This window comes from Gossypium arboreum, chromosome 3, assembly GCF_025698485.1.
Source record: "Gossypium arboreum isolate Shixiya-1 chromosome 3, ASM2569848v2, whole genome shotgun sequence".
In the NCBI taxonomy this organism is placed as follows: domain Eukaryota; kingdom Viridiplantae; phylum Streptophyta; class Magnoliopsida; order Malvales; family Malvaceae; genus Gossypium; species Gossypium arboreum.
The window spans coordinates 31,553,575-31,625,663 of NC_069072.1; the positions used below are offsets into that span (position 1 = coordinate 31,553,575).

The following is a 72,089-nucleotide window of genomic DNA, read 5'->3' on the forward strand; positions in this document are numbered from 1 at the left end:
TTTTAATTGTTTAATTTCTGTATCTAATGTTGTGCTGGAAACCTTAGCTAAGAAGGGAAAAGAGAAAGTCGACGAGGAGTAGTTCAAAAATTCTGGTTTGTATTTCTATAATCCGAATATAGTAATTAATATTTGTTGTATTTTGATTAAATGTTATGATAAGTAAATAAGGTAAGTAATTATCATTATGGCATTGAATTGAAAGTATGTGATTTTGTGATATTTGAATAGTGGATGAATGTGATTTTGAAAAGTGAATTGAAACCTTATTAAATATATCAGGTTAACTCGGATATAGTTGGCATGCCATAGGATTGGAAGAGTTCAGGGATACTTCAACTTCAAGTCGATAAGACACTGGGTGTCACATTATTACTTCGGATAAATTCGATGAGGTACTAGGTACCAATTTACTTCGGCAAGGCCGATGAGACACTGGGTGTCAACTTGTTACTTCGAATTATCCAATAAGGCACTGGGTGCCAAACTGGTGTGTTTTGGTTGGATCCGTGTATTCGTCAGAGTCCGAGTCATGTTAATAGGGGTAATTGAATAAAACAGAGTTATGATTGACATTGAATGATGAATTGAAATATAGATCGTGACATATGAATTGTGTTCATATTGTGAGAAGCTATCTGGGATAGCCAACTGAAAAGAGTTGAATGAGTTATAAATGTTTTATCTATGAAATGATTAATTATATGATTATACATATTGTATGTTATAATATATATGATTCAATTTTTTACCTTTAGCATTTGGATTATAGAAATACCACTGAGTATATACTCAGCATACGGTTGTTTTCTGTGCACAGGTTAGGTACTTGATTTGGTCATCGACTCAACATCCATCAACAATCCCGATCTCAAAACATGGTGAAGTATATTACTTTTTGATAATGGCATGTACCTAGGATGTCTTATGTATGTCATTTTGAAAAGTAAATGTAAATGATATTACAAGATGAAATTGGTACTTATATACTTAATTATGTGTGTTATACTGAGATTAAATATGGTATGTTTTGGTGCATAAATTAGAATGATATATGCAAATTGGTGTTGAAAATGGTATGAAAATTTGGATTGGCTTGAATAGTGTTTTGAATAGATTGTTTAGATAATATATGTGAAGTACTTATGAATATACTTTAAATACGTCATAAGATTGAATGTTTTGACATGTTTAAGATGTATTCGAATGTGTTTTGGATTGGTCGAATGATTGGTTTTTGAGTTGCTTGTTGTTTAAGATTGTAGGGTTGGTAAACTTGATGTTTAAGGTTCATTTTGAGTCTACACGGCCAGGCACACTGGTGTGTGACTTGATCATGTGAGACACACGGCTAACACATTGGCGTGTGGTTTGGTCGTGTATCCCTTGCAACTTAAAATTTCAAAACAAAATGCTCAGGTAATTTCACACGGGCAAAGACACGGGCGTGTGTCTCAGCCTAGCACACAGGCGTGTGGCTGGCCGTGTGACCTAAGTCAGGGAGTTACATGGGGTTGAACACGGTTTCAGGCACGAGCGTGTTCCTTGATCACACAGGCGTGTGACCCTTGCACGTAGGAAAAATTTTGAAATTTCACGAAAAATTTTCAAAGTACCCGATTGAGTCCCGATTTGTTTCTAACACATATTTTAGGCCTCGATGGCTCAAAAGAGGGACAATATGATTAAGTTATGATGTGTATGTTAGGTGATTATAAAATGTTTGTATTTGATCTGAAAAGTCCGGTAATACTCCGTAACCCTGTTCCGACAACGGATAAGGGTTAGGGGATGTTACAGATTTGTGTTCACGTAACTTATTTTTAGGATATATTAAATAATAAAAAGATAATTTTAAAAAAAGCACTTGAAATTTTCTTAAACATGCTTGTTACCCAAATATAAAATACCTCATGATTTAATATATCACAATTTAGGTTTTATTTTTTTTACATATTATTATTTTTAGATTGGGTTTCTATTTATTAGGATTGGGCTGTTCAGTTTTAGGCTGATAAACCAGTTTATTAATTTGTTTTAATTTCCAATTTAATGATAATTTGAGTGTACCATTCTATGCCAATTTTCGATTTAACTACTTAAACTAACTATTCATACAAAAAATTGGAATCAAATTTTGTTAATTTCATCTCTTTTTCAAATTCATAATAATAAACAGTAATATTCAGAATTTTCAATCATATGAAAAACTATTCCAAATCTGGCGAGTTTAGCCTACTGGTCTCAACAAATAATTTGTACTTAAATAAGTCGAGATTAGTTCGATGCCAGTTTTAGAAGAAACCATATCTAAGTATATATAAAGTATAATATCAATTTTAGTCCCCCATGTTTAAAACTTTTTTTTCATTTTGGTCCTTATTCTTTTTCTGAGCTAAATTTAACTCTCAAGCTTTTCAAAAAAAAAAGAAAAAATGAAAGTGATACTTTTTTTAACAAAATGATAACTAAAATATTATTTTTAATAATATTAGTGTGACAATCCACGTAGCAATTCTTGTGTATTTTATGCTAATATGAAACTATTTATTTTATGTGACAACAACAAATAATTGAAAAATTATAAAAATATTCAAAAGTTGATAATTTTTTTCAAATAACATGAAGTACATGTATATTTCCATTCAAGTTTCCATGTTTAAAATTTAAAGTTTTAGCCCGTATTTTCATTAAAAAACAATAATTCAACTGTTTCTAAAAGGTTAATGGTCAATGTAATAGGCCAATTTTGGCCCGGACCCAAAACCCAAAAGTAAACAGAAATAAAAACCAAAATAAATATTAATAGTCCATAAAAAAAAACAGTCTAATTTTCTTTTACAAGCCCAAAACTAACTCTAGCCCAAACAGCCCATAACCTAAACTAGCAACAGAAACTCTAGCCTTCAGCCTAGCCTCTTCGCGCCGCCGCACGCCAGCCACCACCTCTACACACGTCTGACACTCCACTACAGCCACCTGCAAAAAGAAACCAACACTCAAAGTACAAGAGACAACAAAGAAAAAGACAAGGTACAACAACAAACAAAAACATATCTTGTAATATTGGCTATAAAAGCCCCAACATCATCTTTGTAATTTTTTCCGGACGAGATTAGAATCAAAAAGCAATAGATTGAACATAAAAAAAAAAGAGATCGAATATAGAAATTTTCTAAAGGTGATTTCCTTTTTGTTTCTATTTATTTTAGTCTTAAGTTTTTATTTTTTATTTTACATGCGGAAATAAAAAAGGAAAGAAAACTCACTTGAGTCGGTCGGCATCTTTGCCGTCGAAGAACTTGCCAGAAAAGAAGAGAAAGCGAAACGTTTCTTCTTCTCCGTTGAAGTTTGGTTGGATTTTCGGAGACTTGGATCTCAGATTAGCGCTTTACGAGTGACGGGCTTCAAAAGGGAGTTATTTGGTATTTTCCGGCCACTGAGGACGGCGGAGTCCACCGTTGGCGACTGGTGGCCGTCGTGGGACTCACCGAACCCCTTGGCCAGATTCTTTGCTTCGCCTAGAGAGAAAAAGGGAGGATGGGCCTTTTTTTTTTAAACACATGGAACAAATGATTTTTTTTTTTTTTGCTTAGATTTTTGCTTTTATAGCATGGCTAAACGACGCTATTTTGGTCGGCATTCTTAAGCCCCAAAACGACGCCGTTTTGGCTAACCCAATTTTTGACCCGACCCAGTTTTTAACATTTTATTCATAAATTATTCTTCCATGTTCTATATTATCATTCCATCATATTTTATTAAAATCACTTCAAAAGTCATGTTTAAATTTTTTATTTATAATGGGCCATTTTATTGTATTTCAACATAAATAAACACACATCGTTAAAGTATGAAACTCATTATTATTTAAAAAAAAAACAAAAGAAAATTCTTCAAAATAAGGCCACATTTCACGTTTTTAGAAATTTGAGAAATCGTACCCTAACTTATGGGGTTTCGATTTTCTCGTTAAACCTAAATAGCCAAATATCATTTTAGATTTCAAAATACATGAAGTTTCAATAAAAATTAAAGGCAAACTTGTTCTCAAGGGTTCAAATGTCGCATTCTAACTTACGGGATGTGGCATTTTTTTATCTAGGGACGAGTGGGCCTTTGATGCTAGTTTCAATTTAATTCAAGCATTTTTAAAAATTAACATTAATAAGAAAAGGGATCGTATTTTAAAATCTTTTCAAAATTTCAACTTTCGACATTAAGACATTAAGTAATCAACTAGGTACCAATTTTGGGCGTATCGAGGGTGCTCATCCTTTCTCGTGCGTGACAGACTCCCGAATCCGTTTTTTGGATTTTGTAGACCAAAAATTATCGTTTTAGTAAATTTAAAATTTTATTAAAATGATTAAATTATGAGGTGATCCGATCACACCTAAATAAAAAGGATTGGTGGCGACTCCCGTTTTCTTTTTTGAATAAAAGTCGACTCTTTTCAAAAAAAATGGTTTCGAGAGTCAAATTTGACTATATTTTCTAAAGGTTGAAGGTCAAATTTAACTAAAAAAAAAAAGAATAAAAATAAAACGGATAAAAAGATATAAATGTTAAGGACTAAATCACACAAAGAATTTTCTTAAAAGCCTCCATTTTTAAAATTTGAATTTAAATTGGTGCTGGAAGAAAATTATATTTAAGTCTTAATTTGATACTAATTTAAAATTAAAAATAATAAATAAGGAGATAAATAATGTATTAAAACATGGGGGATTGTAGGGGGACGCCTTTTCTTGTTCGCCTTAACCTTGGTTTCTTTGTTAACGGCAATCCGACGTATATTTCTTCATCTCTGTATATATTTGACACCTGTCAATAAATAAATAAAGAATAATAGTTAATCCCACAATTCGCTGAAAAAAACAAACTCATAAAAAATAAAAAATAAAAGAAAAGCTGGGGGAAATAAAGAACCTTGCATGCGATACTGCAATAAAGAGAAGTATTATCTTGTAAAGTTTTGCCACAAATGGAACATTTATAGTCCCTTGAACTACTTTGTTGTTGATGAGATTGAGTCCTTTGCTTCAAGAATAGCACCTTTGCTTTATTTGTATGATATGCCTGCATCCAAGGATTGTGAATTCCCTTTTTTTTTTTTTTTATTTCTTTCAGTATGATAATATTGGTATGAATGTTGTGTTATAATGTATTTGGAGGGTAGGTGTCTCATTAAGTATACTACTCTATTTTTTGTTGAAAAATTATTATCATACATAAATGAGTCTAGTATATGTCATTTATTAACATTATAATTTTTTTACGTCTTCTTAGATTAATAATAATACCTATATTAATCAAGTGATACTCAATGAATAATATATATTACGTTACTACTATATATATATATATATATATATATATTATTTTAGAAATAGAATAAAAGCTTCTATAACTACACTCTAGGTCATCAAACTATTAATAAGTTTATTTTTAGTAATTCAACTTCAAAAACTTACAAAATGATTATTGAATTATTTGAAAGTTTTATTTAAATCACTAAACTATTTGAAATTTTCTTTAAGTCACTAGTTAATTTTTTTTAAAATATATGATTAGCGAGTTCCAAGTGATGAGTCGATGATATGTATGAGGGATCAATATCCATCTACAAGTAAAGCATACTTTAGATCCAATTCGATCCGATTGTTAGTGTCGGAGATAGGAGAAGAAAGTTGTTTATATTTTAATTTGCAAATTTGTGATGTTCAAAGTAGTTTCATGAAAAAATGAAGAGAAAGAAAATAAGAGCTTTCAATTGGTGTAGGCAATACGAATAAAGAAAGACATACAACAACAATTTTAATAATTCAGTGACTTAAATGAATTTTTTGAATAATTCAGTGACTATTTTATAACTTTTAAAATTAAGTGATGAAAACATAAAATTACTAAATTACTTGTAAACACAAAGTATAAAGAAAAAAAACAAATTGAAAGGAGAATCAATGTTTTTATGATAAGAGTATTCCATGAAATTAAAATATCATAAAAGAGAATTAATTAACATAAAAGAAAATGATTGATAAAATTAGTAGGAAAAAAGAAAGAAAAACTATAGAGATGATCTGACCTGGATGCCAGAACAATTGAAGAGCTTACACAAATCTTGTCGGTTGATCACGTCACTGTAGATGTATCTTCGAATCTTGATTTCGATATTAGATAATAACAATAATTAGTCCAGAACTCAACTTGTTATTCCATTATTGATGCAATTATAAATAAAGGATTAAAAATGGTGGGAGATTTTTGGAGAAGAAAGGCAACCTTGATGTGCTTGTGAAAAGCATGAGAAGGTAGGCAATGAGAGCAAAAAGATTGAAGACAGTCGATGCAGAACTTGTCGACTTCCTTCTTCTTCTCGTTTGGGTGGTGAACACAGTTGTTAAAGAAGACGGAGTTATACATAACAATCACCCATGGCGGCACCACTCCAGATTTACTCCTCTGCAATAATGGAAACTACATAATTTATGAAAATGAAACCTCTAACTAACAACACTTTCTTTTTTGTTGATGGTACTTACTTGTTGGGTTTTGGGTGCATGCAATCTATGAAAGGCTAAGCTGTTTCTCATGCTGTTCTTTTGTTTTTGGACAAGATTCTGACGTTTTTGGTTACCGTCTTTGTCATCCACATACCTATCACCTTCTAAAACAATATAATATAACACAATATAATAGGTTAAAATATGATATAAGTCTCCTATTCTTAACAAATTTAGAATTTAGTCCTTATACTTTTATTTTTCATATTTTAAAATTTAAGTCCAATTGTTAACACTTTTAAAATTATTTTGTTAAATTCAAATTCATTATAATGTCATTTTTACTTACATTACTACCAAATAAGTATGTTTAATTTCAAAATATCATATTGACAAATTTAACAAAAAAAATTGTTTTAGCAATTAGACTTAGATTTTAAAATTTGAAAAGTAAAAAATTAAATTCCAAACTTGTGAAGAGGATGGTGACTTATGACATATTTTAACCTATATAATATAACTTTTTTTTCCTTTTGGTGGGTAATATCTATACTATTATATATTACGGGAATATTTTTGTCTTTTTCTTATTTTGAGAAAACAAATGAAAAATTTACAACAGTAGAGATTTGAAGCCACCAGCTCAATCAAGTAAAATTATTAAAATATCCTTACATATTTCAAATAAATTATATTATTACATGGGTCCTTATATGTTTTTTTCTTATTTTCTAAAATCAATATTTTTTTTTATAAATGTTAAGACTTGAAATCATACCACTAGCATGTATAAAATTTTTTCTTTAGTGTTGTTACACAAATTGTTTCGCCCAGGTTGTTTGTGTATCCATACTATACTATACTATTATTTAAGCCCTTAATTGATTTGGTGACATGAGTTAACTAGGCACCAACTTGGTCAGAAAAATTACAAAAATATCTTTTCATATTTAAAATAAGTTATATTATTCAAGTGTACTTTAGTCTTTTTAATTTTTTAAAAACCAATAAAAATTTACATATTGTGGTACCATTTGGGGTGATAAAACTTTAATTTTACCACTCAATTGAAATTTTATTTAATTTAATTAATACATTTTAATTTTATTATTTATACTTTATTACTTCCATCAATTATATATATTAATAATATTATTGATTGAGTTGGTGCTACAAATTAATTTGACACTAATTAAAGATTGTTTCTAATATCACATATGTAAAACATAGTTTACTTCATAGAATTAATTTGGTTAAATAAATTTACTTGCTAAATTTATTAAACTTATTTAACAATTGAAATATTATAATATATTAAATAGTATATCTTTAATTACAGTAATTAGGATAAAATAATATCTGCTATTTAATTGTTGAACATAATTAAAATATATTAATTTATTTAGCAATTCAAATATTATAATAATGAACAATTTTGAAATCATAATTAAAACATTTTATCATATTCAATGTAAAACATAGTCTACTTCATATAATTAATATAAAGCGACATTAATCAAAATAATAATTAATAATCATAACTGTATGTGTTTATGGGTCGACAAATTTCAGGTCCGGGTTTGGCACGATCCGAAAAATGGGCTTAAAATTTTGCACAAGTTTAGCTTGGATAAAATGTTAAAACATGGGCCATATATTAATCTTCTATATATTTTTTAAAAATATAATACATCAAAATACTAAAAATTAAAATAAATGTTTCTCAAAATTGAAAATAAATTTTAAAAAATATGTATACTTAAATAACACTAAGATAGATGCAACTTAACAAGCAAATACCTCTAAAATAGTAACAAAAATAACAATAAAACAAGAGTTATACAATAACAACAAAATAGTAGTAATATAATAGTGAAAAAAAAACAAGAAAATAGCAAAAAAAAAAAAAGAAGAAGAAGAAGTAAAAAACAACAAAAAAATAGCGGTTTTTTTTTTTTTGCATATTTGGGTTGGGTCGGCCCTGGATCAAAAAAGCTTTATCTGAGGCTTGACCTATTATCTAAACGGACCTTTTTTTTGCCCAAGCATATTTTTCAGGTCTATATTTTTACTCAAACCCTCTCACTTTCGAGTGGACCTTCGGGCCATGCCGGGTGGCCTAGCCCATGAGAAGCTCTAATCATAATTAATCTATATAAATTGATTTGATCAATTAAATATAGTGTTAATAATTTTTTAATTATTATTAAATTATTTGTACATATTATAAAAAATTAATATATCTATACTATTATTTAGACTCCTAATTGAGCTAGTACCATGAGTCAACCGAATACCAATTCGGTTAAGAAATTAAGAGAATGCTCTTTATAATTAAAATAAGTAATATCATTCAAGGATATTTTAATCTTTTCACTAAAAAACAAATAAAAATACGCATGTAGTGAGAGTTGAAGTCCCGCTAATTAAATTAAGAAAACTTTTAATTTACCAGTCAATTAAAACTTTATTTTTATATTTTAAAAATTTTAAATTTATTATATATACTTTATTACCTACCTTAGTAAAACTAGTTTTAGTAGCACATATGTAAAACATAGTTTAGTTAATATAATTAATTTGGTTAAATAGATTTACTTGTTAATTTTATTTATTTAACAATTCAAATATTATAATATGAATAATGTAATTTTAATTTCAATAATTAAGGTAAAATAATATCTGCTATTTCAGTTGTTGAACATAATTAAAATATAAGAAATTATTTAAAAATCAAATATTAAATAATGAACATTTTTAAATCATAATTAAATCATTTTATCATGTTCCATATAAAACATAGTTGACTCTATATAATTAATATAAAGCAACATTAATCAAAATAATAATTAATAATCATAATTAATCTATATAAATTAATTTGATCAATTAAATATAGTGTTAATAAAGACTTTTTCTAAGTATTATTAAATCCTTTGTACATACTACAAAAATTTGATATATTTATATTATTATTTAAACTTCTAATTGAGTTGGTGTCACAAGTCAACGGGCACCAACTCTGTTATGAAATTATGGGAATGCGCTTCTGTAATTAAAATAAGTAATATTAGTCGAAGGTATTTTAGTCTTTTCACTTTAAAAAAACCAATAAAAATATGCATAAGGTGATATTCAATCCCATGCTAATTGCATTTGTAAAGCATTTAATTTATCACTGAACTAAAGTTTTGTTTTTATGTTCTTATACATTTTAATTTTATTATGCACACTCTGTTACCTCCATTAGTTAACTCGACACCGACTTAAGATTGATGACATCGCCATGATAAACTATTTAATCTATTTTTTTATTTTAATAACGTACATATTTCATGTGTTGCTATTAATTAGTTTTAAATCATAAGTTTCATTAATTATTGTATTTTATTTTTAAACATACATTTATGTTCTAAATTTGTGGTTTCCACACGCATATGCGTGTGATAGGATTTCTAGTTTGTAAATTAAATTCTTCACTTTTCACTATTCACTATTCAATTTTTACTTTTTCTTTTCTAATTGACAATAATTGACCATAATTTGTAGACATGGGCGAAGCCAGAACAAATTTTTAAAGGGGCCGAATGAAATTTTAATTTTTTATAGTCTATATCTGTATAATTTCTAAAGGACTAAATCAAATTTTTATAATTTTAGGGGAGAATAAAGTGCAATTTTACCTTTACTAATTTAAATTTTTAAAAAAATTTAAGGACCCCGCCAGCCCCTAAATTAGCCTCTGTTTGTAGATAATATATAACTAAAGTAAGTATAATACATTTGATTGGATTATATAAATGTATTATTTCTAAAATTTTAAAATTCAATAATACAATATAAAGTTACTTATTATATAAATAATTAAAGTTTACTATTTAAATTTAAATTAATATATACTTTTTTTATTTGTTGTTAATGAAAACATAATAATTTAAATATAATTCAATATAAAATCTAACTTTTTTATTTACAATTATGTAAATTTATTTAATAAAAGTCTTTTAATGAAATTAGAATTCTTATTTATAAGTATGATAAATTTTCCTATCCAGTAAAAATTTTTAAATAAATAATTTAATAAAATTAATTTTCTTATTTATAAGTATAATAGATTTTTTAATCAAACACACCTTTGTGTTTTAAAAGTGTAGTTTTCACATGTATGCACGTGTGATAAAATTTCTAGTACCATATATAAAGTTTTTGACTGAGTTGATGCCACCCATAACTAGGTCTCAGCTCAGTTGTTAAATTATCAAAAGGGCCTTATTTTAATAATATTTTTGTCTTTTCATATAAAATCCAAAAAAAAAACTTTTTTTTATACATGTACAGATGGAGTGAAATTTATTAAATTCAATTCACCAAAACCTACCAATTTTCAAGTTTGGAAAAATCAGTCCACTTACAACGACTTTTTGAATGAGATCTAAGGATATCTGGGTTAAAATGTCTTCATAGCGTTCGAAAAGTTATCTCTTAGCTTCTAAATGCATTTTGAATCACTTAATTTCAAGTCTGAGATCTCAAATTATGACAGTTTTAATGGATATCTTGCGAGTTGAATTTCTAGATGGAATTATTGAGAGAAATTACGAGTTTCGAGCTTTAATTCGAGTTTAAATCATATCAGATTCGATTTTTAGGCTTAATTTTAATTATATATGAGCCCAAAATTGTACTTATTAGGTTTTATTATTTTATTATTTATTCCAAATTTTAGGATGTTTTTAAGTATTTTAAGTTATATAGAAGTTTTATGGTTCTTAGTCAACAAGAAAATTTAGTTCACTAAAGCTAATTTTTGTTTAAATTAATTAGAGTTTCATTCTAGTTGAGAGTTTTATTTTGATGTAATTAGGTAGCCTATATAAACACCTCTTCATTATCCATTTACATACACATTGATTAATAAATTTCAACACTTTGAGTTATTTCTCTTTGTGAGATTTTTTGAAAATTTTATTTTAGAAGTAGTTTTTCTTCTTAGTTTACTCTTTGAAGCTGTGAGAGAACTCTTCACCCTCCAATTTACTAGGGTTTGGCCTTAGGAGGTTGGTTAGAGTCATTGGTTGAGCTTGTTAAGAAATCTTCCTTGAAGGGTTCAATCAAACATTTATCCTTCTATCCATATCTATCAATTTATTCGATCCATGTTTTGTTTTTTTCTTTTTATTTATTTATTTTTTAAATATTTATTTTTTTTCTTGATTTTCCTTTTTTAGTTGTTTTATTGTTGTCAATTTCATCTAATTTTTCTTAGCTTCCTTGTTGCATTTCAGGTTGCTTATTTGCCAAGTTAGGGTTTTCACTTATCCAAACAACTTGAATACAATCTTAGTTTGTTGCCCCTATCATTTGGTATTAGTTTTTAGGAATTTTTGGGTTGTTTCCTTGTTCTAAATAAACTATTTTCATCGATTTTGTTCAAATAACCTGGTAAGTTTGATTAAGCGAACCTACTTATACCTTCCTCAAAAATTGTAGGTCAATAAGAAGACAAGTTCTGATATGTATGACACTTGTTAAATTTCACTAAGCAAGATGAGTCATATTATATGTGAGAATGTGTTCTGAAAAGGGGTTCTTTTTTCTTCTTCTTTCTCTTCCTTAAGTGGTATTTACTGAAACCTTCCTACAATCTGAATGTATCCTACCTCGATGATCTAGAAGCTAAGGTTATTTTATGATCAGTAGCTACTTCGCATCAGGGTAAGTATTTTAGCTCTACATGTTAAGTTCTGAATAAGTAAATCTACATTTGGTAACTGGATAGTGAAACTGTAAGTATAAGGTTTCTGCATGGAATTGGCAGTGATTGAATTGAGAAGCAACTTGTATGTGTAAGAGTAGTAATGGTTTTCCTATGTTTTGTAAGCAGTGGTTGTTGCGGTTTAATGGTGGAAGTTTGAATCTGGAGTTCTAGCTATTGTACGTGGGTGCCAGGTGAATTCTACACTAACTCTTGCATGAGTATTGTTCATATTGTGAGTCATCTATAGAAAATTGATTGAACTATAGATCGAAGTCATGAAGAGTATAGTATGTGATGATTGGTGTATGAGTATTGAAACACTGAAGTATGGTTGAGTATGTATATTTATGAAATGTATGTTATGAGATGCGTGTGTTTTATTTGGGTGTATGTTAGTGAAGTAAAATGTTGAAGTTAGATTGTGTGAATGCATGAAGAGTTTGTCAAGAGAGTTTGTGTCTGCTCATCGCGGTGGTGTCTAATGGAGTCCGTCGAAACTGAAAACAAAAATTCTGATATGAACTCTAAAGGAAAAGTCCATGGCCATGACATCCTTTGAAAAGAACTAAGGAATGGTGATTACCTACTGGGGTTTTTTGCGTGTCCTAGGATGACGATTGGAAAACCTCATGTAATGTGAGTTTAGGAAAATCCATACCATAAACACGACAGAAAAGAATAGTCTTTGTGGCAAACTCTAAAAAGAATAGTCTTTGTGGCGAATTATGAAAAGAATAGCATTTGTGGCAAACTTTGAAAAGAATAGCCTGTGGCGAATTTTAGGATATTTTTAAGTATTTTAAGTTGTTAAGGAGTTTTATGTTTCTTAGTCAACAAGAAAGTTTAGTTACATTAGAACTATTTCTTGTTTAGATTAATTAGAGTTTCATTATACTTAATAGTTTTATTTTGATGTAATTAACTAGCCTATATAAAGACCTCTTCATTATCCATTCACATACACCTTGATTAATAAATTTAACTCTTTAGGTTATTTTTCTTTGTGAGATTTCTCTTTTATTTAGTTTACAAGTAGATTTTTTTCTTAGTTTTCTCTTTGAAGCCGTGAGAGAACTCTTCACCTTCCAATTTGCTAGGGTTCAACCTTAGAGGGTTGGTTAGAGACATTGGTTGAGCTTGTCAGGAAATCTTCCTCAAAGGGTTCAATCGAACATTTATCGTTCTATCCATATCCATTAGTTTATTCGATCCATCCTCCACCTTTTAATTTTTGTTTTCTTTATTTATTGTTTTTATTTGATCTTGAATTTTTTTTTCTTTTAGTTGTTTAATTGTTGCTAATTTCATCTAACTCTTATTGGCTTCCTTGTTTTGTTTCAAGTTGCTTATTTGCTAAGTTAGGGTTTTCCCTCTTCATCTCAATTTTTTCTTTGTCAATTTGAATACTGTATTGGTCCGTTGTCCCTATCACTAATGATGGGATTTGAATCCAAGCCACAAAAAATACATTCTCTCAACTTTACTATTTGAACTAAAGCAATATTTGGTTTTTATGTTAATTCTTAATAAATATATTACATTATTGTTTTCACTTACATTGAGGTGTGTTGTAATCCAATTATTGATAATGTCATTGATTAAGTTGGTGTCATAAATTAACTCGATATCAGTTCTATAAAATGATAATAACATAATAAATAATTGGAGTGCATTTAATATTCTCAATCTTATAAATTTATCTATTAAAATTTTTTATTCACAATTTAAATTAATTCTCATTTTAATTTTGTACATATTATTATGTGTTAGTATTATTAATTTTAAACTTTATATTCTATTATTTTATTATATGTTATTTTTAAATATATGTAATGATTGTATCATCTATTATACAATAGTGGAAGTAGCTGCTTTACTTTAGCTTCTTCCTTAGATATTGGAGCTTCTTAAATTTTCACTGCGATTTGCTATGCCCTGCCCATGTTTGCGTTTAATGTTGTAATAAAAAATAAAATAAATAAAAACTACACACGCCTTCCCTACTTGAATAAAAAATTATATGTAATATAGTTTGGATTAATGTGTGACAAATAAGATCAGTTTGATAGGGTTGGTATATATATATATATATATATATATATATATATATATATATATATATTTATATTTTAGTTAAATTTAAAAGTATTTAAATTTATTTACTTATGCATCTACATTATCTATATTATAATAAATTTTTGTTGAATCATTAAAATTAATTTATAAAAATCGATATTTTTTTAAAAATTATCCAGTCCTCTATACCTGTCCATTATTTTAAATTTCTTTCAGAAAAGAATAAACCACCCACTATTATTTATGTTACTTTTCATTACTTGAAAAAAAATTATCCGTTCGTCTTTTTTAAGTTATTATCATTTTCAAAATGTAAATTTATATATAAAACACTGTTTTTAAAAGCAAATTACAAAGTTACCTGCCTTGAATCTGCAGGGCCTTTATAGTCATCATGAAGACGTCTTAAAATAAAATTCGGTGCAGGGACGAAGATATTTTTTTTGAAGGTTGAAATTGTGTTATAAAATATTTGAGAAATTAAAATGTAATTTTATTATGTATTAATTTATAATTTGAGAATAAATATAATTTTTCTTAAAATGTTGAGGTGGTTAAAATATAATTTCATTATAAATAATTTGTAATTTTATTATATCTAAATAAGTTAAATTGAAATCTTTTATTTTTAAGGACGCCAAGAGCCTACCTACCTCATGAAGTCGGCTATGATGTTGTGAGAACATGCAATCCCAAAGGAAGAGTGGTAGCCAAGCTTGGCATCTTGTCTTCTACCTTGTTTCCCTTTCTATAGATATGTAAAATCTCAACTTCCCAATTTCGTTGTAGCAACTCTCATATAGTGTGACTAGTATTAAATAAGGTTAGAGTTTTTAGAAGGTGATTGTATTATAAGGACTAGATTAAATTAGTCAATCTATTAATTATCAATTTAGTTTTTATATTGTTAAATAAATAAATAAATTTAAATTATAATAAAATTAACATTTATTATATAAAAATGTCTTGAAAATTATTTTTATTTGTAATTCAATTTCAAACAAAAGATTTCATTTATAGAACCATAAAAACTTTAAAAATATTAACTTTATTAAATAATAAATAATATTTAAAAATAAATGTCAACTCTATTTAAAATTTTCATTATTCAATTTTTTAATAGTAAATGGATTAAATTTATTCATTTAATAAAAGGAGACTAATTTAATCAAGTGATATATTTACCTATTAAATATTGTTGAAGAAATTTGAAAATTTAATTTTTTAAATATATATATATATATATATATATATATTGAAGTAAGCAATATTTATTAAAGAAAAGTACCGGGGAAAGATTGAGGAGGGCAGTTAAATTCGAGTAAGTACTCACCCAATGCACATTAATTTCGATCAAATTTATTAATATATTAAATAAAAAAAGTGTTGGTTTGAAATAGGTTTTGAATAAAAAGATATAAAATTTAAGATGTTAAAAAAAATCAACATACTTGACCATTTATGACCCAACTTAAATGCACTGATTAAATTACTTTACTCACAAAAGTCATTAATTTAGCATGGTTAACAGAAAAAGAGATTTAATTTTATCTTCATCGGAGTAGAAGGTTTATCCTTGAATAGCACTTTTTTTTTTAACTAAATTATTCTTCAATAAATATAAGATGAGAAATTGGTACTAGCTATTATTTCAAATTAATGAATAACTTCACATACATTCAATTTTATTGTCACCTCATTATTTTACTAAAAGCAGCAACTACTGAAATTTGGCCCACAAAGTTTAGAATGTGGGTTCTTTTGCTTATGCTAATTAGCAAATAAAGAATGGGATTCAATTCTGAATTTTGAACCCATCCTTAAAAATAAGTTTATTTTGAACATGTTACAATTCCTGAAAATTTTACAAACTTTCTAGCATTGAAAAGTTTTAGTTCCATTTGTAGAAATTTTTTTAAAAATAATTACATGTCAAATATATATAAAAATTCAAAATTTTAGGCTAATAATCTAATTTCATACCAAAATCCTACCCTAAACCCATCCCACAACCACCAAGCGCCAGCAACGTCGATCATGTCTCCTGCTCACCACCACTGCCCGTTGATCTTTCACACATCAATCCAGCCTAGGTTATATATATATATAACAAAAACACTATATTAATAGTACATAAAAAGACTAATTCTAATAATCATTTAATAGTAAAAATAAAAATGGTAGTAAGCTCGCAACTTCATTAGTGTCCATGTGATATGGTTGGTAGGGAACACGTAAATAGAAAGTGGGATGGGTTTCCTGAATTATCCATTAAAAGGCAGTAAAGATTCTACAAAATTTCGTACGCTTAGTTTTAAAACATTAATAGCAACAACCTGCGGACATTTACTTTCTACACCAAAACCACGGTTGGTTTTTCTTTCCATGACTTGTTTGAATTTTACACCTACCTCACCTAACTCATCTTGGCCACAAGTAATGTTTTTTTCCTTCGTTTTCATAGCTGCGAAATCAATTTCTCCGTGTATCTCCAATTTTTATTATTTTAGTTCCTACTACTAATTGAAATTCAACATGCAACTTTCAAAATTATAAGAACCAAAATAAATTTTTTTATCTAACATCTTTTTATATTTTATATCTATATTTGGCCTTCACCAAGTATTAGTGTTAATGTTGTTAGAAAATGTGTCTATATTATAATAAATATGTAACTGTTTTCTATTCACTTGAACGATGAATAAATAAGTAGAATTAATTTCATATTTTACTATTATGACTTTTGTAATGCCCCAAAACTTGAATGTTTAATTGCGAAATTTTGTAGTAATTAAGTCTATGTATCTATGGGTATGTGCTCCGTTTATGTGTTCGAGGTTAGGAGTTTGAGTCGTGTCTTAAGAAAGTTCTTGCTATTTTATTTTAAACTAACCTCTATCGTTGACTTGTTGGCTTAAGCTCAATTCTGTGTAAATTTATTTCAAAAATGAGCTTGCTGGTTTAAGGGTTAAGTATCGGTTCCCTTATTGGTCTTGTGTTTGAGTTGTGATGCACACTGTATAGAAACATTTTTGTTAATTATCAGAATTATGATCGGTAGTTTTAAAACAAGAATTAAATGTTCTTCTTTCCTTCCTCTTTTCATTTTTTTCTTTCTTTTTCCTTTTTCTCTTTTTCGCTTTATCCTTCTTCTCTTATTTTCTTTTTCTTCTTTGCTGTCGGCTTAGATTTGTACTTCTTACTTAAACTGTTCAAATCCTTTGTTTATAAGTTCAATTGTTGTTCTAGACGAGAGGGTCTCGAAGATAACGATCCCTCTAATATCCTAGATTCATGATTGCGGTGGTGTGGAGGTAACTATTACGCGGTTTAGAATCTTCTCTTGTCGAAACGTTTCAACGGGGTTGGTTGTGTGATAATCTTAGTGTTGTTTCGAATTATCGCTTAATTGGTTATGGACTGTTCATTTTAGGTCTTGGGAATCTTCTACGTTTTTCTGGCTTTGAAACTACTTTAAGTGCGTACTAAAAACTTGAGTTTTTACGAATTTCAAACGCTAAAAAACATGGTTGTCGACGCCATACGGTCATGTGCCAAGCTGTGAGAGCTGCACGGTCGTGTGTCAGGGAGTGTGGTAGGCCATGTAACTCACTGTCCACTAGGTAAGAGCCACACGGGCAAGGACACGGGCGTGTGTCCAGACTATGTGTGGCCTTGATAGTGCAGGGTTCACATAGGCCAAAGACATAGGTGTGTGTTTAGGCCGTGCAGCTCACTGTTTACAAATGAAGGATCACACGAGCGTGTGTAGGTTGTGTAGGGCGGCATAGGCCAGCTACCTAGGCTATGTGAAACCACACGGGCGTGTGAGCCAATTTATGAAATTTTGTCATATCCAGAGCATCGCTCGAACCGAATACAAGCCTTCTATAACACCCTGAATATTTTTAAGTCTGTTTTGTAAAAGTTGACATAAATGTGTACCTGCTTCAGTGGTTAAGTGTTTTGGTGTGTGTGAGAGGTTTTGGTTTCAATTCCCACTTTTGGAAAAATTTTGTTATTTTGGACCCAAACCTTATCTTTGCTGAGTAGGCTTATATAAAATTGTCTGTTAATTCATATCAGAGTAAGCTTGCTGGTTCGAGTGGTAAGGGGGTTAGTGCGTTGGAGGTCTCGTGTTTGAGTCCCTACGTGAGCGTGGATGTTAATTTTTGCTCGGTTGTTTGATAAAGATTCGGTAGAGCTAAAATTCTGAGATAGTTGTGAGTTAGTGGGAGAAAAATAGGGGATGTGTTGTCATATATTTTATTTTTCTATTTTTTTTCAAATTTTTATTGTTTTTTTTCTCTTTCCTGGTTTCTTATGTTTCCGACGTTAACTTTTCTCTTTTCTTCCTCCTCTCTACGGTTTTTCTTTTTCGATTCTTTCCTCTACTCCGTTCGTCAAATGGTTATTCCTAACGTTTGATTTGTTATCCCAGTGGTTTCCATCCGTTTTGATAAGTTTGATGTTTTTTCTTGGTTGCTTTCTTTCTTTTTAAATTAGCATAGTAGTGTGGTTAGGGAAGTTAATTTCTATAATCTAATGCATAGGTGAAGACAATGAAGCATCTATTTTCACTTTAACGGTCTGATTGTGTGAGTGGTCGTATTTTTCGGCGATAAGTGTTTGCGCATTGTTTGGTTTAGTTGGGGAGTTTGTGAGTGGGCTGTTAAACTTGTTGTTGGAATGTTGTTTCTTAGGTTTCAAGGGTCTCAGGATTGTTTTCGCAGCATATATGAGCTAGGTGTGTACCTTAAACACGAAAAATTAAGCCTCGACGAAGCCGAAAAGCATACTGTCGACTCCACACGGGCGTGTATCTAGCCATGTAAGTTTCATGTGTGAGACATGGCCGTGTGGTTGATGAACGCATGTGCACGGCCTGTGATGGTGTAAGTGTGGTCGTATTGGCCATACGGGTGTGTGAGTTTTGGGCCAGGCCGTGTGGGCCACACTAGCAAGGCCAATCTGGGCATGTGGGCCACACAGGCATGTAGGCCTATAATTTTAAAATTTTTTCGAGGGTCGTACGGGTTATTCCGATATACTGTGGTCCTACCGTAAGGTCGGTAAGGGCTAACCAAACCCTATTTTGTGTGCTATGATAATCTGATAGACTGATCCGAGTAGGATATTAAATGTATGTCTGACTATATTGTTTAAGTATGCATGTTATCTGTATAGAAGCATGTTAAGCATGATAAATCTATTCTTTTTGTATATGTATTCTATATCTATAATTTGGGAGGGTTTGTATATGTGGATAAAGTGATTTGTAGGCGACACTTCGCCTATATTCTAGTAGTTTGACTACATATTATCTGTAATGTGTCGCATCGACACTATTTGGTGTGTAGGGATGGGTAAGTGTTTTTAACCCCACATGGTGTGATGGGATGGTAGGAGATAGTGTGTAGAGGATGGGGGTATGACTCACTATATCTGTTCTGTTTATTTGATTCTAATAACTGCATGTCTATTTCTATTGGTTACACACTGAGTTTACAAAAACTCACATCTGTTTGTCTGTTCTGTTCAGATAATCCACAGGCTTAGGTAGATCAGTATTAGGGAGTCTCACGGTAACCACAAGTTTGTGAACTATTTTAAATAATGGTTTTTATTTAATTTAAGGATTATTTTCTGAGGGTTTGTAATTATTGGACTTTCTAGATTGTTTGATTTTTATTTTTGTTTTGGATGCATTTTAACTTTTATCGCGATGTTTGACTAAAATCATGGTTTTACAAAAATAAAGGTTTTTCTGAAAATACGAACTGGATTTCTAAAATATAATAGTTTCTAAGACTTCCGTTGTAAATTATGTTTTGACAAATGAATTAATTAAATAACGCTTTCAGTAATAGTTATAAAACTTGGATGATTTATCGATCAACTATACAAAGCTTATTGAAATAATATTGTTTTTAAAACCCCTCCATGTAACATTCTCGTATTCGACTATAACGTCTAGGCTGAGTTTGGGGTGTTACACCTTTTATGAGGCCATTTGAACTGAATTAAACTATATACACTGATATTCTGTGATCTAAAACTTGAGTACTGATTATTAGCGTATATTGTGTTTAATTAATGTTAAAGGAATTGATTTACCGAATTCGAGTATAAGCAGTATTTGAGTAATCGAATAAAACTCTATATTAACTGTTATGTGAAGCTTGCATATGCATCGGCTGAGAATTGAATCAGGAGGAAGTATTATGTTCTGAAATAGTGAATAACTCATTCGTTTCTGTATTCTGATCTGGCAGCTAGACTGCATTCTCTAAAACATGTCAGACCGAAACTATGTGGAGTGTAGGGCTGGAAGGGTAATAAATACCCTATTTAGTGTGTTGGGTTGGTTGGATATGGTGTGTAGCGGCTGTTATTAAGTAATTACATCTGGCCTATTCTATTCTATTACGCAATGACTACGATCGAATTATTATCTGTCGTATGATTACGATCAGAATCGAATGAAGCTGTTCTCGATTACGAATCAACATTTGCACTTGGATATCATAGTTTTACTGATATCCTATTAAATATGTAAATAGTTGATTCCTTTTAATATATATTAATTCCATTATTGTTGAATGGATTTTAGGTAAATCACAGGCTTGAACGGGTTGACGGATGGGGAACTCGGTTATGCATTTACATCGTTTAGTATTATTAATAATGTTAGTTGTTTCGTAGTTCTAGTTAGTTGGATGATAGTCATGAAGTACTGGTTTGTCTTTATTAAAACTTTATATGACCTTAAAGGAGTTCCAATATAAACTGTAAAGTGTGTTTTGATTGTCATTCATTGTAACTCTTCAGGCTTGGCCTTGTCGTCTAGGCTGGTTATGGGGTATTACAACTTTTGTATTTATATCTTTTATATTTTGCATGTACAGCGAAATTGTGACAAGCAAATATTAACTCATTTATTGTCTAAAGTTCAAACTGAAGATAAGTGACATTATAAAGAACGTTTACATTGCGACAAAGACACCTTACTTTAGTAGATAATTTAAATGAGCTCGTAATCCCATAAAAGAATCAAAGTGAGTATTTGATTCAAATACGAGAAGGATTATTATGTTATCTAAAATTCCAATTGGGGAGTTGGCTCATCTTGACTATCGGAGTAGTTGACTCAATGAGTAGAGACATAGATGTATTCATTGGTAGAATGATATATTGGACTGGACCCAAGATGAATTAATTCTGAATCTGTTTGTGAATTAATTTACTTGTGACGTTCATGGTGTGATTACTTAAATCCTGAGTTAGTCACTGACATGCATCTGCAACTCATGTGCTTTGATATAAGTGGGGGCTTATGGTCTAAATATGATTAAGTCCATAGCCGATATGTTGGGTACATGACTTGTGTATGGCATGGCTTTACTAGTAACAGTGGAATTCATAACTCAATTAAAGAATTAATGATATCCTCTCATTGGTATTGTGTGGATTGATAAATATGGAACATGGCCACAAATTGTTGGTTCTCGAACGAGCAATTTATCACAATAATTTGTTGACAGTGATCATGTTAATCATTAAGAAGACACAATCGTGCCAATGAGATAAAATATGATTCTAGACATAATTGCAATCACTAGAGCTTAATTGTATATATTTGATTGGTCCCTCTACTAGCTCAATAAAAGCTCGATTGGACTACATTTGAATTAGAAGAAAATTCAACAACTTTGGGAATAATTTAAGAGAGTCAATTTATTCGATGTGAAATTAAATTAGGTGGTCGTAAGAATTGTTCAACTAGAGAATTTGATTAAATAATTTTCTTGAAAAATTAATTTGGAAAATCTAAGTGATTTTTGGAAAAAATTAATTTTGATCAAGTAACATTAAATTAAACAAATCAATTAAAATTAATATGATATTTTTGGAAGTTAATTTTCAAGTTAGACAATTAGGCCAATTGGTAATTAAACTTGAAAATTGGACTTGAGATCGTAAATTGGATTCAGGAGCCCAAAATCGAGACCAATACTCAAAAACTGATCGAATTGAGCCTGATATGTGAAACCGGGCTTACGGTCCAACTGGTGGCTAGGCCAGATTGGTTGGGTTTTCATTGACCCAGATCAAACCATTAGCAGTTGAATTGGCTCGGGATGCCACCGTAAGGGTGCCAATGGCTGCGGCGGTGGCGTCCCTGTGGCTGGCGACGGTTGGTCATCGGTGGTTGAGTAGTGGAAGAGTTACAGTCTTACTGGAATTCTACCAGAGAATTTGATTTTAGATTAATTATTCCAAAAATAATATTATTTTAATAGTTTAATATTAAATTAAATTTAATAATTATCTTAATAGTATTTTATTAATTTAATATTAAAGTGATTATCATAATAAAAATTTAATGTTTATATTCTATTATTTTAATAATATTTAATATTAAATTAAAATATTATATTAATTTATTATTAAAGTGATTAAGTTTAATTATAGTTGAACTCTCTAAACTATCTCTATATAAAGACGACCTTGTGTCATTATTTACACATACTTGAATTCAATAAAAAGTTGTAGAGAGAAAATTCTCTAACAGATTATTCTAGAAAATTTTTAGAGATATTTTTTGATTTGCAACTTAACCTAAAATTTTAGGGAAATTACAAAATTACCCCACTGGTAATTTTGGTGAAATGTTTTTTTATTCGAAGCGTACCTTCACTCGGCAGACGTGAGCTTAAGGATAGCGAAGAAGACTACTCGGCCAAAGCACTCAACTTAGACGAATCGAAAAGGTACAATTTTGATTAAGTGTTTATTACTTTAGATATCACAACCAAGATATTGTTTTGAAAAAAATTTAAAACTCTGGTTTTTCCCTAAATTTATTTTTCGATGCATTTTCCAAACCCGTTTTTCCAACAATTGGCCTCATAAGCCAGGTTGTGTTCTATCTATAAGTATAAACAGATAATAAAAATAAATTTCTCTTCTTCTTAAATAATTTGATTACATAGGAAGTGGCATTCTTTAGATCTTATGCATGTTTTGAGTTATATATGGGAATGGATGCGATTTTATATATTGTTTATATAATTGTTTTTTGCCGATATTGTAGTTCTTAGGAAATAGACTGTGGACTATCATCTCCACGTATGGCTATATTTTTTAAAAATTCATAGAATTCTTGTGAGCCAAAAACGGACATAGGACTTAAATATAATTTTTCTAAAAAGAGTCCATGACTAGTAAAAGATGCGATGGCAGTTGAAGACCCAAAAAATACCTTGGTGAAAATTTATGTAATTTTATTTTTCCATTTATTTTATAGAAATAGAACCATGGAAACCTTGGCTGACAATTTTATTTTAATTACCTATCTCATTGAATATATGTTTTATAATTATTTATAATATTTATATTATGTAATGTTTTAATTGTGATATATATATATATATATATATATATATATGTAAGATGATCCATGATAGTACTAGAAAGAACATATGTTTTCTCCCTACTTATTAGTTAATTTGTCCCCATTTAGTTATCTTTAGCACATATTTTAGCATTTTCAGTTCAGTAAATTGCATTTTATAACTTAGTGGATCTTAACATATCTATCGTTAATTTTGTCATGTTTTGGTACTGATGTCGCTGAATGAGTGTAACGCTGGGGTTTGTGCAAGTGTACACAGTCGTTATCAAGTAATAAGTAAGTATTGAGTTATCGTCTCCACAAGGATTGTATTTGTGCTAAGTCAATTTGTAAAATTATATTAACAATTTGGTAATTAAAAATATAATTTAGTTGAGAATTGATGATTAAAATATATTAAACTAAATGTAATGATCCCTAATGCAAATTAACCTAAGTATGCAAACTATATGAATGAAATAGATTTTAGCAAAATTAAACATAATTTGCAACAATTATAACATAAATAAACAAGGATAATTACTTTAATTAAACTCAACTTATTATCAACATGCTTAATGATATTAGGAAAAACATTCCATGGCAACTCGATCTTTCATGAGTTCGGAACCACGTTAGGTCCATTCAGAATCCTTTACTTAGTAAATACGCATTTTACTGATCCTTATTTACTAAGGGTTTCTTAGCATTCGTGCAAGGTAACAGGGACGTGTTAGGTTTCAAACAGTTTAATCACACAAATCTAAAAACTATGCAGATAAGAGAGCCTGGTTAGGGTTGTTATGCAACTTGCAATTTAATCGGGTTAGGATCTAAATTGAGCATGCACATTTCAATTATGCATCCACTAGCCGTTATCTGGTTAGGATCGCTCAGCGAATTCAGGCGCATTTCAATCACGTATGAACGAAATACAGACTTGATTTTAATTGAAAACATGATCGATTGAGGGACAAATATTATAAGCATGAATCTAATAAATATTATTTAATCAAAGAAATCATCCTAGCTTAACTAAAATTAAGCTAACATTGTTGTAAACAATAACAAATAACACATAGCAAACATCTTTAGATTAAATTAAAGAAAAGAAAGATTAAACCCAATTCAGAGTGGCTGTTGATCGTGTGATTCGTAACGAGTAATAAATATTTATAATGAAGATCAAACCTAGACTAACTACTATCACGATGAAAAGGCAAGCGCACCTATCGAACAATAGTATAGTAACGACAAGACCAGGATATCGTACCCAAGGGAACCAAAAGTACCAGTAATAACTATCTTTTTATTATCTAGCCTACGAATAAAAGGATTTGTTTATTAAACTAATTATCTAAACTAATTAACTAATTTAATTAAAGCAAAGAGAAAATTTGGAAAAAGACTTGAAGAGAAGCAATTGATAAAGACGACACCCAAGGAGGAATCCACCTAGATTTCACTTGTTATCTGACTCTGAACCGGACGATTTATTCACTTGACTTGATCCGTGAGACTCCTTAACCTATGTTATTATCCCTTTCGAGACTAATAACGTCTAACCCTCAGTTGAATTAATCGAAATTTCTTTCTTAATTAAAACCCCTAGGGAAGCAGTAAATCACTCTATGGACTCCGATATTAGGTTTCACCCTAATCCGGCAAAATCTCGTAACCTTATTTCTAGGCGTTCGATCAACTCCGCTTAATTATGCCAAATCTACTCTTAGGAAGGGTCTATTCCTCCTCTGCATAAGCACGTCAAATCATGAATTAATACCCGGAATATTAACTTAAGCATTAAAAACACATAATTAAGAACAAATCAAGTATTTATTATACAGTTCAGATAATAATAACAAGATCGATCATAGGTTTTATCCCCCTTAGGTATCTAAGGGGTTTAGTTCATCATAAAATAAGAGTGCATCTCAAAAGTATAAAAATAACAAAACATGAAGAAAACTCTAAAACCCCTAAAGGAATTTTGAGAGAGATCTTCAGTCTAGGAGTAGCTCCGGCTTTTGGGATGGATCGTCTGGCTTCCTTCAAGTAATTCTTGGCGTGTGGTTTTGTATTCCAGAAAAGTTCTGGAAGAGGCCCCCCTCTCTAGGTCATCCTTAGGTTGTTTATATAGGCTTTAGATTGACTTTCTTCCTCCCTAAGTACCCTTTTTCCGTGTAAAATACAACTCTTTGAAAAAGGGACACGCCCGTGTGCCACGACCGTGTGGACTCAATGGCTAGGCTGTGTGAATCGTGTAAACCTTGGTCGACACCCTCGAAGGCCACGAGCGTGTGAGATGCCCATGTGGCAAGGCTTAGGCCGTATGATCTTCTCGATTTGGTCTATTTTGTCCCTTTTTAGCTCGTTTTTGGATCCTTTTGACTCTTGGTGCTCTCCTGAGTACAAAACATGAAATAACCGGATTAAGAGCACCAAAATCCATAAATCTAGTAGTAAACATCCATAAATATGCTAAGTATTTGGGGTAAAACTATGTATAATTTGGCGTTTATCAGCTGTTACCCACACTTAAGCATTTGCTTGTCCTTAAGTAAAACTCTCATTTACTGCTAGAATTCATTCTTTTCAATCACATGATCAGTATTGATAATGTTACAAACTATTCCATGGAAAATAATACAGTGAGAATTTAACTATAGGGGCATTAAAAGCCTCAAACAATCTAAATCGGATATTTTGATAATAAAATAATAAGTAATCTCCTTCCTCTAAGTAATTAACTTTAGTCCTAAATATACAAGAGACGACATCCTCACTAAAGATTCACTCAAAGTGTTTAAGGTTCAAGATTAAGCACTCGATTGTCTAACATGAAAAGTTATTACCATAGGCTTGCATGAAAATCAAATCTCCACCACTTGTAAATGATATGATACACTAATCAAAAGGTCTTTGCATGGTTGTAATGGGGTTTAGGTTACAGGTATGGATACAAGCTGAAGAATAGGGGTTAGAATCAAGATAATTTCGATATGTTACCCCACTATCAAAAACTTAATTACTGAACCACAAACAAATATCTAGAACTATTTTATATGAGTTCATGACAACTTTAGCTTGCTGAGAATTACATTTTTTTAAGAACAAATCAAGTCAATACAATACAGAAATCATACTTCATGATTCAGTAACAAAAAATGGGAACATAGTGAGGTAATAATATTAAATTTAATCTCGATAAAAAAGTAAATTAAGTAAGAGGATTTCAACAATAATGGGTTAATGAGTTAATGATAAGGGTTAATCAATAAATAAAAAAAAAGGTTAGTAGGCTCAAAGGGAGTTCGCTAAGGGTTTAATTATGTGGGAAGGCTTTTTATGGAGTAAATGGGTTAAATCCTAAGTGCCTTTATCATCTCAGTATATCAAATCATACATGTGATCTCGACATATATAATCGAAGCAAGTTCTAGAATAACAGTTCAATGTTGACACACTCAAACCACAAAAGAAGTGAGCAAGAAAGAAAGCTATATGCTCAAAAGGCTCAAAAATCTCACCAAAAATTTGGGTTTTTGACGTCATTTATGTATACTTAGGATTTCAAGATAATACCTTAATTTAGGAGAAATAGTCTAAAAATTTTATTTCTCAAAATATCAACTGATCATGCTCGATTCTTTAAGGTCTATAATCAAATAATCATGCATAATTCCCTTGGTCTAATTCACGACATATCAACAATAATTATAGATCAATCAGAATTCATTCTATCAATATTATGAGAAAATCACTTAAGCACAAGACCAAATTTAGGGATTTGAGAATAATGCAAAAAGTTAGGTTTCATGTTCACCCCCCCACACTTAAGATGTACATTGCCCTCAATGTACAGAGATAGATTATTCAAAATAAAGAAAATCATAAGAGGAAAGGAGGTGAAACTCCCCGTTATATGGATGTGGAGCTTGATTCTGAGGATGGAGTGTTCAGGGAAAGTGGTAGGGACTATTATTCTTGGCTAGATGAAGAAATTGGGTCGTTGAACATGGCACTCGTGAGGTATTGTTTCCCTTTTGTTTCCTCATTCCGTAAAATATTCCTAGCAGCTTTGCTTGGAAGTCTGTAGAATCATGAAGAGCTTATTAAGAGTTGGTGTGGAAGAGAGCATAGTGGAATTACTTGTTAGAAATACCAGAAAATGGAAAAAGTAAAATTTACTAATATAGATATGTCTTTCAAAATGAAATAATAAAATTGAAATAAAAATAAAAATAAAATAAATAAAAATAAATAAAATAAAATAAAATAAAATAAAAATAAGAATAAATAAAAAAATAGGAGGATTCAATGATCCTCGTCGGTGGGGCCCTTAGGTGGTGGTGCTAGAGTGGCGATGTGAAAGTGTTGGCACAGCTGCTGCATCATGGCCTGCATATCGTCCATCTGTTGGTCCTGTCATCGATCTCGCTCTTGAATTATCTCGAACTGCATAGTGCAATACTGCTCGAAGTGGGCGAGTCGGTAGGAAAGATGTGCCAATGAAGCAGCCGCATGAACTGGTCGTTCCCTAGGTGGCGCGGTGTAAGGCTCCTCATGCTGTGGGGGAACATCATCAGGGATGTCCCCAAGATCCTCCTCGTCAATGGCATGCGAGAGACGATACTGAGAAGGATCGGTCCCACATCGGTGCTCGATCATCCTCATGTGTAACATAGTCGTGATGTGCTATGGGGACATCTGACCTATCAAGGTAAGCGCTGATGACTGGGCCGCGATGTTGAGGAGGCCGAAGTGTTTGGCAAGGTGCGTCACGTAGGGCCCGATGGAGATCACTCCCTTCCTATGCCGCTCGGTCTAATGGAAAATGGTGAAAGCAATGAAGTAGGCCAAGTCAATCACGTGTGCATTCACCATGCACCATAAATAGTAGGCGTCGTGGGTGTTGACGACGTTGGTGCTCTCTCTCCTTCCGGTCAAGGTGTATGCCAATATGGCATGGAGATATTGTAGGGAAGGGGGGAGAGTTGAGGCCTTCGAGCAGCTGGGGTCGTAGGTGGAAGAGAGTGGTGCCAAAGCCTTTCAGCACAAGGAGGGGGAGATGTGGATATTGCATGGTAGTGCATTCATGTGCTCCTCCTCCATAAACTCATCGGTGTAAAGTTCCAGAGCAACTCCAAACTCTAGGACACTCATCGTATGAACTAGACCTCCTAATTGAAAGTGAATGGTGCCTGGATCATCATTGTTTGTCATCACCACCTGTAAATGAAAAGTAGAGCATAATTCTAAAGTTAGCTCTAAATAAGTGGGCTCGGTAATAGCAAAGAACCGTTTCCATGGGTCTGTGGATAGGAGGGCGCGGATGGCATTAGCGAGCTGGACTTGCTCTACGGTAGCCCAGTCGATGTAGCGACCTGTGGTGATGGGTGGTGCACGTAGTATCTGAAATAGCTCCTCCTGCGAAGCTTGCAGAAATTTAAGGAACGAGTGTCGAACTTCGGCTGTAGCACGTACCGAGGAAGAACCCGGTCCCCTACGTCTCTTTGAGGAAGAGACCACGGCCTTCTTGCCTCTTGATGATGACATAATGTACCTGAAAATGCATGAGCATTGATAGAATCCAAGAGACATCAGTAGTTAAACAATAGGCCTAAAATTAGTATATGCTATTTAGTAGCTTAAACAAGTCAAATATAGAAAATTCTAAAGCAAATTCCTAACTTATCTAAAACATATTTGTAATAGTAACAATATCTATGCAAAGCATGTAGAATACTAAAGTAGCAACATAAATTGGAAAAATAAGGTTGAGAAAGTAAACCAAAGCCTGTTGTAAGGCGGTGCACGAGCGTGTGGTGGTGAGCACGGGCGTGTGACGCGGAAAGGAAGCCATGTGGTGGGAAAATAGAGGGTATAGGGAGGGGAAAATAGGGATTAATGCAAGGGGAGTGGATTTGAGGGTGGTTTGGGAGTTGGGGAAGTGAGAATCCGGGGAATGGTGGCCGGAATAGGGATTAGGGGTTGGGGGAGGCTAGATTTCGGCTAGGGTTTTGAAAGGAGGAAGAAAATGAACAGTGGTTTGTTTATATAGGGGAGGTTCACAAGGCCTAGGGCCACGCTCGTGTACTTTGAGGGTGAGCCCGTGTTTTTCGAATTTTGCGAGTTAGGTCTTGTCCGGCTACTATCACACACCCCTCTGTCTTTGGCGTGTGTCACACACGGCTATGTCGAACGGTCCTGCCTAGCTTTGTTCGCTTCTCCCACGCCCGTGTTTTATGGTAGCACACCCGTGTATTGTTGTACACTGCTGAAAGGTACGGGCGTGTCGCACGCTCATGTCGAAGAAACAGAATCGAGCCTTGTCCCTGGCACGCCCGTGGTTTTCTATCCCCACGCCCATGTTTTTCTTATCAAGTTCAACCACGGTATGTCGCACGGCCGTGGGGATTTATCGCACCCCGTGTTTTGATGAAATCATATCCTGCTTCAACACGGCCGTATCGCACGGCCGTGTCTCTTCCCCTGTTTGGCCACAGCTTTAGGCATGCCCGTGTGCCTGGCCGTGTGTGCTAAAAAACTTTGCAATTCAAAGACTAAGTTAATTGATTCGAAGTGTGAGAAGTTAAAAATAAAGAAATCAAAATATGTTAGTGCTCGGGTTACCTCCCGAGAAGCGCTTATTTATAGTCTAAGCTCGACTTACCTCTCTGTTGATTTATCATGGTGGTTTGAGGAGTTCATACTCCTCGTTCCTGCTATCAATCTTAAAATAAGGTTTTAATCGGGTGTTGTTTACCTTAAAAGTGCCGAACTTGGGATGACTCACCTCAACCGTATCGAATGGGAAAATATTGAGTACCGTAAGAGGGATTTCCTCATTTGGTGTGGTAGTGACAATGTGGGGATCTGCGGCATCCAGTAAGACTTTATCGCCAACCTGAAGTTGATTAGGAGAGGTATCGGGCTTGTTTTGGCTTAGTTTTGGTTTATCACGTGTTCTTGATTTGTGTGCTCGCCATTCATCTAACTCCTCTATTTGAAGCCTTTGTTCCTCATGGGTGTCTTTGTTCTCTACATAATAATAGTACACTGTCTCCGTTGTCTTGGTTCGAGGGGGTTCCTTCAAGGATGATTGAGTATTAGTTTTATCATCGATAGGTTTTATAATGTTATCTTGAGTTTTAGAAGTTTTGACTGAGTCGCGTGCTTGAAGTGTTACTGCGTCGTCACCTGCACGAAGTGTTAGCTCTCCTGTGCCTACATTAATAATGGTTCTGGCAGTTGCTAAAAAGGTTCGTCCTAAAATTAAAGGTACCTCGTTATCCTCATCCACATCTAAGACGACAAAGTCTACTGGGTAAATAAACTTATCAATTTTAATGAGAATATCTTCAATAATACCCTTAGGAAATCTAACTGTTTTGTCAGCCAATTGTATGCTCATCCTAGCCTGTTTGGGTTTACCGAGACCGAGTCGTTTAAACATTTTATAGGGCATAACATTTATACTTTCCCCTAGATCGGCTAAAGCATTATTCACAGATAAACTACCAATTAAGCAAGGAATTGTAAAACTCCTTGGATCTTTCAATTTGTGAGGTAGCTTATTCTATAGAATAGCTAAGCAAACTACATTGAGTTTCACATGTGATGTAGTGTCTAATTTCCTTTTATTGCTCAGAAGTTCCTTTAAGAATTTTGCTGAGTTAAGCATCTGCAAAAGAACTTCAATAAAGGGTAAGTTAATATGTAATTTCTTTAAGAGTTTGACAAACTTACCAAATTGTTCTTCTGTTCTGTCTTTCATCATGGCTTTAGGATATGGCACATGAGGTTCATGATTCGTACTTACCTGTTTGGGATCATTATTGTTTACCTCTTCTCGTCCTTTGTTAATCACGTTGTTTTGCTGTATTTCTGGCTCGGGTGCAATGAGTCCGTCCTAATTTTGAGTGCTAATTGCATTGAGGTGTTCCCTCGGATTAGGTTCAGTATTACTTGGTAAGCTACCTTGTAGTCATTCGTAGATTAGTTTGGACAACTGGCCTGTCTGAGTTTCGAGTCCTTGGATCGATGCTTGTTGATTCTTAAGTGCTGTCTCGATATTTTGGAAACGGGTTTCTGACACCAAGATGAATATAGAAAGCATCTCTTCAAGGTTTGGTTTCTTCTCTTGTTGATAAGGTGGCTGTTGAAAACCCTGAGGATTTTGTGGCTTTTGATTCCCTTGACCACCCCCGGAGAAATTTGGGTGGTTCCTCCAACCTGCATTATAGGTATTACTGTATTGTTTATTTTGAGATCTAAAGGTATTGTTACCCATATAATTGATTTGTTCTTCTTCAGTTGTAGGATTGAAGGATTGGTATTCTGTAAGCACACCTCCTCCGCTTGAGTCACACCTTGTTACTGGATGTACTTGTGTAGAACCAATAAAACTATCAATCTTTTTATTGTGAAGTTCTACATGATTAGAGAGCATGGTGACTGAATCGATGTTATAAACGTCGGCTGTTTTCATTGTCTTTGTCCTCATAACTTGCCACTGATAGTTGTTCAGTGACATCTCCTCTATGAATTCATAGGCATCTTCCGGTGTTTTATTGTTGATGGTTCTGCTAGCAGCTGCGTCAATCATTTGTCTTGTCGAGGGATTCACACCATTGTAGAACATTTGAACTTGCAGCCAAAGCGGTAACCCATGGTGAGGGCACCTTCTCAGTAAGTCCTTGTATCTCTCCCATGCATCATAAAGTGTTTCTAAATCCATCTGCACAAAATAAGAGATATCATTACGTAATTTAGCCGTTTTAGCTAGCAAAAAATATTTTAGTAAAAATTTCTCAGTCATTTGTTCCCAAGTAGTGATAGACCCTTGTGGTAACGAGTTCAACCACTGCTTGGCTTTGTTTCTCAGTGAAAAGGGAAATAACTGAAGATGAATGGCATCATCAGAAATGCCATTGATTTTGAATGTATCGCAAAATTCAAGAAAATTTGCCAAATGCGTGTTGGGATCCTCATCCTACAAACCATCAAACTAAACAAACAATTGTATCATCTGAATTGTGTTAGGTTTTAGTTCGAAATTATTCACAGCAATAGCAGGTCTAACTATACTAGACTCAGTTACTATTAAAGAAGGTTTAGCATAGTCATACATAGTATGTAGAGCAGGATTTTGATTAGCTGCAATTGCAGGAGGTAGTTGATTGCCTTGGTTTTCAGCCATCTCGTCGGTTGGGGTTTGAGTATCGTCTTCTCGCTCGTTCTCCTTGTATCGTAAGCTATGCCTTATTTCTCTTTGATTTTTTCGAATTGTACGATCGATTTCTTCTTCAAAAAGTAGTGGTCTTGACTGGTTTCTTCTAGTCATAAACTATAAAAACCTGCCAAGAGAGAGAAAAAGTAAATTAATAAATAATAAAATAAAATTGCAAGAAAAATAAATGGCTAAAGTAATAAAAATTTAGTGTTCCTAATATTTCAGTTCCCCGGCAACGGCGCCAAAAACTTGATCGCGTGATCCGTAACAAGTAATAAATATTTATAATGAAGATCAAACCTAGACTAACTATTATCACGACGAAAAGGCAAGCGCACCTATCGAACAATAGTATAGTAACGGCAAGACCAGGATATCGTACCCAAGGGAACCAGAAGTACCAGTAATAACTATCTTTTTATTATCTAGCCTAGGAATAAAAGGATTTGTATATTAAAATAATTATCTAAACTAATTAACTAATTTAATTAAAGTGAAGAGAAAATTTGGAAAAAGACTTGAAGAGAAGCAATTGATAAAGACGACACCCAATGAGGAATCCACCTAGATTTCACTTGTTATCTGACTCTGAACCGGACGATTTATTCACTTGACTTGATTCGTGAGACTCCCTAACCTATGTTATTATCCCTTTTGAGACTAATAACGTCTAACCCTCAATTGAATTAATCAAAATTTCTTTCTTAATTAAAACCCCTAGGGAAGCAATAAATCACTCTATGGACTCCCATATTAGGTTTCACCCTAATCTGGTAAAATCTCGTAACCCTATTTTTAGGCTTTCAATCAACTCCGCTTAATTATGCCAAATCTACTCTTAGGCAGGGTCTATTCCTCCTCTGCATAAGCACATCAAATCATGAATTAATACCTGGAATATTAACTCAAGCATTAAGAACACATAATTAAGACCAAATCAAGTATTTATCATACAATTTAGATAATAATAACAAGATCCATCATAGGTTTTATCCCCCTTAGGTATCTAAGGGGTTTAGTTCATAATAAAATAAGAGTATATCTCAAAAGTATAAAAATAACAAAACATGAAGAAAACTCTAAAACCGCTGACGGAATTTTGAGAGAGATCTTCAGTCTTGGAGTAGCTCCGGCTTTTGGGATGGATCGTCTGGCTTCCTTCAAGTAATTCCTGGCGTGTGGTTCTGTATTCCAAAAAATTTCTGGAAGAGGCCCCCCTCTCTAGGTCATACTTAGGGTGTTTATATAGGCTTTGGATTGGCTTTCTTCCTCCCTAAGTACCCTTTTCCGTGTAAAATACAACTCTTTGAAAATGGGACACGCCCGTGTGCCACGGCCGTATGACGTAATTGTCAAGCCGTGTTTGATCCATTAAATTTCCATGGCCGTGTGGGCTCAATGGCCAGGCCGTGTGAATCGTGTAAACCTTGGTCGACACCCCCGAAGGCCACGGGCTTGTGAGATGCCCGTGTGGCAAGGCTTAGGCCGTGTGATCTTCTCGATTTGGTCCGTTTTGCCCCTTTTTAGCTCGTTTTTGGATCCTTTTGACTCCTGGTGCTCTCCTGAGTGCAAAACATGAAATAGTTGGATTAAGAGCACCAAAATCCACAAATCTAGTAGTAAACATCCATAAATATGCTAAGTATTTGGGGTAAAATTATGTATAATTTGACGTTTATCAGCTGTCACCCAAGACTCTGACTGACGAGGCTCTTTCATTTCTTTGCTGATGGCTCTCCAAGGTGGCCGACCAAGGGTTATTTAAGAGGCTCAAATGCTAAAATCTTTATGAAAAGATGATGATAAGCGTCGGGAGAAAAGAAGAATGCTAAGAGAATTTAGAGAGGAGAGAATGATGAATGATGAGGGAACATTAGAAATGTAAGAATGAGGTCTTATTTATAGGTGAGGAGAGGGGGATAGTTTACTAAAAATAGGAGTTTTCATCTTTTAAAGCATCTTCCATGGGTGGCCAGCCATAAATTGAGGAAGTTGAGCTGATTTTTGTTTGGTTTTTGGTCAACTTGAATGCCACAACAACTCAGGACTAAGACTCGGTCAAGTGCAAATCTTCAGGTAAATCTCTAATTTCTTTAACTCTTCAAGGACCTTGTGCAATTAAACCAAAAAGTGGTTTATGGACAGCCATGTGCAGGTAAATTTTGGGTTGACTTGGTCCCCAATTTGGACGATTTTGTAATCCAGCAAAGCTATGAGACCTGTCCAGAATAAATCAACAAGTTAGAGGACTTAAGAATAAAATTTATCCAATTTAATTAGTTAATTTAAAACCCAAATTATTAATGAAATATTTTAAAATGAATTATTAAATATAATTGTATATTTTATTATTTAATTTAATCATACATGGCCCACTTTATGTCTTAAAAAATATAATTTATTCAAATTAATATAAAATAAGTCATTTATTGCATGAAAACTATATAATAAAGCATAAAATCACATTTTAATTATTTCTATGTCCTAATTTCATATTTTCACATATTTCATTAATTTATTAATCAATTACATAGTTTTAATAATAATTTTAAGTAAAAAGTGATAAATGACATAGGAAAAATCCTATATATTTTTCTGTTTAAAATTTGGGTTTGAATGTTTTTAGCATGGAAGTGTTATTGTGTCACTGAAACTGGAAAGTGCAACGATAGTTCAAGCTAATAAGTATGACAACGGAAGTTGCTTGAGGATTAGAGGAATTTAATCCACTTGTTCTTAATAGTGTTCCCTTGCTATCATCAGAAGGTGTGGCTACTATGCATGTTTAAGTCTTAGATTAAATATAGAAGTTAAGCTTGGTAAGATATTCATTGCAATTTAATGCATCGACAATCACCTATCCTTTTATACGTTGTGAGCACTTAGTATTCTAATGAATATTCTTGTTGGGGATCCCAAATTGTCATTATCATATTTTATCTTATTGTTTTCAAGTTATTGCTTCGACAACTACTCTTATAATTTATCTCGTTTCTATTTATTTATTGCACTGACATTTATAAACAAAAGACAACCATCCTCATGGGAACGATATCCAACAGACTCATATCTGTCTACTATACTTGTATCGACTGTGTACGCTTACATATTATTGCTGTGATGTTAAATAGCCGATCAAGTTTTGGCATCGTTGCCGGGGATGACATTTGTGTGATGTTTATTTTTGTTTGTCTTTATTTCGTAATATTTAGTTGTTACTAACTTATTTTCTTTTTGTCGTTGTTTTTACATTTCATTTTAGGTGTGTATGACCTGAAGGAATTCGGAATTTATTGTCGATTTTGATCTAGAGATTGAAAGAACCGTTTAGAGGAGACTTTAAGAAAAAAACCATTTAGAGAAGACTTCAAGAACAAAGGAATATGGCTTTACCAAAAAACTATGAAGTCATACCCCCGATGCAGCACCAAAATGCTAATGACCCACTGTTGCTGCAAGACGTTCAAATACAAAATAGGACTATACAAGATTTTGTAATACTTGTATTGGATGACTTAAAACTGAGAGTTCTTAAGCCAGTAATCCAAGCTGGAAATTTTTAACTCAAGCCAATAATGTTTCTAAGTTGAATTCTAATGGGCAATATGCTGGACTACCACATGAAGATGCACAAGAACATCTTAAATCATTTTTATTAATTTGTACTTCCTTTAGTCAACAAGGCATTCCTGATGAAGCTTTGAAGATGCAATTATTTCCTTATTCCTTGTATGGAAGAGCTCGTAATTGGTTCCTTGGGCTACCTACCAAATCAATTACTTCTTAGAATGCACTAGCAACATAGTTTGTTTTGCAATTTAACCCGCCAAAAATGAATGCTCATCTCCAAAATGATATTATAGCTTATCATCAACTAGATGATGAGAATCTTCACACCACATGGGAATGTTATAAATCCTTACTTCGACGTTGTCCCATGCACGACATTCAACTGGAAGCACAAATTAAGATTTTCTATAATGGGTTGAATTCACACATGAGGAATCTTGTCGACGCATTAGCCAATGGTCCTTTTTTGGATTGCACTTATAATGATGCTATTGGAATTCTTGAGAGAATTGCTCAGAATGATTATCAATATCCTATCTCTAGAGCTGCACAAACAAAAGCTACTCTAGGAGTTATTGAATTGGACGCAATATCTGCACTTAGTGCTCAAGTTTCTTCTCTTACGAATATGATAAAAAATATTTAAGGGACTAGTAACGTTGCACCTATACAAGTCGGTCAAGAAGTTGATGTTCTTACCTTTTGTTATGAGATTTGCAGTGACAACCACAACAATGAAGATTGTCCACAACATGAAGAGAATGTCTTTTATGTTAGTAACATCCGCAACAATTCTTATGGCACCTCTTATAATAATTCTACATATAATCAATAGTCTTGAGGAACTCAAAATGCTGAACAAAATGCAGCGACATTCAAATATGGGATAATATCTACTCAAGGCAATTATAATTCATGACAAGGGAATTACAATCAACAATAGCAGAACTACAATTAGCATACTCAGATGTATCCACACCAGAATCTGGCACAACCACAACACTCTTCAATGCCGAATCAGCATGTTCAAGAACATTGATGACAATAGTACACGCAAGCTTCTCCTTCTAACCTGTTAACAGCTTTTGAGGCTTGAATGCAGAAGTATTGACTCGTAAAGAAGCTATTATGTAAGGGAATTCATCTTCTATTCAAGCGTTGGAGGCACAATTAGGACAACTTGCTTCGAATCTGAATACTCGACCATCGGGAACACTACCTAGTGACACGAAAAATCTCAGTCCAAGGGGGAAAGAACACTACAAGGCTTTCACTCTCAAGAGTGGTAAACAAACTAGCGAGCCGACTACAGACTCTACTGTAGCTCATCAAGATACTGGTGAAGTGATCCCTAGTGAGAAGGTTGAATTTGAAAAGCTTGTCAATGTACCAGAAAAAGAAGTTCCACAAATTGTCACTCATATACCTAATGTCCGACCCTCGAAATTATCGACGCAATCAAAGGTGTCTGCACAATCAAATGTATCTTTACCTTAACCTTTTTCACAAAGATTCAGTGAGAAGAGCAGGATAAGTAGTACCAATAGTTTTCAAACACTCTAAAGCAACTTCAGGTCGATATTCCTTTAGTAGACGCTGTTGAACAAATTCTGAATTATGGGAAATTTATGAAGCAGCTCTTGTCTAAGAAGAAGAAGCTCGGAGATATAGAAACTATTTCACTCACAGAAGGCTATAGTGCTATTTTGACAAATAAGTTGCCCCCAAAATGAAAGATCCTGGGAGTTTTACTATCCCATGTTCAATTGGCAACCATTGGGGCAAGGCTTTATACGACTAGGACCTAGCATCAACCTAATGCCAGTATCTACTTTCAAAAATTTGGTAATTGGTCAAAAGAAACCTACTGTAGTGACATTGCAACTAGCTGATCGATTCTTGGCTCAACCTGAAGGGAAAATCAAAGATATCTTAGTTCGTGTGGATAAATTCATTTTTTCAGTTGATCTTATCATACTTGACTGCAAGGCAGACAATGAGGTTCCTATATTCTTGGGAAGACCATTTGTAGCCACCAGACGAACTCTTATTGATATTTACAAATGTGAACTGACCATGCGACTTAATGATAAGCACGTTACCTTTAGTGTTTTTGAATCTATTCACTGCAAGGTTAAAGAAAAATGCGATACTGTCAATGTGCTAGATGATCTAATGGATTAAGAATTCAATAACCAAAGCATAATACTTTCTTAGGAGTTTTCAGTGACATCTAATGATAAACTCTTAGATAATTGTGACGGCATGGTTGAAGCTAATAATATTGAACTCAAGCATGGATGGCAGATTGAGTCCTTAGACTTACCCAACAGAACAACTCCAATTTTTAAGCCATCTATTGACGAAGCTTCTACTCTAGAATTGAAACCATTACCTATTCATCTTAAATACGTCTTTCTTGGTGATAACAATACTCTCCCAGTTATTGTCTCCACAATATTGGATGTAACTCAAGAAGAGAAAATGGTCCATATTTTTAAGCAACATAAACCAGTTATTGCTTGGAGTATTACCTGTATTCGAGGCATTAGTCTATCTTTTTGCATGCATAAGATCAAGTTGGAAGATGAAGGCAAGCAATCGATTGAGCAATAAAGAAGATTAAACGAGAAGATGAAGGAAGTTGTTAAGAAAGAAATTATAAAATGGCTTGATGCTGGAAATTTTTTACCCTATTTCTAATAGCAATTGGGTAAGTCCAGTGTAATGCGTTCCTAAAAAGAGTAGTATCACTATGGTTAGCAATGACAAAGACAAATTAATTCCTACACGTATTCCTACAGGATTGCGAGTTTGTATAGATTATTACAAACTTAATACTACCACAAGGAAAGACCACTTCCCACTTCCTTTCATTGACCAAATGTTGGATAGGCTTGTTGGAAGAGCCTATTACTGCTTCTTAGACTGCTATTCTGGGTACAATCAAATTGATATTGCACTGGAGGATCAAGACAACATTTTGAAGTGAAACTTTCACCCAAAACAGGGTATTCTCCTTTCACAATAGCAAGACTTGGGCAAGCAAGTCTACAAAACCATCTCTAAGCTGAAGTGGAAGACTTTCTACACTCATCCTGAAAGCTATTCTCCTTCATTGGTACGTGAGCTTTACGCTAACCTTTATAACCATGAGTTAGAGTTTACCTTTGTTTGAAAAGGCTTAATCCCATTGGATGCTAAAAAAAAATTAATGAGTTGTACAACACTAAAGTGGATGTAGATGAACATTCTAATTTTATTTAGGATATATCAGATGAAAAAAAGAGACTTGTTGGCGAAGGATTTATGTGTCGAAGGAGCATTGTGAACGGCTTCACATCAAAGGAATTATATGATGCACCATTGCTTCCTGACACTGCAAAGCAAAATCTGGTTCCATTTTGTCAACTGCAGGCTTCTACCCTCTATTCACAGCACCACAGTCAACCTCAATAGAACGTGCATGACATGTTCAATTGTCAAGGGAAAAAAGATTGATGTCGTGCAATACTCCACAGGAAATTGCTGACTGCGTTGCAAGGTAAATTGGAATTTTGGTTTTCCCATCATTATTGATGCTACTGTGCCAGCAGAAAGGGATCGTACCCCGTGACGATGAAGAGGTCTTAGAGAATAAGGGCCTGATAAATGAAGCCTCTATAGAAAAAATGACTCGTGGTAAAGATACACTAATAATAAATGAGGCAAAGACCAGCAATACAAGGAAGGGCAAAACCAAGGCAGAAAGTAAGGGAACAAACCTGACTGTAGAGATATCATTGTTAAACAAAATGCAAGATATTGAGAAGTTGGCCAATTCCATCAGCAATAAGTAGGTCAGGCTTGTCCCTGCATTAGAGAATATGGACAGATCACAAAATTTCCAGTTATACCAAGGCTTCTAACAACTTTATTGTAGCTGCATTTAGTCAGTTAAGCCCTGCCTCACTCCTAGAATTTCCAGTGCTCGCACTGATCATCCGAGATTATGAACCCTCATCCAAGAAAGATGACTTAGGGGACTAAGGTAGATCGATGGAATCCCCTCCCATTATGCATATCTCTGATGATGAGAAGGAAGATGACACAAGGGACATCGAAGAGTGCATGCAAAGGATTGATAGCCTAGTTAAGAGTGACTTCATTGCTGGTCAAGAGGCACCTATTGTTGAGGAGTAAGTTGATGAGGGAGAGGAAGTCCGTGTTGTAGTTGTGAACGAGAAGGTCGAGGAAGAAAATATTGAGAAAGAAGCTGCTGAGAACATTATCAATGCATCCGAGTTTGTAGGTGTAAGTACTGATAATCTGGAGCGAGATGGAGCTAGACTAGCGAAAGCTGTAGAGGTAACCAGTGAGAAGCACCATAAATCCTTGGCGATAGTGGTCTATGCCGGACCACTCAAGGTGACCCCTACTACACAAGAAGCAGTCGATGATGCCGGGATAGCACTGAAAACTAAGGAACGATCTCATGCAAAGACCAAAGAAAAGAAAAGAAAGCACTCTAAAGATAAAAAAGTGCACGAAAGAGGAGAAAAATAGGAGGAAGAAGAAACATCATACAGCCACATTAATTGCTGAAGCAAACTGAGTAAGTTTATTTTAAGTATTAGCCGTAGTATTCATGCATTGCATGTAGATATAATTTTCATTTTGTTAGTGCACATTGTCGTTGCATTTTTATTGTCATTGCATTTTAATGTTAGTGCATTTAGGACAATGCAAACTTTCAATTTGGGGGAAAGCATGTAAGGTTTGGAAATACACCCATATTTCATTTTTTTTTTTTAGTTTAATAAAGCATGCAAGGTATTTGTGGTTAATGCAAATGTGTTTGAAAATTTTTGTTACATTCGATTCTTAATTCTTGAATCATAAGAATTATCAATGAATAAGTTGGATAAATTTGACTAAATTTTGTATCTTTAATTCTTTGATAAATGATTTAGGTTGCATCAGTAATGGATGACTAGTAGCATTCTTTGAATCTTGAATGAATCCGCCTTTTACAGTTGCTTATATATATAATTATAAATAATAGACACTCAAAAGTGGGTGTATTGTGAAATGTTAAGGAGGGAACACTCCAATGCAACCGTTAGAAAAATGAATCTGGCCAAAGGTTGTTGCAGCATGAGTGTGTGTCAGTGCAATTACGTACTCCATGGGGGTTTGTTGCACTCCATCGTTACTTCTCAGGAACAAGGGTACAGTAATGCAACGATATCCCTTATTCACAACAAAGAAAAAAGAGAGAGAGAGAGAGAGATTGTACAATAAATGACGTACTGGTAGATAGAATTTAGGATTTAAAGCATGATGCTGGTTTTGATAAAGTTGCAATCTTATTCATTCATACTTATGTATTGTCAATGTAATAATCTGTCATCTTAATGTGACTCATTCATTGGGATTTTAGGTGATTCAAGTTGCTAGAATGATCATTTTCCTTAGTGAATTCTTGTGTAGCCTTGCTATTTTCTGTTTTACTTGAGGACAAGTAAAAACTCAATTTTGGAGGTGTGATAGTACTAGAAATAACATATGTTTTCTCCCCATTTATTGGTTAATTTTTCCCCATTTAGTTATCTTTAGCACATATTTTAGCATTTTCAGTTCAATAAATTGCATTTTATAACTCAATGGATCTTAGCCTATTTATACTTAATTTTGTCATGTTTTGGTACTAATGTCGCTGCATGAGTATTTCTAGATTGTGCCTAGAATTGTCGCCTCACCTAACAACTGTCTGGATAAGAACAAAAATGTTTGAGTTGTCCAGTTTGGTACAACCAACTTGTACATACAGAGGTAGCATGCTTCTGATGAAAGAATACTTGTGCTATTTGGATAAATATTAATATTCACGTGGAAAGGAAAAAAGGAAGAGGTTTTTTGGGGGGCTGGAAAGGAAAAAAGGAAGAGGTTTTTTGGGGGGCATTATCTTCTTCAACCTATTTTTTGAAGCATTTTGGCTATGGTGGCTTAAGCCTTCCACGGGTGAACTAACGTGAAAGGGATGCAAATTAGATCTAGACGATGAACCCTGAGTCCAACACAAGAGGGAGTTGAGAGATCAAGTCGAGGTTTTCTAAGAATAGTACTCTCCACTTGTTTCTTTTATATTTCTTTTCTAAACGCTGGTGATTACTTCCTATTTCATGTTTGTACGGAAGTATACATGATTTCTAGGTTAAATGTTATTTTAGTCAATCTTGCTTCTATTATTTAATCTTTAGGTTTGAATGTTTTTAGCATGGAAGTGTTATTGCTGTTATTAACATTGGAAACTGTAGCGATAGTTCAAGCTAACAAGCATGACAATGAAAGTTGCTTGAGGATTAGAAGAATTTAATCAACTTGTTCTTAATAGTGTTTTATTTCCATCATCGGAAGGTGTGGCTAATGTGCATGTTTAAGTCTTAGATTAAATATAGAAGTTAAACGTGGTAAGATATTCATTGCGATTTAAAGTGTCGACAATCACCTATCCTTTTTTGCCTTATGAGCACTTAGTATTCTATTGAATATTCACGTTGGGGGTCCTAGTTTATCATTATCATATTTTATTGTTTTCAAGTTATTGCTTCGACAACTACTCTCACAATTTATATCGTTTCTATCTATTTATTGCACTGACATTGAAAGACAAAAGACAACCATCCTCGTGGGATCGATATCCGATAGACTCATATCTGCCTACTCTACTTGCATAAACAGTGTATGCTTGCACATTATTGTTGTGACCTTAAACAGTCAATCAATCCAGAGTTGACCAATTAAAAATAATATGTGTGGTAATGAGAAAATACATGTGTTGTACTGTTTTATTCACTACTTTAGGTTATTCAATAACTGTAAGAAATGTGGTAATAAGAAAGTGCATGTCTAGGTTTGGCTCTGGCTAGGAAAGACTTGGTTTTTAAGCGTTCAAATTTGAATCCCCTCTCTTACTTGGGACCCTACCTGGTGCACAGTTTGCATTCACTTCTTCAGTTTTTCCCTTGAAATAAAAACTGTGGAGAATTAAATTTGTTTGTTTTTATTATTGATTGATTATTGTGAATGAATGCGAATATTATAAAATTTTCATATCATTCCATGTATATATTGGAAGCAAGTCATATTGATTAGGTGAGAATGCCACTAGGACTATTGTATGATCATTCTTGAAATTTGGGATAAAAAACCTTGCATGTTTTTAAAATATTGAGTGGAAAAAGGTCCTTGAACAAGACTTACAACTCCATTGATGGTCCCTAAGTGATAATATGATAAAGTTTCGACCCGGTTCCTACCCTGGCTGCACCTTAAGGTAAACTTTGTCATGTGAGTTCACTAGATAGGATTTCCTTTTAAGGACAACTAGTCATTCATGACTTCAGAGAGATTGTCCCAAGATAACTTACAAATAAAAGAATGTTCATGATGGGTGTTGAATCAATAGTTACACACTCAAGATCATCTATTATTAAATAGTTTCCCAAGAAATGATATTTAAGCTAGAGATGATGGTCAAACATTAAACAATCATTAGTTCGTATGGAGTCTTGAGAATTAAGATTTACGAACTGGTTGGATGTAATCCATGTAATCCATGTTATTGCTAGTTAATCATGGGACCCCAAGGTGACATGGTTGATGGGTGTGAGAATGATCGTAGTAATGAAAAAAATTTAAGGTTTTAATACAAGATGCATGCATTATACTGCATTCTTGATATGTTACCGAAATGAAAAATATTTGCTTAATACAAAGATAGTAATTAGTGAAATCTTTATTCTTTCAGTTCAAATATGTCTCCTGCTCCTCTTATTAGCATTCTTACTGATAATAAATTAAACGGAGATAACTTTCAAGAATGAAAATGAAACTTGCTAATATTTCTCAATTGTGAGAAACATAAATTCGTTCTTGACGAAACGTACCCTCCTGAAGCTCAACCCAAAGCGAGAAATCACTAGAGAGATTTTGACTCGATTGCTCAATGTTATATGTTAGCGAGCATGAGTACTTTGTTGAAAAAGTAACATAAGAATTTTCGTACTGCCAAAGAGATCATGACAAAGTTAGAGGATTTGCTAGGAGGCCAATTCGTATTGGTTCGATAATCCGCTATTACAAATTTAATGAATTTGCAATAGAAAATTGGCACTTCGGTCAAAGAACATATGCTTAAGCTTATAAGATTCTTTGTGAAAGCTAATGACAATGGAGGTTGAACTAGACATGAACACTCAAATTGAAATAGAGTTCAAATCCTTAACCAATGAGCTTGCTAGATTTAGGGCTATTTACAACTTGGGGAACAAGGGGCTTACCTTGACTTAGCTCATAAAGGAATTACAATCCTATAGTTGATGTTTAATGGTGGGAAGCTGGTTTAAGAGAAACCTGAAGCAAACTTAACTGTGGACTCCTCGCCTTCCAAGGGAAAAAAGAAATCGACTAAGTCTTCGATTCCACCTCGTATGGATAAGAAGAAGGCTAAGAAGTCAAAAGATCCTAAAAAGATCAAATGTTTCTTCTGCAACAAAAAAGGGCATTTCAAATCAAACTATAAAGAGTATTTGGATTACCTAGCTGAAAAAGGCAAAGGTATGGAACTTTTTGTGGTTGAAGCTTGCTTAGTGGAAGAATTAATTGATAATTGAATTATTGATTCTGGAGCCACTAGCCATGTCTATGTTTCTTTATAGGGGCTCAGCGAAACGAGAAGTCTACGTGATAGGAGCCTCTCGTTGCGAACCAAAGATGGGAGCTATGTTTTAGCCGAAGTAGTGAGATAAGTTATTTTACACTTCGATAATTTTAGGAAGATTATTTTAACGAACGTGTTTTATGTACATCATTTTAAGAGGAATTTAATTTTTGTAGCATGTTTATTTTATGACGGTTATAGCGTGACATTCAATAAAGGGATTACTATTCACAAAAATCATTCTTTAATCTGTAATGGATGGATGAAAAACAATCTCCACTTTATTAAAACAAATAACTACTCGATGCTTCAAATTGAAATAGTGAATAAAATGCTTAAAACTTCTCACTCTAATGAGGGGTACCTATGGCATTTAAGGCTTAGTCATATTAATTAAGAAAGAATCATTAGACTTGAGAAAGATGGTCCCTTAAGTATGCTTAAAAAAGTTAGTCTTCCACAATATGAATCTTACTTGGAAGGTAAAAAGACTAAGAGGTCTTTTAATGCGAAAGGTACAAATGCCAACCAACCTTTAGAACTCGTGTACACTAATGTATATGGTCTCATAAGCATCAGTGCCCAAAGAAGTTACGATTATTACGTGACTTTTATCTATGACTATTCTCAATATGGATATTTGTATCTAATACACTGCAAAAGCAAAACCTTTGATAAATTTTGAGAGTTTCGTGTGGAAGTGGAAAAGCAATTAGATTTATCCATAAAGAATCTTCGGTTTGACTTAGGTGAAGAATATTTGTCCGATGTGTTCTTGGGATACCTCAGAAAGAATGAAATTTTATCCCAATTGACTATGCCAAGTACTTCACAGTAGAATGGCGCAGCTTAGAGAAGGAATAGAACCTTGCTTGACATGGTTCGTTCGATGTTAAGCTATTCACAACTTCCTACTTCCTTCTAGGGATATGCGATGCAAACTTCTTGCTATATTCTGAATGATGTGCCAACCAAATCTTCTTGTAAGACATCTTATGAACTGTGGTATCGAATGAAACCCACTCTAAATCACTTTAAAATATGGTGTTGTCCAGCACACGTTCTAGATAAGGATGCAAAGAAGCTGGATAGGCAGACAAAATTGTGCATGTTTGTAGGATATCCAAAAGGAACAAATGAAGGATTATTCTACAATCTGAAGGATAATACGATTAAAGTTTCTACTCATACTACTTTCCTCGAGGAAAGCTACATGGATAGCTTTAAAGCTCGAAGTAAAGTGCTACTCGAGGAACTTTCGAAAGTGGTAGAACAATCAACAAGTTCAATTCTCAAGAAAGTTGTAGAAAAACTCGTAAACAATCAACAACATAAGGGAATTCGTCATAGTGGGAGAGATTCTAAGAAATCGAACTTCTTCATCTATGATGGTAGTATTTATAATACGTAGGCCAATCATGAGGATGATGATCTACTCATTTACGAGGAGGCTATGCAGGACATTGATTCCAAGCGCTGGAAATAGGCCATAGATGCTGAGATGGATTCCATGAAATCCAATACGGTGTGGGAACCTGTAGACTTACCAATTAAGATTAAACCCATAAAGTGTAAGTGGATTTACAAGAAGAATAGAAATTCGAAAGAGAAAGTGGAAACACACAAAGCTAAACTTGTAGGATACACACAGAAAAAAGGCATCAATTACGATGAAACCTTTTTTTCCGGTAGCCATGCTCAAGTCTATCCGCATACTCTAATCTATTGTCACTGCTCTCGATTACGAGACCTGGCAAATAGATGTCAAGACAGTATTATTGAATAACTATCTTGATGAGACCATTTATATGGTTCAACCCACTGGCTATCTTGTCAAACGAAATGAGCAAAAAGTTTTCAAACTACTAAGATACATTTATGGACTTAAGTAGATGTCCCGCTTATGGAATAAAAGATTTGATCAAACATATTCAATGCTTTGCACACGGCCAGATATTTGTTTTGTAGTAGGAATGGTTAGTTGATATTAGGTGAATTTAGATCTCAAGCATTGGTAAGTTGTAAAGCATATATTAAGGTATCTTAAAAGAACCAGGGATTATATGCTTATGTATTATGGGAGGAACTTTATTCTTGTTGGATACACAAACTCAAACTTCCAAACTAATAAAGATTTGAGGAAATCGATGTCAGAAAATGTATTCGTTCTTGGTCGTAGAGTCATACTATGGAGAAGTGTAAAACAAACTTGCACTACTGACTCTACTATGGAAGTCGAGTATGTGGCTGCTTCTGAGGCAACAAAAAAAGCAATATGACTTTGAAAGTTCTTAAACGAACTTGAAGTTATTCCTGGTATGGAAAAAGCTATAACACTGTAGTGATAACAGTGTTACAATAGCTAATACTAAAGAAATGAGAAGTCACAAGAAGACAAAACACATTAATTGAAAATATCACTTGATACGAGAGGCAGTAGCCGAAGGAATTGTAGATGTGATGAAAGTAACTTCTGAAAATAACCTTGCGGATCCGTTTACTAAAACTCTTGCAAATAGGAGTTTTAACAAACACGTCGAGGATTTTGGAATATGAAACATGACACATTTATATAACAAGGGCAAGAGGGAGATTATTGGGAAATGTGCTCATATTGTAATAAACATGTAACTATTTTCTATTTATTTGAATGATGAATAAATAAATAAAGTTAATTTCACATTTCATTATTATGTCCTTTGTTTTTATGTCTTTTATATTTTGCATGAATAGCAAAATTGTGACAAGCAAATAATAGCTCATTGATTGTCTAAAGTTCAAACTAAAGATAAGTGACATTGTAAAGAACGTTTACATTGTGAGAAAGACAAGTTACTCCAGTAGATAATCTAACTAAGTCTGTAATCCCGCAAAAGAATCAAAGTGTACATTTGATTCAAATTTTGAAAAGGATTATTATGTTATCTACAATTTCAATTGGGAAGATGACTAATCTTGGCTATCGGTCCAGTTGACTCAACAAGTAGAGACATAAATGTATTCATTGGTAGAATAATATATTGGACTGTACCCAAGATGAATTAATTTTGAATCCGTTTGTGAATTAATTTCTTTGGGATGTTCATTGTGTGGTTTACCTAAATCTTGAGTTAGTCACTGACCATTCGTATACAACTCATGTGCTTTGACATAAGTGGAGGCTTATGCTCTCAAGATGATCAAGCCCATAGCCAGTATGTTGGGTACATGACTTGTGTATGGCATGGCTTCACTAGAAACAATGGAATTCATAACTCAATTAAAGAGCTAATGATATCCTCTCATTGGCATTGTGTGGATTGATAAATATGGAGCATGGCCACGGATTGTTGGTTCTTAAATGAGCAATTTATCACAATCATTTGTTGACAATGGTCATATTAATCATTAAGAAGACACAATAGTGACAATGAGATAAAATATGATTGTATTGTGTGAACGAATTTAACTCAAAGGAATCAAGGATATCATATGAGGATAACACACACATGAGAGGTCATTGGACAAAGCAGTTAGATGAATTGCTTTTATAGAGTATACAGTAAGGAGTTTTCAATTATGGTACTTTTTGTGGACTGACTTCATAATTAAGTAATTTCGAATTATCGGAACGATGCTTCTGGACATATTTTCAATCACTAAAGCCTAATTGTATATGTTCAATTGGTCCCTCCACTAGCTCAATAAAAGCTCGATCGGACTACATTTGAATCAAAAAAAATTCTACGACTTTGGGAATAATTTAATTGATTTGATTTATTCGATGTGGAATTAAATTAGGTGGTCGTAAGAATTGTTCAACTAAAGAATTTGATTAAACAATTTTCTTGAAAAATTAATTTGGAAAATCTATGTGATAAATATTATAGAAGTTTCTTAGAAAATTAATAAACCGTAATTTATACATATTCCTATCCCATGCTTAGCACATTTTATGAATGATTTTTCCTTAGGTTTGGTGAATTCGATGCTCCTAATGCCTTAATTTTCTATTTTATACTTAGGTGAGCATAGGAGAGTGAAAGGAACGAGAAATGGGCCAAAAACGGAAAAAATAGTCCAACGTACGAAATCAACACGGCCTGTACCTCCTTGCACGGGCAGACCAAACAGTCGTGTCAATTTGGTAGAATCGAAGCACGACTCACACGGGTGGACCACACGCCCGTGCCTATTTAACAGGCTTGACGACGGCCTGAAGTAATTGCACACAGGTGTGTCACGCGGGCGTGTCCCTGTCGAGCCCAAATTGAGTCCAATTCAGAAAAGGCCAATTTTGAGGTTTCTTAGGCATTCTAAAGCCTATAAATACACTCTAGAGGAGGAGGAAGCGGGGGGCCACAGAGGAGGAAGCAGGGAACTGCTCAAGGAAAGCCGATTGATCCATCTCAGAAGCTGGATTTATCATCAAGACTGAAGATCTCCCCTCAATTTCCCTTTAGGAGTTTTGGGTTTTTTTTTATGTTTTGTATTCATTATTCTTCTGAGATGTTTACCTTTTTAGTTATGAACTAAAACCCCTAAATACCTAAAGATAATGAAACCTAAGACAGATCTTGTTATTATTATCTGAATTGTATGATAAATATTTGACTTGTTCTTAATTATGTATTCTTAATTCTTGTTTTGATATTCCAGGATATTGATTCAAGTTAAACTCTTATTCAGAGGAGGAATAGACCCTGCCTAAGAGTACATTTGTCATAATTAAGCGGAGTTGATTGCGTGCCTAGAGATAGGGTGACAAGATTTTGTCGGGTTAGAGTGAAACCTAATAAGGGGATCCATAGATCGAGTTAATGCAACCCTAGGGAGTTAATTAGAAAGAGATTTCAATTATTCAACCTAGGGTTAGACGTTGTTAGTCTCGAGAGGGATAATAATATAACTTAGGGATTTCTACGGATCAAGTCAAATGAATAAATCGTCCGATTCAGAGTCAAATAACAAGTGAAGTCTAGGTGGATTTTTCCTTAGGTATTGTCTTAATTCAATCGTTTTTCCAAAAGTAATTCCCCAATTCTATTTTCTGTGAATTCTTAGTTTAGTTAATTAGTTAAAACAAACCCCATTATTCTTAGGCTAGATAATAAAAAGACAGTCATTACTAGTACTTTTAGTTCCTTTGGGTTCGACAATCCGGTCTTGCTAAAGCTATACTACTGTTCGATAGGTACACTTGCCTTCATCGTGATAATAGTTAGTTTCAAGAACGATTCATTATAAATATTTAAAACCTTTCACGAATATCACGTATCAAAAATCTAAGAATTTTCTTGAAAAATTATCTTGATAAATATTATATTAATTTGATATTAAAGTAATTAAGTTTACTTATAGTTGAACTCTCTAAACTCTCCCTATATAAAGAAAGTCTTAGGTCATTATTGACACTACACTTGAATTCAAAAGAAAATTGTAGAGATAAAATTCTCTGAAGAGACTATTCCAAAAAATTTCTAGAGATATTTTTTTATTTACAACTTAACCAAAAAATTTAGTGAAATTGCAAAATTACCCCACTAGTAATTTTGGTGAAAAAATTTCTGATTCAAAGCGTGCTCACATTTACCAGAGGTGAGCTTGAGGATAGCATAGAAGACTACTCAGTCAAAGCACTCATCCTAAACGAGTCGAAAAGGTACAATTTTGATTAATTTTTTTATTACTTTAGATATCACAATCAAGATCATGTTTTGGAAAAATTTTTAAAAGAAATTAACGCTGTTAATGTTTAGCACGAGCATACTTGAAAACAGATTAGTTTATCCACATGTTCGTATTTAGAAACATTATCGCTTGATTAAAAGATAGACTAAAATCTAAATATGCCCTCCATTTTCATAATTTCTTATTTTCTGTTACAAAATTCATTATGGTGTCTATATCGACATTAGTAAAATAATTCAAATCCATTTCAAAAATATCCCATGTTCAAAATATGCAACACCATAATGATTACAAATAACAGTAGGAGAGACGTAATTTTCTTATTCCAAACTAACACTCTATTTCTCTTCGTATATTTCAAATTAGAGTAAAATTCTAATATAATGAGAATGACAGCGATTTTCGTTAGAAAGAGGCAAAAATCGTACCACCCATGGTGTAATACTCCCCCTGATATAGTCTTAGATAATGACTTTTGTGGGCTGATAGTTACCTAAGATTAAGGTAAAGAAAGGTTGATTGGTGTTCTATCTGTCAATGTTGAAGTTTTGTAATGTTTGCTGCGCCATGAGTGGCAAATTGTTTGATTAATCTAGTAGGTCTGTACTGATTTTGATTGAAGGGTTCACCTTTAGCGAAGTTTTAGGTTTTTGGTTCTGTGTTTTGGCGTGGTCATTGTGGGCATCCTCCAATTAGTGTTTTCTCTTGGTAAGATGTGTAATAGATCCTTCTGTTAGTATATGTCAGTTGTGGATTGTGGGATTATGGGCCCATTTGCTTTCTGCTTGAACACATGTGTTTACCGTTCAATTTTAGTCAATTCCTTGTTAAAAAAAAGAGTTAGGAATTAACTAAAGTTTAACGATGATTTCATTTTGTGATAAACCTAGAATGATTATGTTGGCCACAATAGAGTATGAGTTAGCTTTGCATGTTAGTCACGTGTAAGTTGTGCGAGAGTTACGTGAGCTATATTTATATTAGTGAAACTTTTATAGTATGGGTTCTTCTTCCCTCTTCTCTTGCTCTATTATACTCCAATATCTTACTTAAGGAAGAGTTATTTGTTAGAGAGGAATCAACAAGTGATCGATTAGTAAGAAAGGGTTGTATGTGTAGCAATAATGATAGTAAAACAAACCTCATTATCATGGAACACGTTTGTTTTGTGATAAACAACTAACGTGTACGTTATGTAGCTATAATGATAGTAAAACAAACCTGGTCAACAAGTTTGTTTTGCTCTTCTCTAAGTTTCCTTCTATCTTATGTATGTTAATAATTGCAGTTGTTATAGTTTAGAGTTTAGGTGAACCAAATGGCATGGAACCTTATGAATCTATTACGTGTGCATGTTTGTGGCATGAAATGGATATGACTTCCTTGATATATAAACTTAGTATCTAGAGATGAAGAGCCACTGGTAGGGAACATTACTTGCAAACCAGAATGACAGATGTGATGGACCACTGGTAGGACATTTTAGCTGCTAACCAGGTGGGAGTGCATGATGGGCCACTTGTAGGACATGTTAGTTGCTAACTAGGTTGGCGTGTATGTTGGGCCACTGGTAGGACATGTTAGTTATTAACTAGGTTGGCAGCCGATGTTAGAGTCGACCTGGAAATGTTATCTGCCATAGTTAAATATTTGCCAATGATATGGGAGTGTCTGCCTGAATGTCTCGGCGTGTAGAGTTTGTGTATTAGTCTATGTGCATGAGTTTATAGTTGTAATATCATTTTTACTTTTGTATTTCATCTAAAGGGTTGTGTCTTTTCTTTTCTAGAACTCACTAAGTTCTTATGAACTTACCCCTCTTTTCTTTTCCCCTCTTTGAGGTGGTTGTAACAACCCGTTTTTAGGTCAAATCAGAACCGTGGTTTCAGGACCACAAATCTAAAGTAGAAATATTTATTTTATTATTTCTTTAAGGTCTACAACATGATAGAATAATTGTGTGAAAATTTCGTTAAGAAATTTTATCGATTGAGTGCTCAATTTGACTAGAAGGACTAATTGCAATAGGTGCAAATTTGTGTTCTATAAGTTAAAGGTGTCTAATTGCTATGAAATTTTAAATTGGAGGTCCTTAAATGGTAATTAGACCATTACACTTCGGGATGGACAAAAATGGACATGGTTAGGTAAAATTTTAAAGTTATGCATTAAGGGTATTTTAGTAATTTGGTAAATGAAGACAGAATTAACAAATAAAAGTGTCCATCTTCTTCAATTTAGTCCCACATAGCCCAAAATTGCAAGGGAAGACATAGCTAGGGTTTGGCCAAGCTTCCAAGCTCAATTGTAAGTCTGTTCTTGTCCTCGTTTTTAATGATTTTTATATTTTTGAGATCGTTGTAACTTGATTTAGCTATTTCAAGGACTAATTTGAAAGATGTTAAAGTGTAAAATTTTACCCATGTTGAAAATGTTTGTATTTTGATGTTTGATGGTATAAAATGCATGTTTGTTGTTAGTTAAACAACATTTGTAAAGTGGTTTTCAATAAAAAGTCAAATAGGGATTTATTTGTAAAAAGTTATAAAATGAGTAGAAAAGTGTGAATAAATGAAAAAAGTGGGCTGATATGAGTACTAATAATATTTAAATAGGCTTGGGTTGTGATGAAATTGAAAGAAATTCATTTTACGAGCCTAGAGACTAAATTGTAAAATGTTGAAATGTTAGGGGCAAAAATGTAATTTTTGCCATAATATGATTTTGAACTAAATTGAATAGCTTGATGATTAAATAAGTTAAATGTTGTATTATAGATCAAGTTCGAGTGTAGATCTGGGGAAAAACAAATTAATTGACGAATAGAACCTTTTGTTATTTTCAGAATCGAGGTAAGTTCGTAAGTTCATATGTTAATAAGCTTTGTTAAAATTGTATTTTGAATGCTTTAATTTGTGCATGAATTGTGTAATCGACTTTACGGACACATTTGGTGACGTTTTGGCAAGAAAGAAATCTCAATTGAACCTTAGGAATATATTAGGATACAAGTGACATGTCACTAGGGTTTTATGTTATGTGATTCGGGTAGTGGTCCTATACGTCTTACCGGTGCCTAAGTATACCGGCATATGTTACAGTTACTTGACAGCTTGTGTGAGCAGCATCGGGTAGCTACATCTTGACTGACAGCTTGTGTGAGCAAGGCCGTTGATGGCTCGAGAGCGAGCATATATGTGTTATGAGATAAAGGGGCTACATCTGTGACACCTTGTGTGTAAGGTTTCCCGAGTATCCAACATTATTATTCTGAGTGGTTCATTGGGTATGTTAAAGATGAGAATAAGTGTGAAACCATTACGAGTTGGTACAGCTATGTGCTTAAAACTTATGATGATTAAATTCATGAAATGATGAATTTAAGGTAAGTTTGTGATGGAACGAATTATGGTTATAAGGCTATGGTAAATTACATTGCCTTATATTCTATTACTTGAATGTCAAATGTATTGTAAGTCTTGCTTATTTCTTTCATACGAGCTTACTAAGCTATATAGCTTACTCTGTTTTACTTTCCATGTTTTATAGTGTTACCAAGCTAGCTCGGATTGGAGATCATCGGAGATCGCATCACATTATCAAATTGTCATTTTGGGTATCGATGATCTTAACATTTTGTGTATATGGCATGTATAGGGACTTGGTCATTTTGTTATATGTGTCATCATGATTTTAGCCAAATGTATTGGCTTGTAATTGTCAAAGGCTTGATTTGGTATTTGTCCATGTAAATTGGCTCATTTTGATTAAATTGGTTGTAAGCTTAAGTATATTCGTACATGTGCAAATATCTCCTTTATGATGTGGTCTATAAATGATTGGTGAATGGTTGAATGTGACTTAATGTTGAATGGTTGAGATTGGCTCATTGCTATACTAGGAAATCTAAGACGAATTATGCATGATAAAAGTATTTGTGTTGGTACTTGTGGATGTGAATTTGGTATGATTTGGCTTGGTAGAATATGATGTTGTAAGTATGTTATGTATGATAATGAAATGATAAGGTCAAACCTTGATTATGGATGTTTTGGTTGCTTAAGTATACCATGATTTATGCCATTGAACTTGTGTGTATAGGTGTAAATGAGGGTGACAAATGGCTTGGTAAATAGCCTTTATTTTGTCCACACGGGTAGACGCACAAGCGTGTGTCTGGACTATGTGTGACACACGGTTTGCCCCATGGGCATGTGTTTCACCCGTGTGCCCCCTGCACCATAATTTTGAGAAACAGAATGCTCAGAATTGAGCACATGGGCAAAGGCACAAGCGTGTGTCTCAGTCGTGTGAGGGACATGGCCTCAAGAACAGACGTGTGTCCCGACCGTGTAAAGTCTGCACCTATTTTATGAAAATCAAATTAACCACACGGCCTAGCACACGGGCGTATGACTTGGCCGTGTGACCTCAATTTGTTCATGCTTTGCAAAACAGAGAGTTTCACGGGTTAGGGACACGGGCATGCGTGGTCCACATGGCCTACCCACACGGGCGTGTCCCAAACCACATGGGCATGTAACCTTTGTTCTTAGCAAAAAAATTTTAAGTTTTGAAAAAAAATTCTTGAGTTATTGGTTTAGTCCCTAACCACTTCCAATGTATGTTTTGGGCCTCGTAGGCTTGTATTAGGGACTATATGATTGAATGGAAATGCTCTTTAATTTGGTTGAAATTTATGGCTCGATGTTTGTGTTCGCTTACTTCGTCAGTCTGGTAATGCCCTGTATCCTGTTCCAGCGTTGAATACAGATAAGGGGTGTTATAGTGGTACTCTACCATAGGTTGTGGAAAGGACTTAGCCAGAAAGCACAACCTTTGCATGAGCTTTGCTTGTGTTTGTTTTGTAACATGCATATGATCTTTTGGGGTGGCGTGTATTTCTATTTTGAATCTAAATTTGTAATAAAGTACATTTTATCTGACTACAATTTTATTTGAATGTTACCCCTTGAAAGGTTGAATGAATTTTATGAATTATGTTATGTAAAGTGTTTTCTGGTTGTATGCACTAAACTTTTTATATGTTATGACCACAGGCAGAAATACTATATTTTCAAAAGAAAGATTTTCAACTGAAAGTTTAAAACTCAATTGCGTATACATTATGGCGTATATCAGTTTGGTTACTTGTGTTTCCAAAATTATTTTCTAAGTTATCACCCAGTTCAATTATTAAGCTTAGGAATTAAGTTCAAGTTTGCTTTTCGTGTAACACCTGAATCAACCTTTGGGGATTAAGGTGTTACAAGTTGGTATCAAAACCTAAGTTGAGTCAATTCTTGAAAAAACTTAAGGCTGAGTCATGCTCTAATATGCATGTTACATGTTTCTGGCTAGTCTCTTATAGTTGCTAAACTGTGTTTGTGCATGTAGTTTATGATGTCTTCGAATTTGCATGATGTCATTGATAAACGATTGGAGAGAAATAATCTTCAATCTCATGGTTCAGATGCTTCGATTGATTTAAGAGCAACTGGTAATACTGCAAAAGATATGTTTTTAAGATGATAGAGCGATGGTATGATCAATTTATGGGAACCACTAATATGTCTTAACCTCAGTCTCAGTTAGAAGTTATACCACAAGGACTGACTACTCCAACTGTGCTAGCTACAAATTAGTTTCGATAAGACCATGTGAGAGAGATACATAGGTGTGGTGCTAAGTAATTTTTAGGGGATGAAGATGATGATCCTACACTAGCAGAGCAATGGTGACGTCACTTGGGAAGAGTGCTTGCACAATTGAAGCGTACACCAGAAAGTAGTTTGTTATGTGTTGTTTCTATATTGGGAGGTGAGGCTTATCAATGGTGGGAAACTTTAGTAAGTGTAACGTTAGAAGAACTCGTAGATTGAGATTTCTTTGTAACAAAATTCAAAGAGAAATATGTGAATCCAATGTATGTAAAGCAGATAAAGAATGAATTTTTATATCTTAGACAAGGGCAAATGTCAATAATGGAATATGTGAGAGAGTTTGCCAGGCTTATTCAATATGTAAGGGTTATTTTCTAGATCGAAAAAGCTCTGTGTGACAAGTTTGAATGGGGTTTAAGAGATGAAATCAGTGCTTTGGTAGCAGATTCAGAAGTTCAAAGTTTAGTAGCTATGATAGCTAAGGCTCACTAGATGGAAACGATTGTACAGAATAAAAGTAAAAGCCAGGAAGGAGAAAGAACTGAACATGAAAATGCTAAACTAGTTCCTATAACGAGTTTTAAGAAGCCTAATGATGTGAGAAACTCCTCTTATGAGTCAACAAAGTAGTCTCAAGTGATGAAAAGTTGTAGTGATAATGGTGAACATCAAACTACATCTAAGACAAGTTTTGTTGGATCGAAAAAGATGAAGACTTCTGTTTGTAATACTTGCAGAAGAAGCCAATGGGAATGCGTGGGAATGCGAAGAAAGTCTGTTATGAATGTGGGTCACCTCATCATTTGGTACGAAATTGTCCATCAAGAATTGGATGCTAACATGATCGAACAACCAAGCATTTAGTAAGAGTCAAAGTGATATGATGATAAGGATTGTTGGGAGATCGAACTCTGCCCTGGGAACTTCAAGTAGAAGTTATGCTAAGACCCGTTCAAGAGTATCAGCCAGTTTTTGTGATTTGAGTAATCAAGATGATGTTCTACTTGATGGTAAGAATTTCGTGAGCAAAATTCCTTTTATGGTGGAAGAGTTGTAACACTCTACCCAGCATAGTCTTAAAGTTCGCCTGAAAATATTATCCGTCGTGGTTAAGTATTCGCCAATGATATGGGAGCGTCTGCCCGAATGTCTCGGCGTGTATAGTCGGTGTATTAATCTATGCGCATGAGTTTACAGTTGGAATATCATTCTTACTTTTTTATTTCATATAAAGGATCGAGTGTTTTCTTTTCAGGAACTCACTAAGTTCTTATAAACTTACCCATATTTTTTCCCCTCTTTTATGTGGTATTCTATAATAGGTTGTCGAAAGGATTAAGCCAGAAAGAGTGACCTCTGCAGTGAGCTTTGTCTATGTTTGTTTTGTAACATGCATATGACTGTTAGGGGTGGCGTGTATTTTTGTTTGAATCTGCATCTCTAATAAGTTACCTTTTATCTAACTACAATTTGATTTGAAAGTTACCCCTTCATGGATTGGATGAATTTTATGAATTATGTTTTGTAAAGTGTTTTTTGCTTGTTTTTTGCTTGTATATGCTAACATTTTTATTTGTTATGACCACAGCCAGAAATACTGTATTTTCAAAAGAAAGATTTTCAACTGAAAGTTTAAAACTCAACTGCATATACAATATGGCATATACCAGTTTGGTTACTTGTGTTTTTGAAATTATTTTCTATAACGCCCCAAAATTTTCTATCTTTATTTCTGTGAAATCTTGACACAACTGTGTATCTGCTTCAGTGGTTAAGTGTTCTGGGTGTGTGTGCGAGGTTCTAAGTTCAAGCCTTACCTTCAGTAAAATTTATTATTTTTGGAATTAAGCCACACCCTTGGTGAATGGTTTAATTTTTATCTGTTGCTTTTGGATATCAGAATGAGCCTGTTGGCTCAAGTGGTGAGGGAGTCAGTGTGTTAAAGGTTCTGTGTTCAAATATTTGTGTTTGCAAGGGGGAATTCTATTTTTACTCTGTTAACTAATAGAGTTCCAGTAGAGTTAGGATTCTGAGTGGTTGTTAGTTAATGGGTTAGTGGAAAGAAATTAGGGGTTTTGCTGGCAATTTTCTTTTTCCAAAACTTTTTTTCTCTCTAGTGTTTTCCCTCTATTTTTCCACTTCTGATTTTTTTCGACTTTCTATTTTTGATCCTCATTAATTCTTTTTCCTTCCTAACTGAGGTATGTCGACGTTTCGTTTTCCTCCGTTCTGTTGAGTAAGTAAAGGTTTCAATGTGTCCTCGAGATAATTTTGTTTTTGCGTTAGTTCTATTAGTAAAATCATGGGGTTAATTTTTTACGGTTGTTTTGGGTGTAAGAGGAGGCTATGAACAGTGAGCCTTTGCATCTATTGCTTGAACGATTTAAGTGGGTGTTTTGACGCCGGTAAGTTTTGAGCTTTACTTCGAGTTTGGTAGCGATTTGTAAAATTGACTGTTAAAACGGCTGTTAGGTGCTCTTTTCTTATGTTTCAAGGCCTCTGGTGTGATTTCGCATCAAATTGATACCAAGTGTGTACTCGAAATGTAGAAAAATAGAATTTGACAAAAGCTGAAATTGCAATCTGTCGACGCCTCATAGTCGTGTGATGGGCTGTGTGGTAGGTTGTGTGTGACGACACGGCCGTGTGATCTACAAAGGCCAAGCCGTACGTAAGACACTACCGTGTGATGGCCAGAGTGTAGGCCTGTGAGCCACACGGGCTAGGCCATATTGGGCGTATGAGCCACACGAGCATGTCGATTATTGGGATAGGTCGTGTGGGCCATACGGGCAAGGCCAATCTGGACGTGTGGGCCAATAATACTGAAATTTTCTGTAGGGTCGCGCGGGTTATCCTAATTGACTGTTGGCTACCGTAGAGTCGATAAATGTTGTCTAACCCTATAATCAAATGATCTGTTAGACTGAAATATGGTTATGAGCATGCCTATATTTGTTTATTTGTTATTTTTTTATGAAAACATGTTGAATATGATTTATCTGTTAATTCTGTATGCATGTTCTATTACTGTGTTTGGGGTGGGATGATGTATATTGGAAGAAGTGCTATGAAAAGTAGATTATGCATAATATCTAGCAGCATGGCTGCATTATATCTAATATGTGATGCATCAGTACAGCGTGGTGTGCAAGGCTAGGTGGGTGTTTTAAACCCCACATAGTGTCTAGGGATGGTCAGAGATGGTGTGTAAAGGATGAGGGTGGGATTCTGATATCTGATTTGCATATTTGTATCTGTATCTGCATCTGAAATGGGCTCAGGCCTGAATCTGTATCTATATCTGACATAGGCCCAGGCCCAATTGGGAATTTGTCTGATTTGTAATATTCTGTATGTGTACATGCTTAACTCTGTTGGGTTACACAATAAGTTCTTTCTCTATTTCTCTATATAGGTAACCCACAGTGTTAGGAAATATGTGCAGCGGATGACTCGACGGTGACCACCTATTTTACTGTCTTATTTTGTTTTTAGGTTATTAAGTTTTGGCATTGAAGTTGTATTCTCTGGGACTCTAGACTCTTTTAAAATTTTGACGTTGGTTTTGGGTTTTGGGTTTTACTTATTTATAATTGTGATGGTTTTTTAAAATCTTGAACAGATTTTTTGGACACAACGTTTTTACAAGCTTTCGCAACAAACATGTTTTATGTCTAAACGATTAAATGAAAGAAAGCTTTGAAATTAATAATAACTCTAAATGCTAAATAACTGGAAAGGTTTTAACTTAACAACAATGGTTTATCAACCCGTTTCATGTGGCATTTTCGGATTCAGCCATAACGTCTAGGCCGGGTTTAGGGTGTTACATTTAGTAGTATCAGAGCCAGGTTGTAAAACTCGGCTATGAATTTTGGGTTCCAGATATGTTTTAAAGAATTGGTTTGCAAATGATTTTAAAATATTTTGGTTAAATATATGGCACACCGAGTCTCTGGCACCGATCCTGTAAGATAGTCAAAAGATCGAAACATCTGAAAAAAACTTCTAAATTTATGATAAATTGTGCATAAAATATCTGTTAATAAATATTAAACTACTGCATAAAAATATTAATGTAGATAACTTCGAAATTAAAATGAGCGCACGGGGTATCCAGGAATGTGGTACTCGAGGCCGAGGTAGAGGCCGTAGGGGGCTCAAGCTAACTCATCATCTCTGTGCAGCATGCCAAATTTAGACACTAATGAGACACCTGTGTCACCTGCTATTGAGACTGGGTCTCAGAGTCGTTCAGCTTGGGACGACGCATTGTTCCAAGCCATGCTGAGCATATTGGAGAGGGCCATTATACCCAATTTTAGATCTGGGGGCCAAGGGTCGGTAACTGAGCGACTCCAGTCTAATGGAACCGAGTTTTTTAGGAGTGTCACAGGAGTCACCCCTAATGTGGCTGAGTATTGGTTAGAGGCAACTGAGAGGATTATGGACGATTTGAACTGTACCCCCAAGCAGAAATTGAAGGGTACGGTCACCTTGCTTGGCGACGAGGCTTACTAGTGGTGGTTGACAGTTAAGGAAGGCACTCAATCTGAGCACCTGACTTGGGAGTTCTTTAAGACTACGTTTTAGAGCAAATATATGGGGGCCAGTTACGTTGATGCTCGTAGGCGTTAGTTTTTTAATCTCACGCAAGGTGACCGATCTGTGGCCGAGTATGAGGCCAAATTTCTGAGGCTGAACTGTTATGCTCGAGGTATGGTGGCATCGGAATATGAGAAGTGTATTCACTTTAACTATGGACTGAGGAATAATTTAAGGGTTCTGATTGCTCCACATAGGGAGCGAGAGGTTGTTGTACTGGTGGAAAATGCTAAAATCGTTGAGGATGTTAAGCACGTGGAGCGCCAGAATAGAGATCGAGAGAGACGCAATAACAAGAGGGAGTCGAAGCCCTCTAGTTTTGTTCCGAGGCCTAAGAAAAAGACCAGATCTGATGGGCCAATTAGAGTTGGGGCCCTGGTTGCTTCTATCATTCCTAATGGGTTACAACCATATAGTGACTGTGGGAGACGCCATCTGAGCAAGTGCTTGAGGTGTGGGTCTCTTGAGTACCGTATTAGGGAATGTCCATAGTGTACAGATCAAATGCAAGCTCTAGCTCTAGGTACTGTACAGCCTCAAACAGTAGTTCAGCAGCCACCTACGGGCCTTGGGCAGGCTAGGGGTGGTAACAATTTGGGTCGTGGACAGAGAGCACTGGGCAGAGGTACTGGTCAGACCAAGCCAAGGCAGTTTACTTTAGTTTACACTGCACGTCACCGAGAGGACAGAGATGCTCCTGAAGTCATCACCGATAAGTTCTTTATATGTAATGTACCTTACTTTGCTCTGATAGACATAGGATCTACTCAATCTTATATGGCCTGTTCTGTTTCCAAAAATCTGGGGTTATTGATTGGGAGCACTTCTAGTGAGGTTACAGTGATAAGTCCATTGGGGCAGTCTGTTCAGGTTAGTAAACTGTATAAAGAGATTCCGTTAGAGGTGCAATGAGAGAAATTTCTGGTTGATTTAATAGAGCTTCCGTTTGAGGAGTTCGACCTGATTCTGGGAATAGACTGGTTAGTGGAGCACCAAGTCAGTTTAGACTACGTATCTAAAATGGTCGCTCTGAGGACCAAGGTTGATATAGAGGCGATTATGATTGGTGAGCGTTGAGACTATCTGTCACATGTGGTCTCCGCCCTAGTAGCTGAGGAATTGGTTCAGAAAAGATGTGAGGCGTACTTGGCCTATGTAAGTGTTTCAGATTCTAGGGACTCTTCTGTTGGGAACATCAGAACAGTAAAAGACTTTCCGGACGTCTTTCCTGAGGAGTTACCAAGATTACCATCGAACCAAAAAGTGGAATTTGGGATTGGGCTTCTTCCAAGTACAGTTCCGGTGTCCATCGCTCCCTACCGTATGACAGTGAAAAAGCTTACTGAGCTTAAGGTTCAACTGCAAGAACTTCTGGACCATGGTTTCATCTATCCCAGTGTGTCTTCGTAGGGATCACCAATACTGTTTATTAAGAAGAAGGATGAGACCATGAGGATGTGCATTGACTATCGCCAGTTGAACAAGCTGACTATTAAGAATAAGTATCCACTTCCGAGGATCGACAACTTATTTGATCAGTTTCGAGGGGCTTCTGTGTTCTTTAAAATCAATCTCCATTTAAGGTATCATCAGTTGAGTGTTAAGGAGACTGATGTGCATAAAACTGCATTTAGGACTCGTTATGGGTTTACGAGTTCCTTGTTATGCCTTTCAGCTTGACAAATGCACCAGTTGCATTCATGGATCTGATGAATTGAGTATTTCAGCTCTATCTGGATCAGTTTGTCGTGGTCTTCATCGACAACATTTTGGTATACTCTAAGACTGAGGATGAGCATGATGAGCATCTTAGAGTAGTGCTTCAGATTCTGCGTGAGAAGTAGGTGTACACTAAATTTAGCAAAAGTGAGTTTTGGCCACGTAAAGTAACTTTTCTGGGGCACGTGTTTTCTGTAGAGGGGATTCGAATTGATCATGAAAAGATCAAGGCTGTGTTGGATTGGAAATAGCCTAAAAATTTATCTGAGATCCGTAACTTTCTAGGTTTGGCGGGATACTATCGGCGTTTCGTTGAGGGGTTCTCTTTGATTGCTGCACCGTTAACTAATCTTCTGCGTAAGGGTGTACCATTTTTCTAGACTGATACACAGCAATCGAGCTTTGAAAAGCTCAAATCTATTCTGACTCAAACTCCTGTTCTGATACAGCCTGAATTTGGAAGGGAGTTTGTAGTATACAGTGATGCATCACATGTTGGATTGGGTTGTGTTCTGATGCAGGATGGTAAGGTTGTGGCTTATGTGTCCCGTCAGCTTAAGATGCATGAGGCCAACTATCTGACACATGACCTCGAGTTAGCTGCTGTGGTTTTTGCATTGAAAATTTGGAGGTACTATCTGTATGGCGAGAGGTGTATTATCTACACCGATCATAAAAGCCTCAAGTACCTTCTCACTCAGAAGGAGTTGAATCTTAGACAGCATCGATGGATTGAGTTGCTTAAGGACTACGATTGCACGATAGAGTATCATCCGGGTAAAGTCAATGTGGTGGCTAATGCTCTAAGTCGTAAGGCGATGACTGATCTGAAGGCGGTGTTCGTTCACCTTAGTCTGTTTGATGATGGAAGTTTATTGGCCTAGTTGCAAATTAAGCCGACTTGGATTAAGCAGAGTCGAGATAAGCAGATAATAGATGAGATTCTGGATGTGCGGTTCCATCAGGTTGAGAGTGGCACTGTTGTAGATTCTGGATTGAATAGTGATGGTATTCTGTACCGTCAAGGCTGGATTTTTCTGCCAAATGATTCTGATCTGAGGTAGTCTATTCTAAGGGAGGCACATAGTAGCCCTTATGCTATGCATCTCGGGGGTAATAAGATGTATCGCAACCTTCGTGAGCTATACTAGTGGTCAAGTTTAAAGTGTGAGGTTACTGACTTTATGGCTCGATGTCTGATGTACCAGCAAGTTAAGACTAAGCACCAGTTGTCTTCGGGTTTATTACAGCCAGTCAAGATTCCCTTATGGAAATGGGAACGACTGACTATGGATTTCATTAGTGGGTTACCCCTGACACCCACTAACAAGGATTCTGTTTGGGTCATCATGGATCGATTGACTAAATTTTCTCACTTCATTTCAGTTCGAACTGATTACTCTTTGCAAAAGCTAGCAAGGTTATACATTTCTAGTATTGTAAGACTGTAAGGGTCCCTGTCTTGATCATTTCTGATAGAGATTCTCTCTTCACTTCTATGTTCTAGAAGAAATTGCACGAGGCTCTGGGTTTAAGGTTGGACTTCAGTACTGCGTTCCATCCTCAGACTGATGGTCAATCTAAGAGGGTGATTCAAATACTGGAAGATATGCTTCAGAGTTGCATGATTGATTTTCGAGGTTGTTGGGAGGATTATCTGCCGCTACCTGAGTTCACCTAGAATAACAGTTTCCAAGTTAGTATTCAGATGGCACCTTACGAGGCTCTGTATGGTCGTAAGTGTCGTACTCCTTTGTGTTAGACTGAGTTGGGCGAACGTCAAGTATTGGGTCCTGAATTGGTTTCCGAGACTGAGGATAAGGTTAGACTAATTTGGGATCATCTGAAAGCGATTTCTGATAGATAGAAGTCTTATGCAGATCTGAAGAGGCGTGAGATTGAGTATTCTGTGTATTTCTTAAAGTTTCTCCGTGGAAGAAGATATTGAGGTTCGATCGTAAGGGCAAGCTAAGCCCTAAATTTTTTAGGCCGTATCGGATTCTAAAGTGTGTGGGACTGGTCGCTTATCAGTTGGAGCTACCTCCAGAGTTAGACCGGATCTATGATGTATTTCACGCCTCGATGCTGATGCAGTACTGATATAATCAATCTCACATAGTCTCCGTTGAGGATATTGTAGTTAGGCCGAATTTGACCTCTGAGGAGGAGCCAGTTTGGATTCTGGAGTGAGATGTTATGCAACAAACCTTGCCCGTATCCAATGCTAGGACAGGGCTAGAGGTGCTATCGAACATAAACTCAACCAATAATAGAAAATCGGGCCATAAAATTTTGATCAGTTTAAAACTTTTCATTTCATATGCAAACTGTCCCTTATTTGGGCTTACGAGGCCCAAAACATACATTCGAGGTGGTTCAAGACTAAATCGGGGCTCAAGAAAAACTTAAAAAAATTTCTGCTTTAAGGTTCCACACACCCGTGTGCTTGGGACACGCCCATGTCCTGCATCCTTGTGGCCAATTTAATTTTTACAATTTTTCATAAAACAAGTGCAGACTTCACACGACCTGGACACACACCCGTGTCCTTTGCCCGTGTCCTTTCACACGGCCACAACATGCCCGTGGCGCAACCCGTGTGCAAAAACCTGGGTATTCTATTTCTGACGTCAACATCACATGACTATGGTACACGCCCGTGTACTAGGCTGTACCCTCCACATGGCTGAGGCACACGACCGTGTCTCTGCCCGTGTGACCCTTACCATGCATTCCAACTTGAAATTTCTAGGTGCAGGGGACGCACGTGTAATAGCCCAAAATTGGGTCTAGTTGGAACAAAGGTTTCGGGACCACAAAATTCGAGATAGAAATAATTATTTTATGATTATTTTGAGGTCTATGATATGATTGCATGATTTTGTGAAAATTTCATGAAGAAATTCTATGCATAAAGTGCTCAATTTGAAGTTAGGAACTAAATTGAATAAGTTGCAAAACTTGCATTCTAGAAGTTTCTAGTATGAAATTGCTTTGAAATATTAATTAGGAGGTCTTAAATAGAAATTTGACCAATTTCTAAGTGATGGATAAAAATTAGACATAGATGGAATTTTTGAAAGTTTAGTAAGGAAGGGCATTTTGGTCATTTTGGTAATTAAAAGAAATAAAAAGGGAAAATAAAGCCAAAATTGACTCATCGTTCTCATGGAGGCCGACATTAGCATGGGGGAAGCCATGGATAGGGTTTTCAAGCTTTCTAAGCTCAATAGTAAGTCTGTTATAACCCCGTTTTTCAAGTTCTTTACGTTTTTGGAATCCCGGTAATTTGATTAAGCTTATTCTAGCAATAATTTAAGCTAAGGTTCATATTTGGAAAAATAATCATAGGTGAAATGTGTTTATTTTGCTGTTTTATAATAGAATATGAGGTTTTAAATTATGTTAGACAACTTGTGCTACTCGATTTTGAGTGAAAACGAGTAAAAAGGCTTAATCGGTAAAAATACCTAATAGTCATAAGTATATGTTAGAGTGAGAATTTGATGTTTCCATAGAAGGAAAAAGTGATCAGCATGTCATAAAACATAAGAATAAGGGATGAAGTTTAATTCCCGAGCCTAGGGGCAAAAGTGTAAATATGCAAAAGTTAGGGGAAAAATTGTAATTTATCAAAATTTTGAGTTAAGGACTGTTTTGAGTAGTAAATTAATTAAATGAGTAAAATATGATGTTTTATATCCCGGAAAACAAGATTTGAACCTAGAATGAGAGAAAAATCAAAAATTGGGAAAGTTAGTAAAATGGCCGTTTTAGTATCGAGGTAAGTTCATATGTATAATAAGCATTAATTTATGCATGTTTCAATGTAAAATTGATATATTCATTATGATTTCCGAGGTGTTGAAAGTATGTAAGTTGGTATGATAATAATACTGACAATAATCTTTGTAATTTATATTTGAAAGTTAAATTTAGTGAATTAATTGAATTATATTAAATTAAATGATTATGGTGCCAAGTTTATGAATTGATTTAAAATATGTCTATGGTACATGAAGTGCATTGAATTATCATACATAAATGTGATTTCTATGATTATGAATATTATGGAAAATTGTAAGTTCATATGATTTTAATAAGGCAATGTGTAATTTAATGTTATTGCCTTGATATTAAATGAGATGTAAGTTTATATGTAAGTAATACATCAATATTACTTGTATTATGATATTTTATAATAATATTGGAAATATGTTTGTGGATAATTACTTGATTGGTGAAATTGTTGGAAAAGAGAGAAATCCCGGTTGAACCTTCGAAAAGATTGGATGATACAGATAGTATGTAGCTAGGTCACATGTATGGTGCTAAGTGCACATCATGTGTACAAGAGAGCTACAAGACATTAAGATGTAGCTAGGTCGCAATGGGTGATACTATGTGTACACCATGTAGACAAGAGAGCTACGGGATATATGTAGCTAGGTCGCATGCGTGGTTCCAGGTGAAGGACACCATGTAGACAAGAGAGCTACGAGATAAATTGGTTAGGTCACATGGGTGGTACTGAGTGTTTACCATGTGTACAAGAGATCAGAACTATATGATGGGTGAAGCTATATGCTGAAACCACCAAGTATCGAGGATTGATCCGAAGTGTTCAACGGGAGACTCTCTATGTATTGCTTTGTGAGTTTTGTGATGAATAAGTGTAGGAACTTGATTATGTAAATGATGTGTTCATTAAGTGACCAGGATGTGGTGAGGTTATAAACAAGTAAGTTATACATGAGGATGATTTTATGATGACCTTGTGATCATGGGCCTATACTTGTGATGTATGAAATGTGGTGAAAATGATTTGTGATATGTATGTTAAAATGAGGTTAATATAAAGAAAGTGTGAAAGAGTGAATTAGCAATAAAAGCTGTTTTGGACGAGAGCGATGGCGTGAATTTGAAAAATCACCAAAAATAGTAGAAATTGAATCAGAGACTGAATGAGAAATAAAATTAAAGTTTAGTGAGTCTATTTTCATATAAAAGAAACAGAGCAAGAAAAGGAGTTCTATATTTTTAGATATTTATGTTTTTGTGAGATTGGTTCCGAATGATTATGTGATCCCCTATCCTGACTTTGGAAAATCACAAAATTTTGGATAAAAATAATTAGAGGCATAAACTATATTTTTAAAATCCCTAATGAGTCTATTTCAAGATAAATCAACAATAATATTATCCGAGTTCTGTACTGTGAGATAATTAATTTTTAGTGAAGAGAGGTCAGAACTGTCAGAAAGTGAAATAGGGGAAATTTTAATGAATAAACTGTACTAATTGGCTGAACCAAAAATTATGAAAATTTTATGTTGGAAATATATGTGAGTCTAGTTTTAGGGGAAATTTACGGATATTAATTTGGAGCTCTGTAACTCGAATTATAAATAAGTAAGTGACTATGACTCGTGTGGATAGTTTGATATGAGCATTTATTAGTAAATTGTGAAATCGTACTTGCAAGAATGCTATATACATTAAGGATGTGGAATGGAGAGGAGGAGGAGGAAAATAAATATATGTGGAATACATGGAAACTATGGTATATGAAATATTGATATAATGAAATAAATGATATGTGTTTATAAGAAAACAGAAAGAGAATGATATGTATCATGACATGTATATATATATGACTAGTCTCAACGTAATGCTTGTTGGGTATGGAGTTGAATTGAAATGTTTCAGGCAAACATATTATTTTGCGTATCTGATTTGTCGTATTTTATAAAGATATGATCTAGTTTTAAATATGAATGCTTGATGATTAAGCTGAAGATATTTTGTAAGATGATAATCTTGGTATAAATGTATAAGTGGTACTATAATAAACAAGGTAAAATGAGTATGAGAGACACATGTATGATGACATACAAATGCTATTTTTGTGGTTTAATTGAGAATATTTAATCATTAAATGAATACCATGTTATATGCTTTTGATTTTGTATAAGTGTTAAGAGATTAAGGTTGACCAAAGCCTGGAAAATAGCCTAGGTATATTCCACACAGGCAGAGACACAACCATGTGTCTTAGCTGTGTATGGAACACGACTTTGGGACACGGGCATGTGGAGCCTTAAAGCATGAAATTTTCAAGATTTTCATAAGTTCTCGGTTTAGTCCCAAACCCTTTCTAAGTATGTTTTGGGCTTCGTAGACTCAAATAAGGGACTATGTGTAAGTGAATGAACATTTTGAAATATGAATGAAATTTTAAAGTCAGCATAACTCTCACAACATTATTATACTTTCCTTACTAACTCACTTCCATAACTTTTAAAGTTGAGCCTTTCGGAATACTACCGGATATTCTATAAGCCTCAAACATTGGTTAAGCTGCCGATGCCATGTCCCAGACATGGTCTTACACTAGCTCTTGCGTATCCATGTCAATGCCATGCCCCAGACATGGTCTTATACTGACATGTCTCGTAGCCGATGCATGTCCCAGACATGTCTTACACTGGCTATCCTCATCGAGGTCGATGCATGTCGGACATGTCTTACACTAGCACTTGTCTCAATACTGATGCCATGTCCTAGACATGGTCTTACACTGGCACACAAATTACCCAAATGTCATGGCATGAATATCTGGTTTGTTTCCTGGATTTTAACGGGGTCTTTCTACTATCTCAATTATTTCTAAGCATTCTCAATTCACAATTTAGCAATTCATGCTATATCAATTCAATGAAAATGCAAATGCATGTATTAACAATGTAGTTATATTATTTACATACAAATTACCTCGGATTACAAAATGTAGTCGACTAGTCAATTTAGTCGATTTGTTTGGCTTTCCCCCGATCTAGGTTCAGATTCGATGAATCTTGATATTACGAAAGGAATAAGTTGCTGCAAATTTTCAGCTTTCAAACCTCCATATTTGCTGATATTTTCGATGGGGAGAAGAGATGGAGAAGAAAGAAATTGATAGCTAAGCTCATAGGTATTATTTTATCACAAGATTATGTCATCAAATCACCTAACATTGACCTTTTGACTAAATTTGCTTCCTATGGCTGGCCACCTTGTTTCTAGGGGTCTAATTGCTCTCTAAAAGCCCCTAATTTTAGTTCTCTAGCTATTTAACACATCTTGGTACTAAAATGCAACTTCTACCTTTTATGCGATTTAGTCTTTTTTTGCAATCGGGCACTCAAACATTAAAATTGGCTCACCAAATTTTTCATGCACTAATATAATCATGCCATGAATCCATAACAGTAATAAAATAAATTTTTAACTTTGGATTTGTGGTCCGGAGACCACTGTTTCGACTAGGCCCCAAATCGGGCTGTTACATTTTTCCTCCTTTAGAAATTTCGTCCCCGAAAATCTTACTGGTGAATAAATTCAGATACTGCTCTCTCAGAGACTCCTCGGGTTCCCATGTGGCTTCCTCAACTCCATGTCTAAGCCACAAAACCTTCACAAGTGATATATTCTTATTTCTTAATTGTTTGACCTCTCGAGCTAAGATCTTGACTGGCTCCTTACCATAAGTCATTTCTGGAAGAATCTCAACTTCAATTGGTGCGATTACATGAGAAGTGTCTGATCTGCACTGGCATAACATGGACACATGAAACACATCGTGAATCTTTTCTAACTCTGGTGGCAAACTTAAACGGTAGGCAACAGGCCTTATTTCTCAGTAACCTCATAAGGTCTTATGAAACGAGGACTCAACTTGCCCTTTTTACCAAACCTGAGGACTTTCCTCCACGGGGAAAATTTCAAAAATACTTTATCACCAACTTCAAACTTAATTTCCCTTCGTCTCAAATCCACGTAGGATTTTTGTCTATCCAAGGCAACTTTCAGGCAGTCACAAATCACTTTAACTTTTTCCTCCGCCTCTTTGACCTAATCGACCCCGAGAATCTGATCCTCTCTCAACTCAGTCCAGTATAAGGGCATTCGACACTTTCGCCCGTACAAGGCCTCATAATGCTCCATTTTTAGACTCGACTGATAGCTGTTGTTATAAGTGAATTCAACCAATGGTAAGTATTTTTTTCCCAACTTCCTTGAAATTGGAGAACACAACATCTCAATATGTCCTCTAAGATTTGTATCACTCTTTTCGACTGTCTGTCAGTTTGCGGATGAACTGTCGTGATGAAACTCAACTTGCTTCCCAAAGCCTCTTGTAACTTTTTCCAAAACCTCGAGCTAAAGCTTGGGTCTCTATCTGACACAATCGACAATGGCACTCCATGAAGCCTTACGATCTCGGAAATATATAAGTTTGCTAATTTCTCGAAGGAGTAATCGGTACGCACCAATACGAAATGTGCTGACTTACTTAGTTTGTCAACAATAACCCATACTGCATCTTTCTTTTTTGGGTTAATAGCAAACTGGTCACGAAATCCATAGTGATACAATCTCATTTCCACTCGGGAACCATAATAGGTTGAAGTACAGTCGAAGGTACTTGATGTTCAGCCTTCACTTACTGACACACTAGGCACCTGGAAACGAACTCTGAAATGTCTCTTTTCATACCCCGACCACCAATACATTTTCTTAAGGTCGTTGTACATTTTCGCACCACCCGGGTGAATAGATAAACAACCACCATGTGCCTCACTGAAAATCTTTTGAATAAGTTCATTGTCCTTGGGTACGCAAACTCTGTCTTTGAACATTATTCATCCATCGGTACCGATACGAAAATTCAATTCAATTTCTGACTCATACTGATTCCTTCTGTCTTGCAACTTCTCATCACCTTTCTAAGCTTCTCAAATTTCATGAAGAAAAATCGGTCTGGCTCTCAACTCTGCTAGGACCAAACCATCATTAAATACAGTCAACTGAGTGTTCAAGGCTCTCAAGGCAAACAATGACTTCCTACTCAAGGTGTCGGTTACAACATTCGCCTTTCCCGAATGATAGTCAATAATCAATTCATACTCCTTTAACAACTCTAACCATCAGCGTTGTCTCCAATTTAACTCCTTTTGAGTCATCAAGTACTTCAAGCTCTTATGGTCGGTGAATACCCGACATTTCTCTCCATACAAATGGTGTCTCTAAATCTTCAGCGCGAACACCACAGCTGCTAGTTCCAAATCATGGGTCGGATAATTTCTCTCGTGTGGTTTTAGCTGTCTCGAGGCATAAGCTATAACCTTGCCT

At 34.4% G+C, this 72,089-nt stretch overlaps 1 protein-coding gene, 1 long non-coding RNA gene and 1 other non-coding gene across 3 annotated transcripts; 1 reads left to right on the forward strand and 2 right to left on the reverse strand.

The window, feature by feature from the left end:
• Positions 1-2,774: 2,774 nt before the first annotated feature.
• Positions 2,775-3,578, reverse strand: LOC128290162 (uncharacterized). Its single transcript, XR_008279803.1, has 2 exons — positions 3,270-3,578; positions 2,775-2,979 (listed from the first exon to the last, which is right to left on the reverse strand). It is a non-coding gene; the product is annotated as an uncharacterized LOC128290162 (long non-coding RNA).
• A 1,014-nt stretch (positions 3,579-4,592) lies between these two features.
• Positions 4,593-32,234, reverse strand: LOC108460115 (uncharacterized). Its single transcript, XM_017759484.2, has 8 exons — positions 32,116-32,234; positions 29,096-29,306; positions 28,921-28,972; positions 6,549-6,673; positions 6,289-6,468; positions 6,092-6,166; positions 4,933-5,082; positions 4,593-4,827 (listed from the first exon to the last, which is right to left on the reverse strand). The coding sequence occupies exons 1-8, from the start codon at positions 32,232-32,234 to the stop codon at positions 4,717-4,719; spliced, it is 1,023 nt and encodes a 340-aa protein (XP_017614973.2). The 3' UTR covers positions 4,593-4,716.
• Positions 32,235-32,409: 175 nt separating this feature from the next.
• On the forward strand, positions 32,410-32,516 carry LOC128290997 (small nucleolar RNA R71). Its single transcript, XR_008280774.1, has one exon. It is a non-coding gene; the product is annotated as a small nucleolar RNA R71 (small nucleolar RNA).
• Positions 32,517-72,089: the final 39,573 nt, after the last annotated feature.

Bases quoted from the DNA above. Each gene is read 5' to 3' on its own strand.
- LOC108460115 (XM_017759484.2), bottom strand. From the start codon at position 32,234: ATGAAAACAGCCGACGTTTATAACATCGATTCAGTCACCATGCTCTCT. The intron at 6,167-6,288 runs GTTGCCTTTCTT...ATCGAAATCAAG, and splicing joins CTTTTCACAAGCACATCAAG to ATTCGAAGATACATCTACAG. The intron at 4,828-4,932 runs GTTCTTTATTTC...ATTTATTGACAG, and splicing joins ATTGCAGTATCGCATGCAAG to GTGTCAAATATATACAGAGA.